The sequence below is a fragment of the Macrobrachium rosenbergii genome, chromosome 46 (genome assembly GCF_040412425.1).
Source record: "Macrobrachium rosenbergii isolate ZJJX-2024 chromosome 46, ASM4041242v1, whole genome shotgun sequence".
In the NCBI taxonomy this organism is placed as follows: Eukaryota; Metazoa; Arthropoda; class Malacostraca; order Decapoda; family Palaemonidae; genus Macrobrachium; species Macrobrachium rosenbergii.
Genome location: NC_089786.1, coordinates 54,313,556 through 54,385,644, shown reverse-complemented (window position 1 = coordinate 54,385,644; position 72,089 = coordinate 54,313,556). Strand labels below are relative to the sequence as shown.

The 72,089-nt window shown below is 36.9% G+C and overlaps 4 protein-coding genes and 1 long non-coding RNA gene across 16 annotated transcripts in view; 2 read left to right on the top strand and 3 right to left on the bottom strand.

Moving 5' to 3' along the window:
* LOC136830368 (gastrula zinc finger protein XlCGF57.1-like) overlaps positions 1–6,888 on the bottom strand; it is a 10,706-nt gene extending 3,818 nt beyond the window's left edge. Inside the window, exons 1-3 of one of the 2 annotated variants that reach the window (XM_067089898.1) lie at positions 6,779–6,888; positions 3,581–3,742; positions 1–235 (exon numbers count right to left, since the gene is read on the bottom strand). The exon at positions 1–235 is cut by the window's left edge and continues 3,818 nt beyond it. The gene's annotated coding sequence lies outside the window, so the exon portion shown is untranslated. Of the gene's footprint in view, positions 236–3,580; positions 3,743–6,733 lie in introns of both variants that reach the window. The other variant, XM_067089896.1, reaches the window with a different exon arrangement.
* Positions 6,889–12,536: 5,648 nt separating this feature from the next.
* LOC136830366 (uncharacterized) lies at positions 12,537–18,646 on the bottom strand. Of its 2 annotated transcripts, XR_010850643.1 has the most exons (3): positions 18,406–18,646; positions 16,690–16,809; positions 12,537–15,451 (listed from the first exon to the last, which is right to left on the bottom strand). It is a non-coding gene; the product is annotated as an uncharacterized lncRNA (long non-coding RNA). The 2 variants fall into 2 exon arrangements; XR_010850642.1 differs by lacking the exon at positions 18,406–18,646 and having other exon boundaries at positions 16,690–18,396.
* Positions 18,647–23,720: 5,074 nt separating this feature from the next.
* On the bottom strand, positions 23,721–34,946 carry CIAPIN1 (cytokine induced apoptosis inhibitor 1). Its single transcript, XM_067089878.1, has 3 exons — positions 34,822–34,946; positions 31,794–31,908; positions 23,721–28,600 (listed from the first exon to the last, which is right to left on the bottom strand). The coding sequence occupies exons 2-3, from the start codon at positions 31,884–31,886 to the stop codon at positions 27,860–27,862; spliced, it is 834 nt and encodes a 277-aa protein (XP_066945979.1). The 5' UTR covers positions 31,887–31,908; positions 34,822–34,946; the 3' UTR covers positions 23,721–27,859.
* A 3,850-nt stretch (positions 34,947–38,796) lies between these two features.
* Positions 38,797–51,971, top strand: LOC136830364 (cytochrome P450 4C1-like). Of its 2 annotated transcripts, XM_067089876.1 has the most exons (12): positions 38,797–38,903; positions 41,245–41,423; positions 41,685–41,766; positions 42,635–42,738; positions 43,248–43,338; positions 44,763–44,948; positions 46,011–46,083; positions 46,828–47,030; positions 47,706–47,887; positions 48,267–48,435; positions 48,764–48,943; positions 49,360–51,971. In XM_067089876.1, exons 2-12 carry the CDS (start codon positions 41,313–41,315, stop codon positions 49,542–49,544), a joined length of 1,566 nt encoding a protein of 521 aa, XP_066945977.1. In that variant the 5' UTR covers positions 38,797–38,903; positions 41,245–41,312; the 3' UTR covers positions 49,545–51,971. The 2 variants fall into 2 exon arrangements, with proteins under 2 accessions (XP_066945977.1, XP_066945976.1); XM_067089875.1 differs by lacking the exon at positions 38,797–38,903 and having other exon boundaries at positions 41,237–41,423.
* A 13,119-nt stretch (positions 51,972–65,090) lies between these two features.
* LOC136830363 (cytochrome P450 4c3-like) overlaps positions 65,091–72,089 on the top strand; it is a 13,943-nt gene continuing 6,944 nt past the window's right edge. Inside the window, exons 1-4 of one of the 9 annotated variants that reach the window (XM_067089869.1) lie at positions 65,091–65,203; positions 66,562–66,735; positions 66,861–66,942; positions 71,276–71,391. In XM_067089869.1, coding sequence (XP_066945970.1) covers positions 66,622–66,735; positions 66,861–66,942; positions 71,276–71,391 — 312 coding nt within the window. In that variant the 5' untranslated portion in view covers positions 65,091–65,203; positions 66,562–66,621. Of the gene's footprint in view, positions 65,204–66,558; positions 66,736–66,860; positions 66,943–67,507; positions 67,612–69,894; positions 70,011–71,275; positions 71,392–72,089 lie in introns of all 9 variants that reach the window. The other 8 variants (XM_067089865.1, XM_067089872.1, XM_067089870.1 and 5 more) reach the window with 8 other exon arrangements.

The following is a 72,089-nucleotide window of genomic DNA, read 5'->3' as shown; positions in this document are numbered from 1 at the left end:
CTTGAAAATAAATCTGTATTCTAGTATAACCTGATTTTGTTGATGCCTTAAGATTACTGTTCCTAACAGATTTCGATTTAGACTTACAAGATCATGAAAAAATAATTCACTGACTTCATCAATTATGCTGGAATGACCGACTCAATATACTTTAGAGCCTCTTGAAGCGAAAACTTCAGAAATCTTAAGCGACTTGATGCCAGTTTCTGATGTCATTTCTTCTGGTAAGGAGCCTCTGAAATTAGAGAATGCAGCCCAGTTAGAGACAGCATAGCGCGACAGAGACGCCTCTATGCATAAACATGATTAAAAATCTCAGACTAATACCAATCTGCAGACACACTTGTTTAATAAGAGGTGTACTTGACCGTTACAACATATTGATAATATCAATTTTTGTAGTGTACACCAAGGCAATTTTATATTAAAATATGTTAAACTGCAAATATTCAATTTCCAATTCACTCTGCCTTGGGAATAACTTACACTTAAGAGGAATTACAATTGTCGTCATCATCAGTGAGATTCGAACTGCTAACTGGTTTAGAAATGACAGTCAGTGACTGAGAGACAGCCAAGAGTCAAAGTCACTGTCTATTGTTGTTCCTAAACAAGGCAGTGGTCCGAATTCCCACTGGTGACAAAGCACTTATCAGTTATAATTCCCCTTGGGTGTAAATTATTCCCAAGATATAGCGCATTGGACATTAAACGATATTTGTGACTTAATATTTGTAAAAACTACTGATGATACATCGTAATTATAACTCATGCCAGTGTTATATACTGTATATTACATGACAAAAGAACACTGAACAAACGGTACAAAACTCTCCACTTTCAAGGTTTACTGAAGGATGAATTGGACAAAGCTTTTGGGAATTTATGCTCCACAAATAAAAACTCCTCACTCTTCTTACGCCCAAACCACCAAGTAAGACACCTAACCAAGAGTCTGTTTATCGTAAAAAAAGAAAGCAAGAGTTATCAACAGGGGATGAGACTAGGGTTCCACACCTAACCTGTTGCATTCATTTACTCACAGCCTCCACTGAATAGCAGAAGTGTATAGTACTGTACAGGCAATCCCCATTTACTTGTGGCACTGGTTAACGGCACTTGGCTAGCGACGCTGTTATGAATGGACGAACAGTAAAAGAAATGAAAGGGCCTACTTTAAGTAAAGCCTGCAGCACACTGTACGAGATGCACTGAGAGCGTTACCCTCCTAAGGGGTGTATTGTAGCATACATTATTGTATTAATATATTGTATAAATTTATTACATACAATAAACAAAGAAAACTATGCCATAAAACAAGGCTTCAGTATATCTCCCCTAGCTAAGGTAGCAAAAACTTTTAACCAAAGCCCCCATTGTCTTGAATGTATCTGGCTTGTAATAACAGTACATCATGCATTTTTCACATTACAGTACCTCAGAACCAATGTACTGTACATACAGTAGTAATGTACAGTACACTACTACACTGTACCCCAGAATAAGTGAACCCTGTACTAACCAACTTAAGATTATTTCCCATATTGTAATTTACAGTGCCGCACAGTGTCATTCTACTGTTTTGCAACTGTCTGGAGCAAAAAATTTAAGAAAAAGTTGAACGTAAATAAAATATGAACCATGCTCTAAACCTTATAGCATTTTTTCACATCTTTCTGACTGTAGCAGAGTACATCCTCCACTAAACATTGTACCTTTCCAGAATGAAGACACTTTACATCTGATAATTTGCCATTTTCAGGTAAGCTGAACTGCAGCAGGTGGAAGTTGCAAAGTGTAGGGACAGGCAACAATCCTAGATTTTCACGGCATTCTGTAATGAATTTTATTCAAGATGTGCTCCACTTTTCGCTGTGCTTCTTACACAGGCGTCTATGTTTGGATTAATAACCTACAAGAAATGTGCATCATATGTCTATGATGAAACCAAAAACCTTATCCTTTGTTTATAGAGTAAAAATGATTGACGTTGCCGAAATATTTGCTAGATTTCCTAGAATTACTTTATTTTTTCTATCATTATTATTATTATTCTGAAGATAAACACTATTCATATCGAAAATGTTCACAGGGGCCACTGACTTGAAATTCAAGCTTCCAAAGAATATGGCATTCAATTGAAAGAAGTTACAAAAAGTTATATGAAATACTTAAAGAAGAGATCAGCTATTATAAAAAAAATGTTACCATATTAATAAATAAACACACAAAAATGTAAGACACACTGTATAATGAAAAATCACCTCATTTTCATTAAAAAATACCAAGTGTTTTAATGAAATTTGCAAACCCAGTCAACCACACAGTACTGAACTCCATTCAGGGAGCATCCCAACAGATGAAGTCACGATTTCCCCTCCAGCAACAAAGCGGAAAGGGAGACAATTCGCCACCTGAAAACCACCTGAAAACACTGACCCCCCTCCTACGGGAGATATTTCTAAAACAATCTCAACCCCAGCAAAGGAAACAAATATCCGAGGAGAATGTTTCTGGGCAGCAAATGTTAAACAAATGCATGCGTTTGAGATTATGATGCCATTCTCCTACACCTAACATATAAAAAAACCATTCATACATTAAAATAAATATCCTCTGAGACTGATAATAAGGAAAAGCTGCTCATTCAGAGCCCTGTTACCAACAGAGCAGCAATGGAGATCTGTTCACTTCATGTCGGCTTAAAAAAGCGAGGGTAAGTAGCCAGGTGAATGAGCAAACATGTAACTCCTTCAATGACGAGCTTCAATGAACGAAGCAGCTCATGATGAAGGATGATCCTACATAAAAGACAAAGGTTATACATTCCCGTAGAAACATAGGATTTTCAACCGGACAGTGAGTTATTTAAAAACACCAATTTCTTTTCCTTTTACCTTAACCAACAATCACGCTATTCAAGCATTGCTGAGTCATAAGAACAAATTACCATATGATATTTTGTCAAATACCACCTATATTTACAAAATTGAAGCCTGTAGTTCTAAAATACTGGCCAGTATAAGAAGTCATTCCAGACCAGAACTCTTGAACATTATCAGATTTCCCCTAGTCATGGTTGCTTGCTGGCCAAGCCAACCAAATGGCCCGTATTACAGCATTTAGGTGAATGTAACGCAAGTAGATGACTCAAAATTTTTATGTTCTTGGTACTTTAAATGATCATGACTCCTCACTGAAAATTTCTGAATAAGTTGAAAAATGTTTTAGACAATTCATAATAGTTTTTATTGCATACTGTAGTGTTCAATGTATTGTTTTATCTACCCATTAATTTATATTTGTATATAAATTTAGGGATTCTATCAATATTCTTTGTTATTAACTTACTTCATTTTGCCAGCCAATAAAGATTGTGTATTCACTTAGCTACGAGAATTGTAATAACTCTTTTAGGCTTGAGAATGTTACAAAGCAACACCAAAATCTATCGCAAATAAACTGATGTCCCTTAACCAATGCTCTTTTTTTCATGCTAAGATTTCGATTTCCAAAACATTTGTATACTTTCAACTCATTCTCTAGGTATAAATCAGTGCATTAATTATAGTATGCTCACCTGACTGGTAAATCGACATTAGTGCTCATGGCACTCGTCCGATAAAATTCCTCAGTGTGTTCACGGGTATCTTTTCATTCTGGATGACATTCTATGCTTCAAACTTCAAACCATTCCTCAAGAAACTCCTGACTTGTAGCTGACGATGACAGCGGATATTATCTGTAAGAAAAAACATACTTATTAATTACTGCATATATAATCATTAACATTTCTAGGTTAAGACACATTTAACTGCAATTGCTGCCAAACAAACTCAGCAGAATAATACTAATTTGTCCATTTATGAAATAGTTCCATCACTTGGCTTTGCCTGCAGCAGACGTTTGCTGGAACATTTCAAACATTTCTGACGTTCGTTACGGTAACAACTCAGTAGTTTAGAGATACCAGAATCCCTTGCATCTGACAATTATGAGGAACCACAGTTGGAAACCAGGGTTTCTGGGTGGGGTAAAATACAAAATGAATGAAATGAGATTTATTTTAGCATTACACGATAGCCTACATTTGCAAGTTCTGATTCTGATTAAGTTTACTGTATGTTTCATAATTTTTCATTAAACTATAATCATGTTCCACACTTGATATATGATTGTTCTCAAGTTTTTGTGCATTCTGAACATGTCTGATGTTCATTACAGCAGGAAATTAGTGAGCTAATATCTCACAAGTATGGGGAATCACAATGGAAAACCAGTGTTTATAGGTGGGGGAACAATATTATTAAAGTAAAAATACACGAATGTAGTTTAATGTCCCAACGATACTTCCGCAAACTTTGATTGTAATTAGGGTAAGGTGTATCTACAGTTTTTCAAGTGACATCAATCACTAGATAGGATGGGACCTGGTGGTCTAGATTATGTTAGTGGGGGGAACTTCGCCCCCCCGGGGCCAGGTTAGGAACCTGCACCCTAGGTTAGGTTAGGTCGCAAACTTAATTTCATTAATCTATGGTAACCTAGGTTAGGTTTGCCCTCAGCCAAGTAAGGCCCCAGAGCCATAGGTTAGGTTAAACCTAACCTTGAATTGTACCTATTTTGTCCAACAGCCAAAATCACTGCTTTCCTACTGAGGTCCTCGATGATGGTAGGGTATGAGGGGGGAGGGTCCAGAATATCTAAAACTAATCATTTGGGTAAATTTATAATTTAAATACTAAACTTCCTCACGGGCACATTTTCAGTACAGTACCAGATGGGTATGACATTGATTATTATTAATATATATTATTATTATTATTCAGAAGACGAACCCTATTCATATGGAACAAGCCTCCCATAGGGGTCAATGACTTGAAATTCCAGAAGCTTCCGCAGAATATTATGGTGTTCATTAGGAAGAAATAAGAGGACGTAAAGTGAAATACAGGAAGAAGAGATCCCACTTATTAATAAAAAAAAACAATAATAAAAAATTGAATACAAGAATAAATGAATTAATAAACTGAAACACGGGACGTAAATTATACTGCGATGGATTTTAGTGTGTTTTTCGGCACTGATCTTGTTACAAAGACTTACGAACAAAGCAAAAACAACACGACACTGAGGACTAGGCCTAGAATCCAAGTAAATTAGCCTAATAGCCCACCTTCATCGACTAAGGAAATAAATGAATATTCAATTAACTGAAAAATAAAGAAAAAAATATTTATGACGCTACAATGTGATTACAGGCAGTTCCCAGTTCCCAGGGGTTCCGTTCCCGATGGTGAGACGATAACCGAAAATTGACGATGACCGGAAATTGACGATACCCGGAAATTGAGGATAACCGGAAATTGACGATACCCGGAAATTGACGATGACCGAAAATTGCCGATAACCAAAAATTGACGATAACCGGAAATTGACGATACCCGGAAATTGAAGATAACCAGAAATTGACGATACCCGGAAATTGAAGATAACCGGAAATTGACGATACCCGGAAATTGACGATGACCGAAAATTGCCGATAACCAAAAATTGACGATAACCGGAAATTGACGATACCCGGAAATTGAAGATAACCGGAAATTGACGATGACCGAAAATTGCCAATATCCAAAAATTGATGATAACCGGAAATTGACGATAACCGGAAATTGAAGATAACCGGAAACTGACGATACCCGGAAATTGAGATGACCGAAAATTGCCGATAACCAAAAATCAGCAATAACAGCGCTTACCGGCCCCAATAACCAGATATCGGCGCCGATATGCGGAGATCGCACGTATCGGCGCCGAAAATCCAGTTATCGTCGTCGCGAGACAAGCGCCGTAAAACCGGATCGCCTCTAACTGGGGACTACCTGTATAGTTTAATGTGGGCTAGGCCAGGGCTATTTTTGCCGTAGCCTAGGCCTACTTTAATCAATAGACTAGCCTGCGTTGTAGCCTAGGCCTATTCTGGTTAATACTTAGGTCTACTTTAGTCAGAATATAGGCCTAATACGTAGCCTAGGCCTAGCTTACACTGAGTCTAGTCATAAAACTAATCCTACTTTATTATTAGACATAAATTCACTTTATTTACAATCTATGGCTACTTTAGACATAATCTGGGGCTACTTTAGACATTACATAGGCCTACTTTAGACATAATATAGGCCCTAATGACGTAGCCTAGGGTAGGCCTATTTTAGTCACGAAACTAAGCCTACTTTATTATTCTAGGTCTACTTTAGACATAATCTGTGGCTACTTTAGACATGAGGCTACATAGGCCTATTAATCGGCCTATTTGTAAAACTAAGCCTATTTTAATTATCACTCTAGGCTTACTTTAGACATAATCTAGGGATAATTTAGACATAATCTATGGCTACTTTAGACATAATCTAACCCTAATTTAGACATTACGTAGGCCTACTTTAGTCCGAATACAGGCCTAACTAAATCCACTTTAATCATTATTATAGGACTACTTTAGACATAAATGTACTTTAGACATAATCTAGGGCTACTTTAGACATAACTTATGGCTACTTTAGACATCAAATAAGCCTCATTTAGACAGAAAATAGACTTAATGTGAAGCCGCCCGAAAGGAAGGCGTCGCCATTAGGGATACGCCGATAAACCTTCCCTATTTTCCGCTTAAATAAACCAAAATAAACCGATTTAAACCAATAAACACATATATAATAAACAAACAACTTACTATTCAGCACTTGTAAGTGATTCCGCACCTGCACTTGGCACTTACATGCACTTAAACGGGGGAAAAGTGAGGCAACTTTCACCGTAATTGACGGCGTTGTTTGGGTCGGCTATTGTTAGTAGTAGTTTCAAGGGGGCGGTTGCCTCTAGGACGGCTCTTCCCTTTTTAGGGTTTATTTGCTTTATTTATGCTTTATTTATGCTTTTTTTTTGGTTTTTATGTGTCGTTTGTAAAGTTAAGTATTGCTTGTAAGTGTCTTCGTCGTTTGGTTTCGGTGATTTGCTTTATTATTCATATTTTTATGAATAATAAGGCAACTTATTACAATCTTTTTCCCTAATTGTGCTTTTACTTTTGACAAGTTGCTTTATTTGCCTTATTATGCTTATTTCCCGGTTTTATATAGTTCATTTATAAAGTTATATATCACTTATAAGTGCCTTTACCCTTTAATTTTGGTAATTTACTTTATTATTCATATTTTTATGAATAATAAAGTATCCTATCAATGTATTTATATACTCTTTTCCCATAATTGTGGTTTGCTTTTGATAAGTTATTTTATTTGCTTTATAATTCGTATTTTTAGTTTTTGATGGGTCTTTTGGAAAGTAATGTGTCACTTACAAGTGTCTTTGTCGTTTGAAGTAAGTTATATAAGTACATTTGTGTCCACTTTACTTTTTATGCTTCGTACAAATTTTATAAAATGTGGTTTTCTTAAGATAAATCTCTTTATTATTCATATTTTAAGGCTTAGAAAGGTCTGTGCAAAGCTATTTTTATAACTTATAAGTGTCTTTGTAGTTTACTTTTGATAAGTTACTTTATTATACGTATTTTCAGTTTTAGATGGGTCTATGGAAAGTTATATAATACGTATAAGTGTATCTATATTCTCGTTACTTTAAATGTTTCGTAATTAAGCAGAAAGTGCAGCTTACTTCAGGTAAATTACTTTATTATTTATATTTTTAGGTTTAGATAGGTCTGTGAAAGTTATATATATATATATATATATATATATATATATATATATATATATATATATATATATATATATATATATATATATATATATAAGTTATAAATAAATCTCTATATCCGAATTACTTTTTATCCTTCGTAAATAAAGTTAAATAAAAATTCTCCAAAAACAGCATTGTCTTCTCGGGGTCATCATATTTTTAACTTTTTGCTTTTCTTATGTATACTGTATTCATAGTTAATGTATATTGAATAGTTCAAAATGATGATGAAAAATTTAAATGAATAAAAAAGAAAGTGATAGATATAGCTAGACAATTTTGGTAAACAGACATATAAGAAACTGGCTTGTCATTGTAAAAAATTACATATATCATCAATAAATTTACTATTTGAAGAAATAATTTACAGAGATTAGTTACTTTGCATTACTGTGCTTTAAATTGCACTAAAAAATAAACTAAAAAAAAATTAAAAATGTTGAAAAAACGTTTTTGAGCAGGAAAACTCGATCCACCCAAGATTTTTGCCAACAGCACGACATAAGTTGGAGGAACCCTCGGAAAAACAGCATTCTTGGCGGGAAAGTGTCTGCACGCTCATTGGCTACTGATGACATCATCAACACAGGCTGTGATTGGCTGTGGCTGATGTTTACGACGATCCAACTAATTGTTGTCAGATGCCACAACCCAAAAAGATTCCGGTAAGGTTTTTAAAAGTAATTTGATCTTATTTTGTTTCATTTTTATTATTCAATTAATTGAATAATCAATATAGACCATAATCATAACCATTCAGAGTTCGATAACTCTTTAATAAAAGTTTAATAGCAGATATATTAATCATAAGAGTTACCAAGTACTGTATTTTTGAAGGATTATGCTGGTATACAGTATAGCCTTATCATTACTATAAGTACCTTAATTTGATTATTTTTCTCTTTTCTACTCAAAATTTTAAAGTAATATTAATTATTGTTATAATTCAAATAATTAATATAAAACAATAATAATTTCTAAAAGAATTTATAATGAAAATTTAGTTCATTAATTGTATAATTTCTTATTAGAATAGCGTAAAAAAATATAGTGGTTGCCATGGAAACGAATATGGCACTCCATTCATAAGTTTCTACCAAACAGACTTTACGTAGTTGCCAGACACATCTTCAAAAACTATCTTATATTTTTGTATTTAATATACTTCAAATTACGTTTTTGTATGATTTAAATAGCTTTTGATTCTTAATTGAATAGATTTATCAAAATATATTCAATTATAATTACTTAAAAGATGACATAAAATAAAAGAGGCTCATGGATAGCTTTCATTTTTGTATGATAATACTGCAAACAGCATCGGCTGCCTGGAAAAACCATAGACAAATCTATGTATTTTAAACATTCAAAACCCCGTTATAAATTCTTACTATAGATTAAAAAAGTTTATATAATAAATTAAATTATTATTATAAAGTTTTACTTATAATACTACTCTAAAAATGCATATAAAAGAAATTATTTGCATGTTCTTATTATTTACTTGTGGCTACACTGAAAAAATTCGTCCTCAGATACCTAGAACTATAGTAAACACAAACTATAGCCAATCAGAGGTGGAGGTGATGACGTACTTGACAGCCAATCAGGGCCGAGATTTTTCCCGCCCAAACTTCCCTCGAGCAGAGGAACCCTCTGGTTTATGAAGCGCTGTTTGGAGAACTTTGCCTCAAAATGCTCATCTGAGCCAATTTTCCGTTTTTTAAAAATCTTTTTAGGGGAGACAAAAGAAGATTTAAGTTGCTTTATTTATGTATATATTTAAAAAGGGAATTAACTTGAACTAAAAGATTATAATAATGATGATTATTATTATTACAGTTGGCGACAGTCAGTATTTAAAGCCATATTAATAAGGAATAATTAATTAATTATAAAGTAAGGGAATTTCAACAATTGCCTTATAACAGTTAAATCAACTGTTAAAAAATCATGATTAGAGTTAATTTAAGGGGAAAAACCTTTCAAATATTATAATAAAACCAGTCTTCACTATTATTAAAGAATAAAAAACTGCTTAACTTTATATTTTTATTTTTTACTTTCGTATTCGCCGAGAATCGAATTTCTGAATGAAAGATTACGTTATTAGCTTCGAAAGATTACGGTAATGGTTTCCATGGAAACAGAGACGTGCTTAAAAATTTCAAAACAAAATCTATTTGTTTTTGCAACAAAACCCAAAGAATAAAAAACAATATTTATATAAAAAAAGTTTATATAATAAATTAAATTTATATGATAACATTTTACCTATAATACTATTTTACAAAAGCATATAAAAGAAATTATTTGCATGTTGTTATTATTTACTTGTGGCCACACTGAAAACATTCGTCTGTAGATACAACTATAGTAAATACAAACTATAGCCAATCAGAAGTGGAGTTGATGACGTAATTGACAGCCAATCAGGGGCGAGAACCTTCCCGCCCAAATTTCCCTCGGGTAGAGGAACCCTCAGGTTTATGAAGCGCTGTTTAGCAAAAGAAGATTTCAGTTGCTTTATTTACGTATATATTTAAAAAGGGAATTAATCTGAAATAAAAGATTATAATAATGATGATTATTATTATTACAGTTAGTTACAGTCAGTATTCAATGCCATATTAATAAAGTAAAGGAGTTTTATTTTAACAGTTGCTTTTTAACAGTTGAATCAACTGTTCAAATATCATGATAAAACTTAATTCAAGGGTAAAAGCCTGTAAAATCTTATAATAAAAGCAGTCTTCACTATTATTAACGAATAAAAAAACTGCTTAACTTTATATTTTTATTTTTTACTTTCGTATTCGCCACGAATCGAATTTATGAATGAAAAATTACGTCACTGGCCTGGAAGACTTTGGTTCATTTCAAAACAAAATCTATTTGTTTTTGCAACAAAACTTAAACAATAAAAATCAATATTTATAGAAATTAACTTTAAATATATTTAAATTTGTTTTTTATTGTTATATTACTCTTTAATTGTCTAATTTATCGATAAAAATAAAAATTTTTGAGGTTGCTACTCACGCTGTATGGCGATACTGCTAATATGTCGTCTGCTTTAGTCCGAAAGGCAGAAACTGGCAACTTTAACTGAAATTTGTCGTTATTTACGTTCGATAAATAAGTGATTCTAACGATTTACATGACAGGATTTTGTAAGAATGCTTTTTAATATACATAATAGTATTTCAACAGAAAGGAACTCAATTTCTATGTAAATTCAGTCTATAAAAAGTATTTTAAAAATAGCAAATGGCAACTCTTGTATTTGCACGACAATCTGCTCGGGTTCCCCCGACTTATGACTTGCTGTTGGATCACAATAGGAGTTTTTCGCACCGTTGTGGGGCATAATCGACCCCCAAATTTTTTGTTTGTTTTTATCATGATTTTTCATGGGGGGGGCCACGTTCTGGATCCGTTAGTGTATAATCATAGGGATTGTAATTACTATAAAATGAAAAATTATGTAAATTGAATGAATGTTTAGAGCGAGCTAGTGAAAATTTACAAATATAAATCATTACACACCAAATACTTAATTTGTAGCAATATATAAGACCCAACTTACTTTGAAATCAACTCTTACAAAATCTTAGTGAGTTACACAGTAACATAATCATTTTAAAATTAAATACATTCCTGAACTATACAACCTTTAAATAATTTTCTTTGAGACCAACATCGAGATAACCCAAGATGTCTTTGGATATTTCCTATCCAAAGTGTTTTATAAAAGATAACGGCTTCCTTTACTCTGTGGGATTGCACACGAACTTACATTACAGCTCTGGAAACGCTTTTTGATTTTGGCCCACTACCTCCGTTGACCTGGCTACTGATGGCATACTTAATTTTCTATTCACCAAAAGGTGAGAGAGCAAAGAAATTGTAAGGAGGTCAAGCCGAACTTTGACCCTGTTTCCTGGCAGTTTTTAAATTGTCACGAGAACACCATAGGTTAATAGTATTACCGCACGTTACCCCTTTGGTGTAGTTTCTTCACTTTCCGTTCCAATACCGTAAAGAATTAGACACTCCAGTACTTAGCGTTTGCTGCTTTATTTATCCTACAAGTTTTATTGATTTGAATGGGTTTATGGAGGTTACTGAACTTGTAAGGTTACACCAAGGTTAGAAGTACAATCATACATCACTTCGTTCAGGGTTTACGGTACACCATAAACCACCTATAAAATTAACCTTTTCATTGCCAAAGGGTGCCATCCCTTACGTACACTGTATTACTCAGAATATACCCAAGACCAATTACTGTGCAGACAACCAACAAAGGTGTACATCCTGATGTGTGTACACATATCAATACCTACTGGTCTGGTCAGCCTGGTAGTCTCAGTACAGAAGCTCCTTACCACAGCCAGGTTGGGACTTAAAATTTTCACATTCATTAATCTGGGAACATGAAATACACCAAATTGTTTGTATTATTTATCTTATTGCTTTAACAATCAGTCTAAGGTTAGGTTTATCCTATCACAACTAAGGGTAGGATACAGTCTTTAGACTCAATTGGTGCTTTGCAAGGTTAGGCTAAGATAGGATGTATCATATCTGTGGCTAAGGCTAGGAGGCTGCCATTTGTTTCACCCTTTGGGGTCTATTAATGATTATAAGAGATTTAATTGTATTAAGACAATTATTCAAAATGTGAATCGCTTGGAACAAGCCTATAAGGCCAATATCTAGCAAAGTACGTAAGTTCATGTAAAAAAACAAGAGGATAATGATAAACGAAGAAAAATAAATCAATGAACAAATTATATGGCATACATCTGGAGGTCATGTCAGAAAAACTGTGGTAATGATGTTTTAATCAGTACTAAAGACAGTGCCCCAAAGAGTACTTTTACACGGGTGTACAGCGTTTTCGTTGGTCATCCTGTTTTCATCACAGCAGAGACAATCAGGAAGAAACAATTTTTAAATTTTTTATTCAACAAAAAGATAAAAAAAGCAGTCAAAGAGAGGCAGCCTATTATATTGCATCCAAGTCTTAATTATTAGTAAAATGTAAACAATATTTATGTCAGCTTAAATTTAATTTGAAAGAACGAGGTTTTATGGATTCTGTTAATTTAAAGAAAAAAAAAAAAAAAAGTAATAATTATTATTCTGATATTTCACACAACATTCCTGAGAGAATGTAGGCCCTAAATAACCATCGGTTCCAATTTGCTATAGAATCTCTGCAGAAGGTACAGCCGCTGGCATTGTTAATAAAATTCTTACATTAACACAAATATTTAGAAGCAAGTCAACAAGTTTGTACTCTTACAAAGTTCAACACATCTAATTGCTTATGGCTGTACGACCAAAGTATTGTAACAGTATTTAGGGAAAATGTTCCCATTCTTTTGAAAATCATCACCAATGAGGCGAGCAGGATATAGTACCAATGAAATTGAAGCTTTCCTCTCCAAGCCTACTTAAAAAAAAACCACAGCATATATGTAATCCTGCTATAACTTTAACCAAATGTAAAACACACTTTTTGCAGTCATCGTTCTGCCTTACTCTTGCGCTTAACTCAGGCACATCTGTGAAAGTTTTACTATATTTTCAGGTTCGACGCAACCATCAGGCTTCATACTACATATATTTCCAACTGTATAGAGGCTTGGCATTAGTGTCACGTGGCTGAAATAAAAAACCAGGCAAAAGATCCCACAAGAAAAGTGGATGAACAATGCGTCATTTTGAAATCTGTGCCAACAAAATGAAGACGCATTCCGTTGAAATGCCTCATTGCAAATGGATTACACAAGTACACCCCCCTTCAAAAATTGATTGATCAACTCGAAAAATACCCCAAGAGCGTTTTTGAAAGTACCAAATAAATGAAAGCCAGGGTTTGAAGGTTCCACAAGATTAGCAAAGTTGCTGTACCACCAAGAATCGCATTTCTTACATACATAACTTCCCTTGTATTTAATTATTCCTCTAGAAAAACTTCAATTACAAATGGCATGTTTCAAGACACTTCTCCTAAAGTATTCATATAGAATAACTTGGCTGCTTTACTGGAATGGAATGGAATATAGAATTTTGACCAAAAGGCCAAGTGTTGGGACCTATGAGGTCATTCAGTGTTGAAACGGAAACTGACAGTAAGAAGGCTTGAAAGGTGTAACGGGGGAAAACCTCAAAGCAGTTGCACTATGAAACAATTGTTAGGAGAGGTTGGAAAGCAAGATGGAAGATAATATGAACGGAGGTACAGTAAAAGGAATGACAGGGGTTGCAGCCAGGGGGCGAAGGTCAGGTTAGGTTAATTACAGGTTATGTACAAAAGAGACAAACTTAATTCATTACTAGTTTAACAGATACCAAAAATGCGGAAGCACAAAAGACTGAAAGAAAATGGACCAACTGATTTGCCTTCAAAAGACTGTTTTACTTCGACCAGTAATCAAGGCTTTACTATTGCAATTCTGTTTAATTAATAGTCTTTTATTCTTCTACATGCTCTTTTAAATGTATCCTTTTAATATACAGCAGTATACATCTAACATATGCCACAATATTTTTACAAGGACCTATCACATAAGTCACTAAGGAAACTTAAAAACTATTAGTGGTGTACAGCTTCCAACCACAATGAGAATGATTTAAATTGAAACATTAAGAACATGGAACGTACAATCAACTAAAACAAAAATGTTACCTCTTTAATGGCAGTATAGAAAAATGTCTGTTGTACAGAACTCTACCCTTGTAGGCTTTTTCAAACACAATTAAAATATTCACATATAACAGAAAACATGAAGCAATTTTATACTTCTGATACTCTAGATTAAATATAACTATCACATCACATTTTTCAAGGCAACTGTCTAATAAAAACACATGCATCGCCGTTTAAAAAGCACCTCTGTGCAACAAATGCAGAACAATTTGTTTCATCTTCCAGATTGGCTCTAAGCCTATGCAAACTGACCTCATGACAAAGTGGCGCTCACATTTGCTGAAACAATGACAAATATATAAGTTAACAAAATATATCTAGTACAAATAAACATGGGGTTAGGTTTAGTAATTTACTCGAATTACTGAGCGCAGTGTGACATGTCTGCACAGTGAAGGTGGCTTGTTGACGATGCTACTTAATGCCTCAGATGCATGACTTTCTTTACTCTATGACCACTTATCTGCCCATCTCCTTATACTTAATTTACCTGTAATTTTGAACTCACATTTACAAAAATGCTTATTGGCCCCTGACCTATGAGTGTCTAAAGGAGAATTGGTATTAACCCGGTATGTATCCACCTATGGTATAAACTCCTTAGGACGCTGTGTTTAGTGCTAGCCACTAGGGTATCAAAGTATTACATTACACCCATTTCTACTATTAATATAATTTGTCGACCACAAAGTATAGAAGTGGGTGTATATAATACTTTGATCCCTAAGGGGCTAGCACTAAACATACCATCCCAAGGAGCTTCCGCAATGGGTGGATACATATCGGGTTAACACCAGGCGCAGTGATGTAAAATATCTTTGAGAAATAGACATAAACTAAGGATGTATCCAGGGTGTATTTTCATGGAAATCATCGAGGAATCCATCACTGAAGTGTACTTGTGTAGCTGGGTGTTCCAGATGGCACTGTTAGTAACATTAGCAGATCACCTGGAGGTGTGTCTATCTGTAAAATATCAAGCTTATCAGTACAGTAGTCATATAATTAAGAAATTCATATCTACAATTGCTATCACTGCATTCACAATAATAGTGAATGTAGTAATAGCACAATAATACTGGTGAAAATTATCAGTACTGAATGCCTCAGCAAAATTATTGTTAAGTTGTAACTAAAAACTATTGAAATAGTGTTTTTGTGTAGCATCTAAAATACATCAATGGCATTTTTAACAGGGAAACTAGAATAAAATTATGTTCACTTAATTTCTGTTGAACATGCACTGGACTGGCCTGCATACAAACTAACGAATGAGATACCCACAGAGATTGGGGGGTTAGGAGTAGGCTAGGGCCTTCACACTGACTTTCGGTTGTAAGGAACCACTGACAGAAGAAGGACACAAAGAGAGGGAGGTTTCCTCGAATATGCAAGGCTACGGTTTGTACATCTGTGAAAAATACAAATTACTTTCCAAATTTAGTATTTGTTCCTATGGGGTCACAAACCTATTGCCTTTCATATCTGGAGACTCACTAATTATGCCAGCCCCTTCGCAGCCGACCCGTAACGCAGTACTGGACTGCCCTGACGTCTGAGTTGAGAGGCATCATAGTCCCCACCCCCCCGCTTTACTGGATACTTAAGGTTCTTTATAGTGTTACTCAGCCCCTTCTGGTCTGGTCCCTGTCATAAACTTTTCAGACCAGCCATAATGGTTGCAAAATGTGGTCAGTAGTCTGGTTAAATCCGGCTAATCACCTATAAAATATAAAATATTTCTCCTTAATAGTAATCTTGCATTTGACAGGCTTCAGGTAACAAACTAACAACTTTCTAACTTGCAATACTCTGTTCAAGACCAGCTTGTCTCATGCACTGGGCCCAGCAAAAGTAACACCTCAACTTAATGAACCTCGACTTAGCTGACTTATGTAATTACCAGTTACCACATTGTAATTATTTTTTTCCTATAGTATCACTTCAGATGTGATACATTTTTAGATGTACCTGTTAAAAACTGAATGTTAAGTGTAAACAGAGAATAGTTTAGGTTAGGAACTATGTGGAACTAACGTTGGCTGTAGGATATCTCGAAAACATTCAAGTGTCTGTGCGTAACATTCCTAGGGTGGGAACTGCTGTCTCAACAATCTCTAATATTACCGTAAATTTTGTGAGTATGGGTATACTCCTGATAAACAATTTTACTGAAATAAACTTTGGAAACTCGTAACACATACCTCAAGGCTTTTTCCAAAGTCCAGCTATAAATGGAATTCACTGCGGCCAATCACGGGATTGATGGTGACCTTGCAAGTTTCATTGGTCTCCTGATTATGAACAGACATAAACAACAAATCCTGAAAGTAGCAATACATTAAGCACTTGAACCTCGGTATTCGATAGAATCTTTAATGTCTTGCACAGTGACTTAAGAGGAAACTTAAACCTCACTAAGAACCCCAACTCAGTAGCCTGGTTAAATTGTTTAATGACACCCAGAGGGTTTAATACTCAAAAAGAAAAATGAAATTAAGTTAGCAGAGTGAGGGAAGTTGGGGATAAAACTGCTATACATAAAACTTATTTTCCCTTCCTAATTCCTTCTAACTCCAATTGTATGACATCCTCTGGGAGACTGTCATCTGCATTACGTCTCTAAGCAGGTCCTCTCCACAATCAATACTTTATCTCTGTGATGTCAATTCCATTGTTTTAAAAAATTACAAGTAAGCTAAGCTCAGGAACCTGTGCTATTAGAATCCTCTAGTAATTGAAGTTTACTTGGAAATAAATGACCCTAGACCAGATTTTACGTTTACGGAATAAGACTCCAATCATGCTTAGTAAACCCCATCCAGTACCAACAAAACTGACTTAGATTAGTCCAATGTGCTCCAGTGTACCATTTAAAGCCACAGAATCAACATATGTAGGTCACAGGATCAACCTTTGTAGGTCAAAGGATCAACTCAAGAAATGAAGCCCACATACAATGGCATACCTGAAATATTAAATATGATTATGCTTAGCCAATACTGATCACAAAACTGAAAACACGTATTCAACTCCCTTGCCACAAATACTATGCAAACAATTTCATTTATACAGGTAAGGAAGGGGAGACGAACTATTACCCCACGAAGGAATATTCCTCAGTGCCAGCTAGAGACGGTTACTGAAACTTCGTTCAAAGAGGGTTAATTAGAAGTAGCCTTCACAGGTAAGGTGGAGGAGGGGGGGATTCCCCCCGCCAACTCACCTACAAAAATGAGCTAGGCTATTTGGGATGGTTGGAGTGGGATTACAATAATAGAATCTAGTTTATATACTTAAGAAAGATACAAATTACTTTAAAAATCTGTTATTTATTCCTACAGGAATGAAAAATAGATTTGCCACTGTACCACAACAATAAGTTAGGCCTCGGATAATGTTAAAAATAAAAAGGTATGCCGGTTAGGCTAGGTTAGCTCAGATGGGCTTTCTTTATCTAAATATTAAGCCAAAAACCCTTACGGACAGAAGGGAGACCAACCTGTGGAGGGATACAAGTTACAGGAAAAGGTGATAAATGAATATATACGAAAGAACAGGAAATAAAACGGCACAAATGAAATTCAGGAGACGTCAGCATTAGGGTGCGGGAATGAATTTGATCCTCGCTTAGATATTAGGAAATCAGAAGATCCCACAACTGATTTTGGAAAACTATTCCATATTTTAGTCATAGCCAAAATAAAACTCGTAGCAAAAAGATTAATATTAAACTTGATGCTTGAAAATGACAGCTGTTAATAACAGGAACCTGTCTAATGTTAGTGGCTAAAAAAAGATAGCCTTAATCATGCAATCCCAAAAATAAGTTTTGCTTATATTGATTTTTCTATTTGGGGGAAAAATTGCCTCATACGATTACTAAAACTATAAAAAAAAAAAGAGACATTTGACACTACATTTGGGTATAACTGGGTCAGGCCACGTGATGAGGGTTACAGTACGCCACCCTACTCCTCAGGATTTCACTCATTTAAACTTAAATAACACCTAATTAAAGATAATTATTAGCTAAATTTGCAACGTCTTGAAATACTCTATACAATTCGGCGTTCCAGCCTTCATTGACGTGCGTAGATTTCCCATTTTTAATTATTAATATATACAACATTGTTCAGTCAACACACTTTGTAAACAAGACTCCCGCTAAGTTCGAGTGTTCGAACTACTTGGCTTAAGATTATCTAAGTCAATTCTGATGGATGTGATAATAAACAAAATAAGTTAAAGAAATATTAATAAAGTAACTTAATTTAACGTAAAATATTAATTAACCCTTCTGTTATATAGGGTTGCGTGACGAAATATGCAATCAAAGACAACCTATTGACACCAATCGAACACAATAAACATCGCTCTGGGATTTTGGAATTCAGAATTTGAATTAATTTACCGATTTACGAAATTGAAGTATAATTATTCGCTAATTTGCTAATTAGTTGGATAATTTAGGTGAAATATTCTATCAGTTAATGCCTAAATGGGGACAATACAACTATAAGTTAATTACAACAAATCACAAATAAAAAAAAAGACCTAGCTCGCTCTCATATTGAGCCATGACCTATCATAGTTGTACGTTGCATTCCCCATGTTTATTTAGTGTTTTAGGTTCACTAAGTTATTGAATAAGACAAGGCTTTTTTTTTTTATAAAGAAATGAAGATGAATTTGGCAGCTATTGTTTGATAACCACAGCATTCGAGAACAATTTAATAATTAGTTGATTTATAAAAGGATAATTTACTTCTCAATCTTGAATCAGTAATTAGGCATTGAAATTATACAAAATAATGACTTTTAAATGTAGCAGATGTATTAATATAAGGTGGTTTCAAAATAAATGGCAATTGTTTGAGGAATATAGAAATTTATGAATGAATGCAGTGTGTAATTTGCAAATTAAAACCTATACAATTAAGCAGGTAAAACTTCAATATAGATTTATTTAAGTCTTTTAATAGTTTTATATTAATAATTAAAAGCATAAAAAGTTAAGTATTCCTGTTAGGTATGACTAATACATAAGAAAAAATGAATCTGGTTAGACCCTGTACAATAAAGATGTGGCTATACATGTAACCTATCGTCTGCATAAATTAACATAGAAAATAAACTACTTGGTAGCTGTTATAAATAAAAAATCTATTATCATGCTCTTAACAAAGAGTCACGGAGTTCCGGGTGATTCTTCTACACTCAATTTTGGGTCATTCAATCATTTAATCCACGAAAATAAAACAAAATGGATAAAAATATTTTCCAAAACCTCACTGAAATCTATTTGAATTGAAGTATCTAAGATCTACGGGTTATAGTATCGTAGGCATCAACTATAACCAATCACAGCCTTAGTTAATGATGTCATTAATAACCAATGGGAATGAGGAAAATTTCCCGCCACGGATTCCAGTTGCCTTTTTCGCGGGGTTTTCATGTTATATTCGGCTGTTTGAAGGAGCATAAAGACTTAACGGTGTTTTAACGGTATTTTTAACCATCTTAGAAGACAAAGGCTTCATTTAATAGAGTTTATAGAAGGTTTTACGAACTTATTTCACTTTATTTCAGGGCCGTCTATCGTTTGAAATGTCACTTGAATTACCCTTTAAATATGATACTTTCTTTTAAGTGTGAAAATATCTTTATTAGAAAACGGGAAAATTGTCTTTCTTGAGGCATAACTGTAAAAAATTATATTCTTCGATACGTATGTGAATAATTTGTATACGTCAATTTCTCTAGGTTTTTTTTTGTAAATCTATAAGAATGGTAGAACTAAGTTATGGGTACACGACGGGTATTTAGCGAGAAATGGCAGTTTCTAATAGTATTTTGGATGCTTATTAACAATCTAACGTTAATTTTTGGCGATCGGCTGTAATTAACTTACAATTTACCTTTGAACTCTCCCCTACGGTAAGGGGGACCTCGATGGGAATCCGGTATGTCTGTTTCGAACGGTTCATATCCCGTCTGGCAAGTGCAATAACTTGTTAACGTATGGGTAACTCCCCCCCCCCCACCCCGCCTGGCCAGTACTAAACACGGCGAAGGGACATTCCATTTGGCCGACAACAAACAAATGCACCGCCAGTGTCAGAAGCCCTAAAAGTGTTGAAAAAACCAGTTTCCAAGGTACTGCACTTGCCGGACGGGATATGAACCGTTCGAAACAGACGTAGCCGTCCTCTGTCTTGTGAAGATCGCGTTAGGAAACCCCTTGTTGGATGGACTTCAGGGGACAATTACAGGTTAATTACAGCCGACCGCCAAAAAATAACGTTGAATTGTAAATAAGCAACCAAAATACTATAAGAAACTGCCATTTCTCGCTAAATACCCGCGGTGTCTCTATTACTTAGAAATACCGAATATATATACATATAACAGCAAAACATATGAAAAATTGTTATTTTTAATGCCTTTTCAGGACTTCTCAATTGTTTATCGATTTTCAAAATATGTATACATATTTTCTCCTTGATTACTATAAAATCATCAGAATAATTTAATATGATTAGTGATATATAATTGCAAACATATGGAGAAATTGTCACATTTAAAGCATCTTTCAGGCTTCATAACTTTTTTTATTTCAAAATATGTAACCTACATGCATACGTATGATTGCTACAAAATTTCCAGAGTAATTTCATAAGATGGAGAAGTATATTCACACAAAAAATCAACTTAGTATCAACCATTGTACTAGATTAAGAAAAATGCAACAATTTTCGTTATCTTGTTGGTTTCTCAACAAATCTTGATCACAGTATGTTCCTCAAAAGAAAGTGATTGAAGTTCAATGAAACTTTCCCATTACTTAATATAACTAATCTGGTTAGAAATTGGCAAATATTTTTCTCCTTTATAAACTCAACAATAAATTCAATCTTATAATTCTAAACCTATGTAAATTACATGAACTTTGAGGTGGAAATTTTGGGTTGCCTTACCAATGCAAATTAAGCAGTGATGGAATATTATAAGTAAAATTCCAAAGTAAAATTCTTTCAGCCACAAACCTGGAATTTAAACTCTATCAATAACGGGACTTAATGCCATCATTGAAACTGGATTGTAAAGTTTAGGCCAAAGGCCAAAGTGCTGGGACCTATGAGGTCATTCAGCACTGAAAATAATGTTGAAACAGTTGTTAGGAGAGGGTGGAATGTAAGGTGGAAGACAGAGAATATGAATGGAGGTACAGTAAAGAGAATGAAAGGGGTTGCAGTTAGGGGTTGAAGGGACTCTGCAAAGATCCTTCAGTAATACCTAAAGTGCAACACGAGGTACACTGATGGACCCAACTCCCTCAGGGGGGTATCGTTAGATCCCTTAAGCCCTAGGGCGATGGAGTAGCCATCCCCAGTGGATTGGCTGCAATTCCCTTTTCAAACACCAAAGGGACTTTAAGGAAACTGTGTGGTAGATAACGGAGAAGTTCTGAGCAAATGTTCTCTGTTTTCCCAACGATGCCTTGATCTTCCTCTTTAGGAAGAGCGAGTACCTGGTCAAGACCGATCCGTTCAGAAGTGTGACATCGCTTTCGGGCAAACTGCTTCAAAAGGAGACTGATCGCTGTCACGTCTCTTCAAGATGAGGTTTGCCCACCGGTATACAAGGAAAGTCAACAGCCATCTTCCCAAAACCAACAACCTCTGGAACTGTGCTTCGTCCTCCTCAGAGGACACGCAGGACATGGTGAAGTCTGCTATTTCGCTGAGGCAAAGGCCCAACCATGATGACACTTAGAATGAAAATATGGTGGTCAACTCCCAGACTTCTGGTTAGGCAGCTTGTACGGGGGTCTTAGTGTCCTGTGGAGAGTAACAGTTCCGCTGTCACGTGATAGGCACAGGAAGTAGCCTGGCCGAGTAACTGGAAGAGAGGGAGTTCTCCCATCTGGAGATTAAAGTCCTCTTCCTCCAGTACATCACGAGCAAGCAGACATTGAAGCAACTGAAACGACATCAGCACACCTGGTACAAAACCCAATGGGTAGGGGGAGCAACCCCGGTCACTGCCCACGACCACTGCTCATAAATGAACCCCACGACCTTGTGAAAGTGTCTCCAAAAAGGCTCCTCAACTCTAACAGGGCTAAAAGTAGGCTGAGAAGGCCCCCCAACTGACGCAGAGGGACATGATATGACTCAGTCGTCTCTGCCTTCAAGCCTCAAGCCAGAAGCTGAATCAGCCACGCTCACTCTGCTAGCTGATCACAGCTTGAAGGAAGGTGAAGTGCTGTGCCACAGCAGTGGGAACAGCAGAGGTGGCAGCACGTGAAGCCTGAAGTGAACCAACTGGAGCAAAGACGATTACAGGAACTGCTATTACATCAACTGAGGTTCCAGCTGGCGAAGGGCCTTGTCAATCTCCATCTGGTCCGCATGTACCCTTCCAAAACTGAGATAGGTGGTGAATGGGTGGGCATCATCCCAACAACAGGAGCAGGGGTCGAGCCGATGAAGGTTGGGGGAGAGCATTGTATCGTGTTACCCTCAGAGGACACTGAAAGAATCTTTCTCGACTTCTTTCATTTCAACGCATACTTCCTCTATTGAGCATGTGACTACAAAAGACACTTACAGCAGTTCAGAGACAGGATACACATCTAGCTTCTGCTGAAAGAAAAGTAAGAATGAGGGTCTGCATCAAGAGACAACACAAACCTAGCACAACCTAGCACACAGCTGTTCAAGCCCTCTACATCTATCTACACAGATCACTCTTAAATAAGGTCAACAAACTAGAAAAAGTCAGCAACCATTCAAACCAGAAAATACTCATACAATTGTCAACAATAGTCTTGTTCAGAACGAACGGAAAGGAATATAAAACTTAGGCCAGAGGCCAAGTGCTGAGACCTATGTGGTTATTCAACACTGAGAGGGAAACTGTGAGTCAAAAGGTTTGAAAGGTGTAAAAAGAAAAAAATCAGTTGTACTGGGCTGAAAAATAGCTTGAGAAAAATGGCACTGATAGCCAAGATAGTGGATGAGGTGGGCTTTCTCTCTGCCCCCTCATTCACCTCCTACAAGTTAACTACCCTACTGACAAGCTTTCGATACCTGGAGAAGGTTTTGACAAAGATAATCCACTGAAAAAACACAAAGTATTGTATTCTTGTAGGAAAAAACTTATCTTTTAGCTTATTGCTATGAGTCAAAAGGCTAAATAACAGCGGAGGTGACACAACACAATCAAGGCAATGTTTTCCTTTATTTCCTTATGCCAGGAATGACGAAATTCAGGTATACCTGTCAATACAATGTACAGTATTAAAACTAAACTCCGTACGTTTCTCGATAACCACACCCAACAGACATTGAAGAATACAAAAATATTATCATCGGCTGATTGTTACGTTCTCGACCTTAAACTAAACTTCAGTAAAATACCACACGTCTGAAGATTGTAAGTCATTACATACCAGCGCATGAAAACAAAAATAAATATATCTCTATATACTGTTCAGTATGGTACCACAGTGAACGATCCTTTTTAATGAGTTACAGAAAGTCACAATTCACTGGAGATGTTATGAGCACTGAAATTCAATAAGGGATCTTGGAAAGATTGACTAAGCATGACATTCAGCAGATTAAAAAAAACTTGAACGACATTGGAGATATTGCATGACAATACAGCACTACTCAAATTCAAACCTCACAGGATAAGCCATCAGTTAGAAGTAGAATTAGCAATCAGTATACACAAAGATGGTATTTCAAAATAAACTACAACAGAAAGGAAAATAACTCTCAATTGAGGGGGAAAAATGATATCTTACTAAAACAACCATAGTGAAAAACAACACTGAATTAAGATTAGAAAAATTGTCCAACTCAATTAATTAAGATACTACATTCATCCACATGGCCTCTTCAGTATGTATTCATAGATACTTTTAAACCTCAACTATGAACTCAATCAAGTAAATGTGTTCCTTAACCTTTAAACTTTGCAGCATGAAAAATGGGAAAGATTTTGGTGATATTTGCTATTAAAATTACAGTATTTACAAGGCATAACACTTGTGATATCCGATATATGACTGATTATGAATTAAAAATCATCTGTTTCATGAATAATATAGCATCTTGGTAAGCAAGTTATCTAAGCATGAAACGTCTAATACCTAACATCTTAAAAACGATTTTAAAATGATGCAAGTGACAAAAGTACGTTTCCTAAGCGGTAAAAATTCCAAAAGGTAAGATAGGTTGCACACTTGAACATGAAACTCCTGGGGACCTTGTGCACAGATTTCTAACAATTGAATTCTGAAGCAACGAGTGACTGGTAAGATCAGTCAAGAAATTGTGTTTTACAAGATTCAAGCTAACTTTTATATGTTTTGATTAATATTGTCCAGCACAAATATAAGCTGTGAAACATAACAGGCATTTAAAATAAGCTTTCCACTTCATGATTAAAACACTCATAAACAAATAATCTGCCCACAGTGTGGTTTCTCTTCTTCCCTACCTGTCCAAACTTCTTTAGCTCACCTTGCTACTATTTTCATCTCTATCTCAACGACAAGTCCTTCGGATGGACCCTAATTTGTAATAATAATAATAATAATAATAATCATAATTATAATAAATGTTCATCTCCCAGCCCTGAAGAACAAATTCATGAAGGGCCACAGAACTCCAGCCTGTTTGTCCCAAATGTTTTCCTTTATAATACGTAAATGACCTTTCGTGGATATGAAAAGAAAAGATTGGACATCAACTTCACAATCATGATTCCCATTTCTTTGGTGTATTATTCATTCCATTTGTTGTCCCTTCAACTGCCATCTAAAACAAACTACTATTCATCCAGTTCAAAGCAGCTCCTCCTTATACCCTTGGGTTCGCAACAGGCTAACTCAAATCACAACTCGCTGAGCACTTAAGCAATAATACGCACAGTTAAATCATAGCCTAAGGCACTCACGTCGATAGTTAAGATATAATGTCATGATATACTGTATTTTGCCCTTGTGAATCATAAAAATGCTATACAAATCAGGATTAACGTTTGTGGGCACATTGAAAAACTGCAAAGCGCAAAAAATAGAAGTACATTTGACATTTGGATGGATCGATTTAGCTTTAATGTAGTGCCTCTCCTAGCTGTCGGTCAGTTATCATAAACTAAAGCACTCTTGTGATAAACAAGCAGATAACGTCCTTTGAACACAACTTGAACCGTAATCCTGCTCTGACGTAAAACATCGCAATCAGGCCTTTCGCTGTTAAGATTGGAAAGGCTACCTAAAAGATATGAAGGTAGCCTACCATAGCGTCAACATTAGCACTCATTAGATTAGGTATGACCAAATCTGGATGAGAAAAATGTACATCGTACTGCTTTATAAAGCAGGGTCCCCTCGAAGACATCTTTATTACCAGAAGTCCACCTATAGATGTAAAAAGCTATTGTGATGTGGTCCTTTTCAAATTCAGACATCCCGTCTCTTAGCGCTAGAAAATGACGCTGTTAGTTATATGGTTTGATATACTCAGGCAACCCACTCTCATCTACACATCATTCTACAGTTATTCTCAGGTGTAAGTGTCCCTGGATTTTGTCGATGTTTAAGCTGACAAACATTACGGTTGTAGTCTCCAGCCAACATATATCCTACCACCACAAGTGACTGGCATCAACCTCATATGTCACCCACTGTTTAAAACAAATACCATACCATTATTCTGCTGTCTTTCAACGAAGACACCTAACACATTCCCTTCCTCATGTAATGAAATGAATTCATCAACAGCAGACTTGAAGAAGTTGAACAAGCTCCTTCGAATATCACTCAGACCAGAGTTGAGGTTGTCCTACAGGTAGTATCTCATGGTCGTACATACAACAGGCATGTGAAAAATAAAACTTACTGACCTCAACAAACAACTAGTACTGAAGCCTCCACTTGAGTCAAACATTTCGTGATTACATGTCTTAGTCTGATGATGAATTATTACTTGAATATCTCTGTAACATATCTCTAACGTAACAGAACAAGTCAAAAGGCTGATGACTTGATGAGTCTTGGGACACAATTCTGAGGCACCAGAAAGCAAGGAAACTAAAGATGTTCGTTAAAAAGAAAGCGTAGTCAATCTTAACATGAAGATGGAAGAAAAACTAAAGATATCAAAAACAAAATGAAATGAAGAATAACCAGTCACTGGAGTTTACACCCACCATGCACAGCCCAAGTGGAAATCATATCTCTAACCTAACTGCTGGGAGTAATAAGCTAGCTGGTATGTAATACATTAGAAAACCGTCAATTCTTGAGCAGTCTTATCGAATCATGAGCCCGAAGGGAGATAAATTACATGAAAATCAATAATTAGCCTTAAAGTACCCATCAATAAATGATTTCTATTTCAGTCTAGTAAACAAAACCTTTTTAATGACAGAGGCACATATGACAAGCCACTAAAGGACATTGACAGACAAAAGACACGTGCCTGTCATTAGTGTTAAGAAAAATGAATTACTTTACCGCCTTTCTAACTTTTCTAGCAAGATACATGTTACGTCTCTCTCGATGAACAATTTTGCAAAAATAGAAGATAGTCTGTTGACCGGTATATATTCACAAACACTGGACCATCACCCTGCTATATTATTCATGTCAGTAAATTACGTTTTGCTTTAAACGTCATACAAAACCCTCCATCCTTGCGGTGTAATGCGATACAAAACTTCGATAAAATTACAACCTAGATTTCTTCACCCGAAACGAGAACCTCTGTTAACATCTAATATATAAAAAACTCACTTCTAACTGTGATAATGTCAAAAAGGATCATTATTATACAGATCGTTGCTATGCTACAATATTGTATTAACAGCTGACAAAAGTAAAGACAAGTGATTTATTTGTGAAGTTCGACTTGGTCTGCTTTCCTCTCCCATATTCTACAACCCCGACAAACTTCAGTGACCACCCACTACAAACTTCACACAGAAAGCATTTTACTGATATGGTCTGAGTTATTCATATGCTTTTGGGATAATATATTAATTCTACTGTGATATTTGGTATAACGGATTTGTTTTGCTTGGAACACTGAAGGCTATGTGAGGAAAAATATTACCTAACTACGGTACGTGCACGTAAATCTGTGCTGCGTACGCTGTACTACATATACACAAGTTTAGTACCTGTTTGGCTTATTCCTTCAGTGTTATGATAAAAGAGTAATGTCAGATATATATATATATGTATATATATATTTGGTTTCCATAACAGACAGCACTACGTGTGTAAATATCGACAGGGCTAACTTTACAACTGTCGTCGTTTTCATCGCAAAAGCGTACTGGTCTTCCTTAAGATGTGTCTTGTAGAGTACTTTCAGCTAACTTAACTTTCTCACCAGGTTTAAAGGCCGGCATGCCCAGGTACGGGCAGGAGGCACACCTAAACGCATCACCGAGGTAACAATTGCCGCAGGACGACTTGAAGTTCTTTTTGTTTTCCTCCACCCTTTTCTCGTCCTCGGCGTCCAGCTCCTCCTTCAGGCCGCACGAGCAATTTTTGCACGCTTTTCGCTTTCCGGTCGTTCCGCACACCTTCAGAGACGTTGGGTCGGGTCGAATCAGGTCCTCTTCGGTGAGGAGGTCGTCGGGGTCCTCGAGGTCGACGTCGTCGTCTGCCAGGTTGATGTTCCAGGTGTTTGCCGACGGTTTCGCAGGAGCCTTTGCGAAGGACAGCTTCATCGACGACCCGACTTCGAAGTTTGGCTTGAGGCACGTGATTTCCGACACGGGCGACACCACGTCCCTCTTTTGTTCGTCCGTGAGGCTCGCGTCTTCCGGCTGGGACACGGACGTAAATCCTGCCAGTTTTAGGCTGGACTGCGTGGTCGCACCATCAGTGGTGCGTACAATCAGGCTCCCTCCGGGCTTCAGAATTCGTAAAGCCTCCCCCAAGACGTTTAAGGAATTCTCAAACTGGAAAGGGGGTAGGACACCGGCCAAAATCAGATCGAAATGACTCGCAGCGTGGCTGGAGTCAGCGAGCATTTCTACGTTCTCGACGGCGACTTTCCCTTCCGCTCCTACGGCTGACTGTAAACAATTAAGCAAATATGAGTTTTTATAATCTAAGATAAATGCACTGACAGGAATACTGAACAGATAAAACACTGGAATACAAATAAACAAATGAACGATAGCGTTGCACTTCTTACAAGGAAATGATTACCTGATAAATTTATCATCAAAACTCCAAGAGTACAAGAGTTATTCCCTTCATATTCTCCATTTCTAACAGTATTTGATTTTAAAAAGTAAAAATTACAACGGAAATAAAAAAATTACAGGCTTGCATTCATCCTACACAAAATCTCAGGTCTTTTACACGAATACACCTTTGATGACAGCTGGTTCAGTCACTGAAGCTTGGTAACTGCATGGTTAACAATCAGTGAGTGAGTGAGTGAGTGAGTGAGGAACTAGACTAGTGGACCATTAATCAAATAGCTGTGTGACCAACCAGAAGAAGAGATAAAATTACTTCATTATGAATGCCTCAATCCAGTGATGCATTTGGCTTGTTGTAATCTGTTATCTGATTTGTTATTCCATCAAACATGTTATTTACTGAAGCTGATAAGTTATAGAAATGTTTACCACTCACAGAGGTGGGTACAGGCTGCCACATAACACATGCTATGTGTCAGCCGTCACACCTATCATGTGAGTGCTGGCTACCTTTCAACCATTTCGGGGAGTACCACTAACAGTGTACCTTGCTCATCACATTGCAGATGATGCTAAATTATTATTACTTTTATTATTATTCAGTAGATGAAACCTATTCATATGGAACAAACCCAGCCAAAGGGGCCACTGACTTGAAATTCAGGCTTCCAATATCGTCTTCATTAGGAAGAAGTAAGAGGAAGTAAAGGGAAATACAGAAAGAAGAGATCCACTTATTAAATAAGAAAAAAAATTAATAAATAAAGATAATAATTGATATTTTGCTAGAGGAATAATATTTGGGTAGTAACGCATTGCATTTTCGCTCGAACTTCCGAAGTTCCAACTGCACAAAATCCTCATTAGGGAGGCTGTTTCACAGTCCAACGGTGTGAGGAATAAGGGACCTCTGGACTGCTGTTCAGTGAATCTGGTGAACGTGAGAGATCTCTGCTGAAGTACAACTTATGAAAAAGTGACAAACGAGAGACCATCCGTCGATGGTCCAGTCATGACTGGTACTATTTGGAAACAGAAACCTACCACCATTGACGCCTCTATCTAAAAGAGATAAATCTCCGGCAGAAGCAGGCATCCACATCGGAGAACAGTATTCTAGTAAAGGGAGTACAAATGAACTAAAACAGGTTGCACTGATTTTATCACTGTTATAAATATATGCGGCCTTACAAACAGTATCTAAGTTTTGTGCGGCATTCTCTGAAACTTTCATTAGATGTTTCTCAACAGTTTCACCTAGAATAGTTAAAGCTTCAGGCTCATTCAGCAAAGTTCCATCCATTTGAAGGGGAGGATGGGGTGGGAAATCTGTGCAAGATCTGCTAATCAATAATGTTTTCATTTTACTGGAGTTCAGCCTCATATCCCACCGACTACACCATTCCCTGATCTGGTCCATGTCCTGATTGAGGCTGGGGGCAGCTTCATTTCTCATAAGAGGAGACTTTACTACACCCACAAGTGTTGAATTCTTGGCATACTGAACAATCTTGCTTTCCAGGCTACCAACCAAATCACTTGTGTACACTAAAAATAACAGTGAACCAAGAACACTGCCCTGTGGGACTCCAGACAGAGTAGGTCTTAACTCACTGCTGCCTACCTGTGAGGAACTCTTGAAGTAATCCTAAAACACCCACTCCAAGATTCTAAATAAGTGCTTTGTGATTTACTAAATCGAAAGCATCACGAAAATCTATTTGAATTACTCTGCACTCAAAACCTTTATGAAGGTTCCCTTGCAAGTGGCATGTCAAGTCTAAAAGAGCATCGCAGGTACCTAACTGCTTCCCGTATGATATTGACTATCAGCTTATAATCCTTTAGATTCTACATACTTATGTAGTGGCTTAAAAATAAGTTTTTCAGCAGCTTTGGAGAGTACAGGGAGAATAGAGATTGGCCTGTAGTTACGGTAGTCTGCAGATATGCCACTCTTTGGAACAGGCACGGTATTAAGCTTGCGCTCATCCACAAAGATACTACGTCTACATAAAATTCTATAAAATCTAGTAACCTTGGGAGACAACACACTAGAAACTTTTTTAAAAATCTAAGGATCTTCTACACCCCAGCTATCGAGATTATCCAGAATTTTCTTCACATCCGTGGAGCGAATTGCAAATTTTGTAAGAATAGGTTCAGGATGACAATTATCATATAGAGGGACATCCTCAGATTTTCTGCAATGTCTTTCCAGTACCAGTTACTCTGCTTTCTGCCTTCACCTTTCCACTCAACTGTTCAACTTCTCTAGCCTTACTCTGTCCCAATTTTCCAGTTGTTTCATTCGTAAACAAGTCAGGGCGAACCCTCTGAAAGTCTTGAAATGCCTAATTCTTTCTTTTAACCCTCTGAAAGTCTTGAAATGCCCAAATCTTTCTTTTATTGGTTTCTCAGTAAGTCTCAAGTCTTGGTGATAGGTCATATCATTCCTCCTCTATGGAATCAATCCTTTCTTGAAGCAGCTAAACCTTCTTTCAATGAGTTTAGAGACTGTTCCCAACTGTGCTCGTAACACACGTGAATCGAAGACCTCAAAAGATCAGATTTAAAAAGAGGCTTCAAAACTCAATGTAGAATAGAATATAGGGTTTAGGTGTAAGGTCAAGCGCTGGGACCTATGAGTTCATTCAGCGCTGAATGGAAAACTGACAGCAAGGAGGTTTGAAAGGTGTAACAGGAGGAAAACCTCGCAGTTGCATGAGGAAACAATTTTTAGAATGGGTGGAAAGTCTGATGTAAGAAAGAGAATATGAATGGAGGTACAGTAAAAGGAGTGAGAGACGTTGCAGCTGGGGGCCGAAGGGATTCTGCGAAGACCCTCAAGTAAAGCCTACAGTGCACCCCTAAGGGGAAGCTCAACGTACGCTCAAATCTTAATCCTCATATACAATTGCTTCGTGAACACAATCTGATTAATGTTCCCTCAACAAAGAGACAGTATTAAATGCTGGCATTAAATGACTGATATTAATAACTAAGATTAAGATTAGGTCTCTGTAAACTACTACAAAGCAGTCACTATCACTATTACCTTGAGTTCCCCAACCATGGCCTGCAACTCTTCTGCATCGACCGGAGTACTCCACAGCAACAGGACTTTCTGCGAGGGCCTTATTCCAAACATGGTGATGTTCTTAATGGTGTACCTGTTGAAAATAGATGAAAAATGAATAATAATAATAATGATTATTATATCAGTATTGATTAGTCTTGCAGGCTCAGACGAATGTTGAATAAGATCAACAATTCTTGGTTAAAATAAGTGTCTCAGTTTTACATGTCCTATTTTTAGTTGGTTTCAATGGCAGCAGTTATTGTGTGCATCAGAGAGAGAGAGAGAGAGAGAGAGAGAGAGAGAGAGAGAGAGAGAGAGAGAGAGAGAGAGAGTATTAACATGCTATAAACTCAAATGGAACGCCAATGTATATCACTTTTAGGCAAGCATCTCAGCGTAAAAATGGAATTTTTCAAAAATAAATTGCATTTTTTTCCGTGATATATAAATCTGGAGTCTTGTTCAAGTTTAGTAACATGGAAAGAGTTATCTGAATCAAGCCTATAGCGAAAAACCTTGATCAACGAAGGTTGGAATGGAATGGAATACAAAATCAGCGCTGAAAGGGGAAATTGAAAATAAAAAGGTTTGAAAGGTTTAACCGGACGAAAACCTCAAAGCAGTTGCACTTTGAGAAAACTGTTCGGAGAGGGTGGAAAGGTGGATGGAAGAAAGAATTTGGATGGAGGTACAGTAAAAGGAATGAAAGGGGTTGCAGCCAGGGGCCGAAAGGATGCGGCAAAAAGACCTTAAGTGATGCCCAGTTGACTTTTCGCCAAGGAAACTAACTGTAAAAGGTTGGGAACAAGATGTCTATGTCTTCTAGTGCAATTTTACCTAGCACTGCCCTCATCTGTCGATTGGGCAGGAACCTAGGGAGATCCCTGAGGGTAGGATACCAATGGGGGTGTTTTTGTGTGTGTGTGTGTGTGTATGAATTCAAACATATTACGTACAGTTATTATTACTATATTATTATTATTATTAATCCCAAAAGCTGCGTACTGAAAGAAAATAAAAGGAACCCATATATTCTTCTGCCATCTCTTTAAGAAAATGAAATGGAAAATGACGCTTCCAATAAACAAGGAATTAACATCAATATTCAAAATGGCTAAACAGATCTGGCTGTCCTGATTTTTCTATCCGGCCACCTCCTGACAATCTCAAGCGTCTGTTAGACCCCAGCCGCCTACCCTAACGCTCGTAACTTCCTCGGCAAGCTGTAGGAGACTGTCTGGGAGGAATGTGTCGAGAAGATTCGGTAATATCAAAAGGAGTCATCCCCCTGAGGACATCAGCCATTATCTTATGGCCTCCCTCTGCCATAGCCTAACCTCTCCACTGCGGAGACCAGCGAGCTAGCTCCCCGTAAGGTCTAGCCCTGAGGAACAACAAAAGTACCCTAAAACGATTCGTCTTTAGTTTAATAAATTTTTAATTCCATACGGTAAATTTCTTCCAAATGAACACCATATTCTTTGGAAGATCAAGAATCGAATCAATACCGCGAATATCCAAATTTCCCGTGAATAATGTGTAGATGCGTTCTACGGAGAAATCCGCGGATAAGAAGCCGCAAATCCGGAACTGCGAATAGGCTGGGGTCCACCGTATCCTGCCTAACCTAGCCTCGTGCGACACGTCCCAGCCGACTGGGGGCTTTTCCATCCCCAGACCATCTTTAAGTTTGACCAGTATTGAGGTAATTGTACTTACAGGGGTGCATCCTAACCTAACCTAACCTACCGTAGGTAAATCATCACATTTCACGACTATAAACATATAAATGGAAAAAAAAAAAAATGTTAAAAGTATAAAATAGGATTTTACTAAGGTTTCCATTACAAATGTTTCCCGGGATTTTGCATAGGGTACCACCACCTAGCCTAGCCTGCGGGTGGTCTGTCAGTCTGTCGCTGACGGCATCTATCGGCTTCTGCGAGGACCCTAGACCAGATTACCTCATAGACTTTCAAGACCACAAAATACGGCAACAGGATAAAAAGATTTAAGATTCTCCGACAATTTCGTACAAAATCTAAAACGAAATTACGTCGAAAAGTAGGCCTAGGCTAGGCTATAACCAGCCTAGGCTAGCCTGACAGTAAGTCTGACCAAAATGAAGCCGAACAATCTAAGGTTACTTCTGCGAAACGTCTTTATTTGATCGATCGTACAAAATCGTAGCCTAACTGAGGTCGGCCGCTCACGGGGGGTGTAAGGGGGGGGGGTAGGCTAGGCTAGGTCACAAACTAGGCCTACCTATACGACTGTAAATTGACGTCAGGTCATTTATTAATACATTTATAATATATATTGAGCCAATTTGATTAAGATACAATTATATGAAACATTAAAATAAGCAACGGTGTATAGGTCATCGAATAGGCCTAGCCTACAGTAGGCCTATACTTGTAGGCCTAGACTGCAGACTGTAAATTGACTTCAGGTCATAAATTAATGTAATTAAAATATATATAAAGATAATTTGATTAGGCTAAAGGTAATTTATAAATTAAAATAAGCTAACGGCAAGTTATAGGCCACGAAATAGGCCTAGCATAAGGTAGGCCTATCTATAATTATAGTAATGGATCCTATAGCCTGTAAATTGGCTACAGGTAATCTATAATTACATTTACAGGATATATTATGTAAATTTAATTAAAATACAGTTAAATTACAGACTAAAATAAAGTACATAAAGCAAGCCACGAAATAGGCCTAGGATGACGTAAGCCTATAGGCCTACACCTCCAGTCCTGTAGATCCTACAGCCTGTAAATTGACTGTAAGTAGTAAATAATTAAATTTACAAGGCATTTTACGTAAATTTAAATAAAATAAACTCAAACTACAAACTCAAATAAGCTCCCGGTGCGTGAGCCACGGAATAGGCCTACGATGACGTAAGCAATAGGCCTACACTCTACAGGCAGGGTTTTAGCCCACCCCAAAAATCACAGTTAATAAATAACCTCGTAAATTAAAGTAATCTGACCTCCTTAGTAATTACGGCGTCCCAAAAGCCACTAGGAACCGGGAAATGCGGAAATATTCGGGACGAAAACTACGATGGCGAAGTTCGTCGTTGCGTCAAAGGGGAGGTTTGGGGGAGGTCGGGGCTTTGCAACGGCTCATCCTCCTCCTTCCCGAAAAGTTTTGGGTTTTTTGGTTTTTTTTGGGTTTTTTGGGTTTTTTCTTCGGTTTAAGTGTGGGTTTGTTTGCGGGGAAACGCTTGGGTTTTGGTTGTGATTGGTTTTGGTACGGTTTTTTCGTGGTTAATGTTTATAATAGAGGGAAAAATCGTATTTTCCTGGTATGCAAGCGTGTTGAAGTTTTGGGTTTGTTGTTGTTTTTTGGGTTTTTTGGGTTTATTTCTTCGGTTTAAGTGTGGGTTTGTTTGCGGGGAAACGCTTGGGTTTGGTTTTGATTGGTTTTGGTACGGTTATTTCGGGGTTAACGTTTATGATTGAGAGAAGAACCGTATTTTCTGGTGTGCAACCGTGTTGAAATTTTGTTTTGTTTTTGTTTTTTGGGTTTTTTGGGTTTATTTCTTCGGTTTAAGTGTAGGTTTATTGTGGTAAAAAGCATGAATTTAATTCCAATTGGTTTTAGTACGGTTATTTTCGTGGTTACCGTTTAGAATAGAGGGAAGAACCGTATTTTCCTGGTATGTGACCATGTTGAATTTTTGTTTTGTTGTTATTTTTTGGGTTTTTTGGGTTTATTTCTTCGGTTTAAGTGTAAGTTTATTGCGGGAAAAAGCATGAGTTTGATTATATAGGTCTTGGTACGGTTATTTTTATCGTTAATATCATTAACAGACAGAAAAACCGTTGTTTTTCTGATATGCAACCATGTTGAAATCTGATTTTAATTCTCTTTTCTGATTTTTGGTTTATTTAATCGGTTTAAATGTAAGTTTATTATGAAAAAAAAACGTATATTTGATTTTGATAAGTCTCAGTACGGTTATTTACGGTTATTTTTTATCGTTAATATCATTAACAAAGAAACAAAACATTATTTTTCTGATTGCAACACAATTCCGTTGGAATCTAAGATTCTTCTTGAAGATTTTTTTTTTATATTTCTTCGTTTTAAATGTAAGTTTATTGTTGTAAAAAAGCATAAGTTTGATTATAATTGGTTATAGTACGGTTATTTACATAATTAATATCATTAACAGTAAGAAAAACCATTTTTTTATAGGCAAACATGTTGAAATCTTGTTTTAATTTTTTTTTTGTTTATTTCTTCGTTTTAAATATAAATTTATTGTGGGAAAACATAAATCTAATTATAATTGGTCTTTGTACGAGTTTCTTCGGCGCAATCGAGTTTTCTGTACAGCGTATAATCAAGACCACCGAAACTAGAACTATCTTTCGTTGGCCTGTGAAACTTTAACCACTGCTCGGTGGTGGCTTATCCTACAGCGTTGCCAGACGCACGATTATGGCTAACTTTAACCTGAAATAAAATTAAAACTACTGAGGCTAGAGGGCTGCAATTTGGTATGATGGATGATTGGAGGGTGGATGATCAATATACCAATTTGCAGCCCTCTAGCCTTGGTAGCTTTTAAGATCTGAGGGCGGACAGAAAAAGTGCGGACGGACAGCAAAGCCGTCACAATAGTTTTCTTTTACAGAAAACTTAAATTTACGCAATATTTAATTAGTAAAAAATATGTATACTTTTATAAACAGCTTTTGAAAAGAACAGTTTAATTGAAAAATTAAGTTTATGTAAAAAACATAATACTATAAAAACTGCTCAAGTTCATAGGAAAGAGATTGATATAATAACTAAGATATAGGCCTAAGCTCACAGGAAGAAATGTACATTTATTTTCCATCTTTCCATAGGAATGAATGAATATGCATAGTACTAATAACAACAACACATAATCTATTCTATTAGCATTAATTCATGAGGTTTATCGATAGAAATAATCTATTATAACGTTCAAAGTCGAAATTGGAGCCAAAAAAGAGGCCATGGCTCGGTCCAGAATCTAGATGACTCATTTATCACGGCCATAGATAACTTACACAACTGTTTCTTTGAAGAATATCTTATCAGCGTCACGATTATCGGAAATGGCACGAAGTATGGGTAATAAGAGAGCTCTAAAAACACACATACACACACATACACACACACAAACACATACACAAACACTTTCATGTACATATGAACCAGTCGATTTGAGACAAGAAAATTCTGCGCCGTAGAAGCGATTCAGCGACTAATTATTCATTGTCTGACAAGTATATCTAATCAATTGATTGATTGAGTGTCATAAACTTGCGTCCCAGCAACCAAGGAAATATCTCTGAGGTATTAAAAGGGTTTCAGTTCAGTACAAGATACGCCGCAGCGTGCTTAGGCCTATAGAGATAAAATCATCACGGGGCCCTTGAGTGATAACTGTGGAATCAAGAAGAAGAAGAAAATGGGTCAAGAGTTTGGGAGAATGTTTACAAATGGATATAAAACTTTTCTTTTTGGCAAGGCAGAGTCATGTGGTCCAGATAAGGCCTGTTTAGGTTTTGTTTTATTAAATTTTATTACTTATGAAAACCATTGCTAAGTTTTTTTGGCCTATTAACACTGAGAAACATTACAAACTTTAGTAAATTTGTATCATTTTAATGGATCTATGTTCATTATGGGTGACAGAAAACTTGCTCTTATCACACACCTCAAAGTTCTTTAACCTTTCAACGTCTGAAACTTTGCGAAGTACTCAGAAACCAACAGAGATAAACCAAAAATTATCATAAATACACATCAAATTATCGCTAGCAGTGACGTCACGGCACTCCACATCCCCATAGCTGAATCTCGAGGGTATCTATTCTTAATCTATGGTTCTTCAAGACCGCCCATGTTGATGAGATTACATTATAATCGATATTTCCCGGTGAACTGATTATGAGGGGTTAAAGGACCATTTTTTCTTACGTAAACTGACAAAAGTTCATTTCTGTTTCCCTGGATTAAAGACCAATGTGTGAATAACTTTCGGTCTGGATACTAAGACTGTGAAAAGGTCTCACTAGACTTAGCAAGCCTTGCAGAAAGGTTCTCAAACCAGTAAGACCATGAACAACATCTAATTCATTTGTTGATTGGACGCTAAGACTACAGACAGGTTTTCTGTGACCTCAGTAGTAAGACTATGGCAAAAAGTTTCTCAAGCCAATAAAACTATAAACAACATCTAGTCTTTTGTTGATGGGAATGGGAATCTTAGGTCTACAGACAGTCTTGCCAGAATGACGCTAGACACATGAGTCTTCTGTGAAAGACCGTCTTTCTTTCTGAATAAGGAGACTTAAGGCTCATACGCTGGCTCCAGATATCAGTGGCTAGCGACAGGAAAGACCCTGTACTGAGATTAAAAGCCTAAAAGTAAAATAATCTTGGTAATAAGGCTTTATAGAGAGAAATATAGAGTCTTTCTAGATTGGGAAGAACTCTACAGGCGTGATTTGTACTTGAATTTAACAAATATGGCTCCTTAAGTCAACCCCAGACTAAAAAATTACTGGGAAAAATAACTAAATAATCATTGAACATGTCCAATTTGTTTTTCTATACGGCGAAGAACAGACAAGATTTATAGAGGAATTTTTGATGGCGTGAACAAGTATAGGCCTAGGCTTTAAAACCGTCTCAGATTAGAGAATACTTGGAAAAATAATAAGGCAAAATTTAAACATGTTTAATTTACTTATCTGTAGAACTTAGACATCAAAACGACTCAGAACAGACAAGATTTAGAGGAATATTGGATGGCGTGAACAAGTATAGACCTAACAAGCCTTCTTCTTCTCCCCCACCAAGTGAACGTGACAAGATAAGGATGACCAAGGTCAAGGAGAGAGAGAGAGAGAGAGAGAGAGAGAGAGAGAGAGAGGGTCGACGACTGTGCTCTTGGATCGTTACGTGTCAGTCGTTCCCTCAGTCTGATTCGGCGCCGAGCGTCAGAAGTCGTCCAAGAGTCGTCTGGGAGCGGGACGAGTTGACTTCTTCTTCACGCTAAAGTCTGTGGGGGGAAAATAGAAGGTAAATTGATGGGAACTTTCGACTGGGGGGATAGAAAGCTGTGGGTGCATTGATGGAGAGAGGACTTGAATTGATGGGAAATGAAAGTGGATCAATGAAAGTTTAGTGTGAATTGATGAAAATGATCAGCTTTCGTCAGTCTAAAAAGGCTATTAGTCTATTGAAGTGTGATTTTAAATAGTCTTTTTACAATTACAGTCGACTTGTAAAATTCAAACGTCTATTATTATTATTATTATTATTATTATTATTATTATTATTATTATTATTATTATTAAATAGCCTAGAACCAGTGGCACGCCAGAGAGAGAGAGAGAGAGAGAGAGAGAGAGAGAGAGAGAGAGAGAGAGAGAGAGAGAGAGAGAGAGTAAATGAAATTCGATTCTATTTCTGGCTAAGGTGCATTGTTTGTAATTTGATTTAACTAGAAAAAAAAACATTTCAAATAACAATTAGGGAAAATTGTTTTTACTTTGTTTAATAATTGTCTAAAATAACTTTTTAAATATAAAAATATAAAAAAATATATTATATTTAGTGTATTTATACGAGGGAAAATCAATCTTGGTAAGAGCTCATTGCCCAGACATACTAGACCGAAGATTAAAGAAGAAGAAGAAGCGATTAGAAATGTGAACAAAAGGAAATAACACAAGAATGACGTAACAAGAACGATTGGATATAACAATTGTTTGTGTATAATAACTAACAAATTAACTATGATGTTGATAAATTGATAAATAACAAAACGATAGTTAGACGCAAGTGTTGCCATCAGACGAGGATTAATAATATATTATATATAATAATAATAAAATGTACCCAAGACGCCTTTGGTACGTTTTTTTGTTTGTTTACAATTATGTCAAACTAAACAAACAAATCAGCGTTGCAGTGGGCAGGGTACTCTCTCTCTCTCTCTCTCTCTCTCTCTCTCTCTCTCTCTCTCTCTCTCTCTTTACTTCACCATATAGTTGTGGATATGTGTATGAATGATCTACTATACAGAATGAAGAGAGAGAGAGAGAGAGAGAGAGAGAGAGAGAGAGAGAGAGAGAGAGAGAGAGAGTCTCCGGTTGTCATGTAGTTGTGGATAAACGTATAAATGATCTACTACAGAGAGAGAGAGAGAGAGAGAGAGAGAGAGAGAGAGAGAGAGAGCCAATAAGCTTCTCCACTCATATGACATCACATTAGACCTATACACTCTCACTATTTCCTCAAACACAGAGGAAGGAAATGCGTTCCCTCTCTCTCTCTCTCTCCCCCCCCGTCTCTCTCTCTCTCTCTCTCTCTCTCTCTCTCTCTCTCTCTCTCTCTCTCTCTCTCTCTCTCTCAGCAACAACAAAAGGGCACTGAGGTCTCAGCGAGGTCATCCTTCACTTTTGGGGTACAAGTTCCACCTCCCACGGGGCCAGATTGGGTTGCATTCGTCCCCTGGGTATTTCCTTTGCGTCATAGGTACGCCTGGGTTCGAAATGACGCGACGACGCGAAATATTCCGCTAGAACTATGTGGCGTCTTTTGTTTAGGGTACTCTGCGTCTTAAGCTATTCCTTTGATTGGCGCAAATCTTATATAAAATAGGTTTAGGTCTAACATTTTTTTTTTTTATTAATTCTACCTGTTTCGTCCTTCCAATCAAAGATGGCGTCTTGTGTATTGAAGGCTCTTAAACTTCAGACAAATAAGCATAGATTTTAATCAGATTTAATTGTTTGTTTGTTCATTGATCAACAGAAACAAACAATAAATTAGGGCCATATTTGTTATCTATTCTTTGGAGAGACAATCTGCTGTTTTTGGGGTCAGAACCCCCCCCTTTTTTCAGGAACTAAGGGGTCCATAATTTTTGTGTCAGGTAGCTAGGCTGATTACTGCTGAAGATACTGAGAGTGCATGCAAGCACAAGTTGCTGGGACTGGTGAAAGACTTTGAGAAAGAATGTCAGATAGATTAAATAAGTACCAGTGGCTGGTGTACTCTCTTGTTTTCTGAAGCCAGCCTCGATCTAGAAAGGACTGACGGTGCTACCTACTCCGAGGTGCTAGTACTAAACATGGCGGAAGCTCCTTGGGATGGCGCGTTTAGTACTAGCCCCTTGGGGATCAAAGTATTGTATACACCTATTTCTATACTGTTTGATCGATAAATTATATTAATAAATGATCTCTTCGTGCAGCCGTTTACTTTACATTTACCATACGGTGTTTAGTACTAGTAGCACCTTGGAGATAATGGGCCAAAGTAGCACCGAACTGACTTATTACAAGAAAATTATATGATTTTTATGCATTTATTATAAGAATAATCTTCTTATTAACTACATTTTAGCTTCCAGGTAACACCAAGAAGCACAACCTTGAGAATCTAAACCCCATAGGCCTACATTCCTCTTCCTCGCAAATCATGAACTGGACTCTGGAACAGACTAGGCCTACGACAGACGCCTTGATCTACTTCTTCTTCACTCTCCTGCTGGGACTTCTGTCCCACTGGTTCATTAAAAGACAGAAGAGGGTAATGGCCTTTATTTCTGTCTAAAAGATAGGCCTAGAGAGAAGAGGGTTTTTGATGGAAGATTGAAAAGCCTGTTTATGAGAGTGAATATTTAGTTTGTTTCTGTAACTATATGTATACTACTTGATCTCAGCCTGTTTATGCGTGTGAATATTTACTACTGGATCTCAGGAAAGGTTTATGAATGAATTGAATATATAAAATATATATAAAATATGCAAAATGAGTAAAACAACTCTTCTATGTACTTCCTAATCACAGATATGGGCTATCAACAAGCTACCGGGCCCCCGGGGTTTGCCGATAATAGGGAACGCTCTTGAGATGGCTCTAGAATCTAAAGGTAATGTTTCTTCTTTTTCTGGCTGTTTACTTATCTCTCTTTCCCTTTCTCTCTCTCTCTCTCTCTCTCTCTCTCTCTCTCTCTCTCTCTCACACACACACACACACACATACACACATGATGATAGGGAATGCTCTTGAGATGGCTCTAGAATCTAGAGGTAATGTTTCTTCTTTGTCTGGCTGTAAACTTACCCTCTCTGTCTCTCTCTCCCTCTCTCTCTCTCTCTCTCTCTCTCTGTTTGTCTCTTTTCACTACATCTCTGGTGACAAATTTGAAGACATGAGTCCAAATCTCCTCCAGATCTCTGGGGCACGGGGTGGCTAAGCCTACCTTCCCAATCAGTAATGGCACCAAATCGCTCACAATCAATCAACCAGTCGCCCCACCCCCGGTCAGTCATGAGCCAAAAAAAATCTCAGTCTATCAGTCAGTTATGACAACAGATTATCCGTTATCAGTCGCTGTCAACCAGTTACAAGCTGTGCACTTCTTGACTACTAGAGTGAAAATAAAGTTTTTCTCTTTTTCTTGGATGGTGTCATGCCTCATTGTGAACTGGTGGTACCCACCCCCAATCCCAGAGGTGTGTTGTGAGTGTCAGTAACAATATTTTACAATTTTTAAAATTTTTTTTACAATTTCTTACAAGGTAGGGACGTTATGTAGCCTTAGACCTATGCTTGAATCTATGCTCTGAGCCATAGTAAACATACTCAGTTGTAAAACAGTCTTTTTAAGTGTCAGAATCAATATTCTTATATATTTTACAATGTTTTACAATTTTAACTTGTTTCTGGTATACCTGAATCTAGCTCTAAGCCATAGTGAATGTATACATCGATAAAATAACCTTCTCCTTCTTCAGAACTCTTCGAGAAGTTGAACAGCTTCGGAGACTACGGAGACATATCAAAGATATGGCTTGGGAATCAACCGGTCGTTTTCATTAGCGGAGCTCAAGCCACTGAGGTAGGGTTTCCTACAGAGCCTTCTTCAGGTGCTCTTCAGGTTTCTTCTTTCTGCTGTGGATCTGAAACTATCTAATCATTACCATTTCTCTACAAAATGACTGTAAAGCAAATTCATTTCATCTTCTCTTACATTTAGGTCACTCATCACAACCAACCTTTTGCTTTTAGTCTAGGCAACGGTGTTTAAAAGCTTCCAGACTACTTTCTTTTTCATTTTTATTATTTATAAATCATATTCACAGAAAACCACAACTTTTCTGTACTGGACTCAGTTTTAACAGCAGAACCCTGATATATAATTGTTAATTGTGTGTGTTTAAAGAGAATTTTTAATAGAATCAGCTGTTTAAGGATGATTTTAGGTTGAATTCTGTCCTATACATCTTTATTTATAGCATCTGATATCAGAAAAGTCAGAAAAGTGTAAAGTCTAAGTAACTCTGTACGAGAAGCATCACTCTCCAAGAGAGTATTCCTTCTCTGTGTCAAACCATTTCCATTTTCCAGGCCGTCCTCAGCAGTTCCAGGCTCCTGGAAAAGAATTTTGCGTACTACTTCCTCCACCCGTGGCTGGGAGCCGGATTGCTCACGTCGTCCGGTGAGTTCTTGGATTTAATATCTGGCGTTGGAGGGTACTTACAGAAATGACCCCGGTGGGATTTATTGATTTTCAGAATACAATACCTTTTGGAATATATATATATATATATATATATATATATATATATATATATATATATATATATATATATATATATATATATATATATATATATATATATATTTCAGAAGGTATTTTAGTCTGATGGAATAAAATAATCATGATTAAATTTGAAATTTTCATGTAAAAAATAATTTTTTATTAAAATAAATTTTTTTTTCAGTTTTCATAATGTAGGTGATTAAAAATAATTCAATTTTGCTTTTTATATTTTTCCATTTGCCTATTTATGTTTATCAAAACATTATTTTTGGTTTTCTGTACAAGAAAACTATTGTGGCGGCTTTGTCTGTCCGTCCGCACTTTTTCTGTCCGCACGTTTTCCTGTCCGCACTTTTTTCTGTCCGTACTTTTTTCTGTCCGCACTTTTTTCTGTCCACACTTTTTTCTGTCCACACTTTTTCTGATCTCACTTTTTTCTGTCCACACTTTTTCTGATCTCACTTTTTTCTGTCCACACTTTTTCTGATCTCACTTTTTTCTGTCCACACTTTTTCTGATCTCACTTTTTTCTGTCCACACTTTTTCTGATCTCACTTTTTTCTGTCCACACTTTTTCTGATCTCACTTTTTTCTGTCCACACTTTTTCTGATCTCACTTTTTTCTGTCCACACTTTTTCTGATCTCACTTTTTTCTGTCCACACTTTTTCTGATCTCACTTTTTTCTGTCCACACTTTTTCTGATCTCACTTTTTTCTGTCCACACTTTTTGTTGCACTATTTCCCTTCCACACTTTTTCTGTCCACACTGTTTTCTGTCGGCCCTCAGATCTTGAAAACTACTGAGGCAAGAGGGCTGCAAATTGGTATGTTGATCATCCACCCTCCAATTCTCAAACATATCAAATTGCAGCCCTCTAGCCTCCTCAGTAGTTTTTATTTTTTTTAAGGTTAAATTTTGCTGTAATCGTGCGTCTGGTAACCAAGTAAATGGCCCCTTCTTTTGCTCTGTATAGAGCATATAATGTACATAGATAGCACTTTGACTTTCTCCGGCAGAAAGAGCATCTAATAATAATAATAATAATAATAATAATAATAATAATAATAATAATAATAGCCAGCCAGATTTTGTACAGATTTTAACCAACTAAATGGCCCCTTATCTTGCTCTATAAGAGCTTATACTGTAGTTTAGATAGCACTTTGGTTTGCTCTGGGAGAGCAATAATAATAATAATAATAATAATAATAATAATAATAATAATAATAATAATAATAATAATAATAATAATAATAATAATAATAATGGCGACACATAAAGAAGCGACCACAATAAGGAACCTCTTCCTTCTTCAGGGCAGAAGTGGCACTCCAGAAGGAAGCTCCTGACTCCAGCTTTCCACTTCAAGATTCTGGAGGACTTCGTCGAGGTCTTCAACGCAGAGAGCCTGAAGATGGTCGCTAAACTGCGCGCGAGAGCGGACGGGGAGCCCTTCAACGCTTTCCCTTACGTGACGAGATGCACGCTCGATATCATCTGCGGTGAGTTGGAGTCAGAAAAGAAAGTTCTTGTGGACACCGTCAGCATAGGTCTATCCCTTACTCTGTGGGCATTGCTGAAGGGATTTTGCGGCGTCCCTAAGGCCTCTAGCTGCACCCTCTGCTATTTTAAGCCTTTTAATCTAACTAATATTCCTTTTCCTATCATCAGTCTTGCTGTCCAGCCTCTCAAACGTCAGTGTGGGCCTACCTCACATATGGTGCACTTTAGGCATTGCTAAAGGGTTTCTGCGGAGTCCCTAAGGCCTCTAGCTGCAACCCCTACTGTTTTTAGCCTTTTAATCTACCTCCATTCCCTTTTTCTTTCTTCAGTCTTGCTGTCCAGCCTCTCAAACTTCAGTGTAGGCCTACATCATATGGTATTCTGTGGGCATTGCTAAAGGGTTTCTGCGGCGTTCCTAAGGCCTCTAGCTGCAAACCCTACTATTTCTAATCTTTTAATCTACCCGATATTCCTTTTCCTATCTACAGTCTTGCTGTCCACCCTCTCAAACGCCAATGTAGGCCTACCTAAGGCTCCTAGCTACAACCCCTGCTATTTCTAACCTTTTAATCTACCTGATATTCCTTTTCCTATCTTCAGTCTCGCTGTCCATCTTCTCAAACGTCAGCGTAGGCCTACCTAAGGGCTCTAGCTGCAACCCATACTATTTCTAACCTTTTAATCTACCTGATATTCCCTTTCCTCTCTCCAATCTCGCTGTCCAGCCTCTCAAACTGTCACTTATTAGCGCGACTGTGGAGGTTTCTTCCATAGTACTTCATCTCCTTTATAATCCGGATCTTTCTCTCGCTATCCAACCACACTCGTAGGCCTACAGGCCTATTGCATGAAGCATTTTGCATTTTATTGTTACAAGCATATAAAAAATATATAAACTTATGTCATATGTGACAAAAGGTTCCAAATTGTGTCTGATTCTGGGTTGCTACGATATCATATTGAAAAACTGTAGGCCTATAGGCCTACGTTTGTTCCTTGCTATTTCTGAGGCATTAATAGACTGCATAACCATCGCGTGTTTTCATTTTCTCCTTGGACAGAAACAGCGATGGGGACTTCAATCAACGCCCAAGACGACGAAGGTGATAACACTTACGTCAACGCCATTTATAAGTAAGATCTCACTCGCTACTTTTCTCACTTGCATTTAAATTAGAGGAAAAACCTTCTATAAGCAAGCTGGGATATTATTCGCGTTCCTGAAATGACAGATTCTTTGTTCATTTCTCAACAAACGAAGCGAACGATTTGCTGTTTGCTGGCTAATAATTCGCTTTTGTTTATGCTTCATCATATTCTTCTTCCTCGTCCTCTGAAAGTTACAGAATGGTATTTTGAACTACAAATAAATCAAGAGATTTTAAACGTTCATATAATGGAAGATTCTTTGTTCATTTCTTAACAAATAAGGCATAATATTTTCTGTTTGCTGGCTAAAAGTCCGCTGTGGTCAATCACCTTTTGTTTACTTTCCTCCATCTTCTTCTTAAAGTTACAGAAAATTAGTCTAAGCTATAAATAAGCTAAGATATTCTAAACGTTCATATAATGAAGGATTCTTTGTTTATTTCTCTGCAAGCGAAAATAATTATTTGCTGTTTGCTGGCTAAAAGTCCGCTGTGTTCAATCACCTTTTGTTTACTTTCCTTCATATTCTTCTTCTTCTTCTTAAAGTTACAGCAAATTAATCTAAGCTATAGATAAGCTAAGATATTCTAAACGTTCATGAAATGATAAATTCTTTGTTCATTTCTCAGCAAACAAGGCATAAGATTTGATGTTTGCTGGCTAAAAATCCGCTGTGTTCAACACCTAATGTTTACTTTTCATCATCATCTTCTTCTTCTTCCTCTTCAGGATAGGATACATGACCCAGCAACGCGTCGCCAACGCCTGGCAACACTCGGACCTTCTCTACTGGTTATCAGGCTACGCCAAGGAGCGCGATTCTGTCATTAAAATCACCCACGACTTTTCTCTGAAGACTATAAGGGAAAGAAGGAAGCTTTTCCAAGAAAGGACCGAAAAATCAGGACAAGAGAAAGAAGAAGAATCTAACGGTATTCAAGTTGATGTTTATGTAATGTTTACGGTTGGGGAAGCTTAGGCGCTTTTGTTGTTCGTATTTGGGTGGGTCAAAGTACAGTGTATAGACCTACAAATCTTATTTGAGCGTGTAGGCCTACGGCCTATGATCCTTGCTCGGTTAGGATGAGAAGTTCGTACTGAAATCAGTAAAAAAAAAAAAAATTCTAGAAATGCAGATTTGGGTAAGGCATTCTCACAGCTATGGCCAGATTTAGAACATACTGAACTCAAAGCTAGTGGGAGATCTAATATTCCTAGTATAAGATCTAAAAAAACCCCCCCTTTTATATTATCAAAACAAACTCAACAGGAGGCTTTACTGTAATTTTGTAGGAAAGTATAGATTTTAAACCATGACCCTACAAAGAGACTGAAGAAGTACAGCAGGGCAAGTTAGACCTATTGGTAGCCACTGGGATTACTCTTACGGTGTTTTGAGGAGAGCAAAAGAGAGGTGTAAGGCTTGCAGCTTCATTATTAACATAAATGTAACGAAATATCTTCTGGGGCCATCTCCCCCCAGTGGGGAACCAGAATAACTATAAATATGATAGATACAAACAAATGGTTTACTCCAAGAAGACACTACATTATCAAAAGTATTAGACCTATACTAAACCACCTTGACTTTGTCTCTCCCTCCCCAGGACCCAAGAAGCGTTTAGCATTCCTTGACCTCCTGCTGGAGTACTCCAAAAAGGGCGAGGCTAATCTGTCTGACGAGGACATCAGGGAGGAAGTGGACACCTTCATGTTTGAAGGGCATGACACTACGACGGCAGCCATCAACTGGTCCCTGTTCCTCTTAGGTTTGCATCCGGAGGTCCAGGTAAGTGAGTGAGCGAAGCTTCAGATCCACAAATTGAGGAATCTGAGACACCTTTAGTACTATAAATGTTCGTGACTGGGGGAAAAGAACTTCTGTAAGACTTATAAGAAATAGGTTGACTTATACCAAGAAGAAGACAGAGAAACGCACCAGACCTTAAACCAAGATAAACAGCTGTAAAGAAAACGGGAATTTACTGTAGGCTAGAGCTGCCATCAACAAGATAATCTGTCAGAATATGCTACTTTAGAGTCACTGTTTTGAGATCACAGCTTCCTATAACCTAAATCATCTATTTCTGAGGTATTTTACAGGCAAAAACTCTAAGAAAATATTGTCCTTCGCTTGTTTATTAACATAATACCTCTTCATCCCACAGAGCAAAGTTCACGAGGAACTAGACAGCGTTTTCGGTGACTCTGACAGGCCAGTGACTACAGAGGACCTGCGGAATTTGAAATATCTCGAAAATTGCATAAAAGAGGCTCTGAGGATATTTCCATCTGTGCCTTTCTTCGGCAGAGAAGTCAGGGAAGACATAGTTATAGGTAACAGCCTCATTTATTGATTGCTGTTTGAGTTTCAGATGTAAACATCAGCTGCATTCTAGGCCTACCTAGCGGTTACTCAGAGGACAGTAGGCTGATAAGACACAACAGCTGTTTTGAAAAACATATCTTTCCAGATCAAATTTAAAACTGGACTGGAATTATCAAGACTCCTTCTTCTTCTTGACTCATATTCTAGGCCTACCTCAGAGAAAGTACTTTGATAAGACACAATGGCTTTTTTCAAAGACAATTCTTTCCAGATCAGATTTAAAACTGGACTGGAATCACCATGCGAAGCCTTTCTTATTCTTCTTCGTCTTTTCAGGCGATTTCCATATTCCAGCAGACACTTCAGTGACGATCCTGACGTACCGTCTGCACCGCGACCCAAAGTACTTCCAGAATCCAGAGGTTTTTGATCCAGACCGATTCCTGCCTGAGAATAGCAGGGACAGGCATCCGTTTGCATATGTGCCCTTCAGTGCTGGGCCTAGGAATTGCATAGGTAAGCTTCAAAGTATGTTTTCCTCAGAACTGGACAAAGGAACTGAATAGGTAAACTTCATAGTATGTGGTCTATAGTTCCATTCAGAGCTGGACAAAGGAACTGCATAGGTAAATTTCATAGTATGTGGTCTATAGTTCCATTCAGAGCTGGACAAAGGAACTGCATAGGCAAACTTCATAGTATGTGATCTATAGTTCCATTCAGAGCTGGACAAAGGAACTGCATAGGTAGGCTTCATAATATGTGGTCTTTAATTTGTTCCATTCAGAGTTGGACAAAGGAACTGCATAGGTGAACTTCATAGTATGTGATCTATAGTTCCATCCAGAGCTGGACAAAGGAACTGCATAGCTAATCTTCATAGTACAATTAAGGAAAATACTTAACAGCTAATTCTCTCGTTCTCCCCAAAGGCCAAAAGTTCGCCATGATGGAAGAGAAGGTTATCCTCAGTCACGTCCTGAGGAATTTCCGCGTCGAGAGCCAGGAAACCAGAGGTCAGGTCGAGGTCCTTGGGGAACTGATCCTGCGCCCCGCGAAGGGGAACCACCTGAAACTTTATCCTAGAAGTAAAAGACCCTCTGAAACTTTGTCCTAGGAATGAATGACTCTCTCACTTAAGCTTTATCTTAAGAACAAAAGACTCTGAAACTTTATGCTAAGAAAAAAATATTCTGAAATTTTATCCTAGGAACAAAAGACTCTGAAACTTTATCTTAAGAACAAAAGACTCTCTGAAACTTTATCCTAGGAACAAAAGACTCTCTGAAACTTTATCTTAAGAACAAAAGACTCTCTGAAACTTTATCCTAGGAACAAAAGACCCTGAAACTTTATTCTAGGACTAAAATATTCTGAAACTTTATCCTAGGAACAAAAGACTCTCTGAAAGTTTATCTTAAGAACAAAAGACGCTGAAACTTTATGTTAAGAATAAAATACTCTAAAACTTTATCCTAGGAACGAAAGACTCTCTGAAACTTTATCCTAGGAAAAAAAGACTCTGAAACTTTATCCTAGGAACAAAAGACTCTCTGAAACTTTATCCTAGGAAAAAAAGACTCTGAAACTTTATCCTAGGAACAAAAGACTCTCTGAAACTTTATTCTAGGACTAAAATATTCTGAAACTTTATTCTAGGAACAAAAGACTCTCTGAAACTTTATCCTAGGAACAAAAGACTCTCTGAAACTTCATCCTAGGAACAATAGACTCTCTGAAACTTTATCTGAGGAACAAAAGACTTTCTGAAACTTTATCCTAGGAACAATAGACTCTGAAACTTTATCCAAGGAACAATAGACTCTCTGAAACTTTATCTGAGGACCAAAAGACTCTCTGAAACTTTATCCTAGGAACAAAAGACTCTCTGAAACTTTATCCTAGGAATAAAAGACTCTCTGAAACTTTATCCTAGGAACAAAAGACTCTCTGAAACTTTATCCTAGGAATAAAAGGCTTTAAAACTTTATCATAGAAACAAAAGGCCCTCTAAAAAACTTTATCCTAGGAACAAAAGACTTTCTGAAACTTTATCCTAGGAACAAAAGACTCTCTGAAACTTTATCCTAGGAACAATAGACTCTCTGAAACTTTATCTGAGGAACAAAAGACTCTCTGAACCTTTATCTGAGGAACAAAAGACTCTCTGAAACTTTATCCTAGGAACAAAAGACTCTCAGAAACTTTATTTTAGGAACAAAAGACTCTCAGAAACTTTATTTTAGGACTAAAATATTCTGAAACTTTATCCTAGGAACAAAAGACTCTCTGCAACTTTATCCTAGGAACAAAAGACTCTCTGAAACTTTATCCTAGGACTAAAATATTCTGAAACTTCATCCTAAGAACAAAAGACTCTCTGAAACTTCATCCTAGGTACAAAAACCCAATTGAAACAGGATTAAAAACAAATGAACAAAACACGAATAAACATTAGCCAGCCATGTTGACCAACCCAAAATATGCTTATTAACATTCAGTAGCAGTTTCATGGTAGTACCCGGAATAATTATTACCACCTGATAATTTCTCGTGTCCTGATTACTAATGGTAATTGGATGTCAGTCACCGGATTCGTTGTGCTGTGTCATTGCTCTGAATAATAATTACATGATTACGTCATTGCTTTCCTATTTTTGTGTGTGATTGTATATGTCTGGGAATTCCTCTTCATGCTAATTTGGTAATAATGATTTATTGGAATATAGCGTTTCGTGCCAAAGGCTAAGTGCTTGTACCTGTGAGGTCATTCAGCGATGAAACGGAAATTGACAGTAAAAGGTTTGAAAGGTGTAACAGGAGGAAAACCTCAAAGCAGTTTGCACTACGGAATAATTGTCAGGAGAGGTGGATAGCAACGTGGAAGAAAGAGAATATGAATGGAGGTACAGTAAAAGGGGTTGCAGTACACCTTGTGAGGTGCATAACGATTTATTTATTTGTCTTAAATACGTTTACCCCGGCTGCGTTGCTTACTGTCATTTGTTTATCTATAAACTTCGTATGTGCAACCACAATTATCTATGAACACCTATACTTCTGTGGCTTTTATAGGCCTATTTATGCTTTTTATTTCCATGTCGCCTTGTGTCTGTCAAGAGGGACATTTGCAAACGTGTAAGCCTAAATAATTATGCATATAGGAGCATTTGTAAACGTATAGGCTTAAAAATGATGCATATAAAAACATTTGTAAATGTATAGGCCTAAAAATGATGCAAATAGAAACATTTGTAAATGTATAGGCCAAAAAATGATGCATATAGGGAAATTTGTAAACGTATAGGCCTAAAAAATGGTGGTCTAAGTTACATGACACCTTTCAGAAAGGTAATTCACTAATGACTATATATATATGTATATAATCCATAATAAAAGGCTATATATTACCTTTCGTAATAAACAAAATACGTTAACATCAAGCCAGGTTTATAAACTTCCTGATTGAAGGTCAAATTTAATTTGACCTCATTTCACTAACAAAATAGGTCACAAAACACAATAAAACAAAGATGAATTTAGATTTTATGTTATATTATTATCATCAACAATAATATTATTGTCACAAAAGCAAAATGGAAGCAAGTTCTTCGAAGCACACAGCTGTGTCACCCTTTTGTTTATTTATGCCGTAATAAAACGAAGGGTGATCTAAGGTCTCGCCTTAAGAACGCCTGCGCAGACGGACACATTTCCCGACCCTCACCGCGCAGGGCAAAGCCCTCGGTCGTAGGTGCAGTAAGGGCCGGAATAACACGGCAGGCAAGGGCTTCCCGCTGCTGTAGGGGCAGGAAGCGGCGGGGCCTCCGTCGTCGGAGCCTTTGGATCCCAGGGAGGGATTCGGATCGGGTTCGGTGCCCCTGAGGCGACGAGGGCGAGTATCAGGAGGAGGCGAAACATCGCGTTAAAAGGTCGTCTCGTAAGGAGTGCAAGCTGCTCACTGAGCTGGCGTCCCGGAGGTGGGAGATTATATATAGGCGGCCCTCTGCCCCCGCCCCCAACACCTCCTGTACGTTGACCTTGGGGGGACAAACGAACTAACGTAGGAATTCTTCTTATGATATAGTTTATAATGGCTGTTACGTAGTGCAAAGGTTTGGGCGGTAGTGGGATCTCTCTCTCTCTCTCTCATTGTCTATTCTCTCTCTCTCTCTCTCTGTGATGTGACATTCTCTCGGTGAGACGTAATCATTCATGGTCTGGATAATCTACCCGATAATACGCGTCTTACATACAATTAGCGAATGAAATATAGCTAAAAGTGTTCGTGAACTATCGGTGATTAGCTTAATATCAGATTAGAGTGATAAACCGTCTAATAAGTTGTTTACTGAGTGAATTAATAAATTCTGAAAATCATGGAGGAGTCAACCAATAGTGGCAAAAGGTGGAGAAATCTTGCATGCATAGGAGATATTCAATATGATGAATTGGCAGGAAGGGAACTTGGTTTGCTGATCGTGGAGATAAATTGCAACATCGACCAAAAGATGTGAAATCATTCACAGACATATTGAAAGGATACGATCCTTCAAACTGGAGCAAATCTGTAGAAAATATAATGAAAATAATAGAAGGGATACCAATGAAAGTTCAAGTTATCAAAAGACTTATAAAGAAAATCTACAAAAATCAACACATTCCATCAAAGAAAATAAATGCAGTGGAATTAGTGAATATATTGATTGATGCAATAGGCAAACGGATGCCTAAAGCATGTAAACTATGTAGAGTGTGGTATAGAATTGTAAATCCACAAAACCTGATTAGGAAATGCTATGCTTGCCACGTACCGACACACCCTTCATGTGCTGAAGTTGAGCAAAATAGAAATAAGGACACAAAAATATTTTGCTCAACATGTCTAGTATGGATAGACAAGGTCATTAAATCAAGACTTAATGTACAGATTGTGGAGGATGAAGAAGATGAAGAGGATGAAGAAGAGGAGGAAGAGGAAAATAGAAAAGAAGAAAATAAGACTGAAGAGAGGGAAAAGATTAATGAAAACAAAGAACAGGATAATAGTATGGATGCAGAGAAACTCATAGATTCTACATATGAGGCAATACAGCAACATACTTATGAAGAAATAAATTATGACATGATAAATCAAAATAAAATCCCAAAGAGGTTGTACCGGATCTCCATACTGATGGGAAAGAACAAGAAAAAAAAAAAAGAAAAGAAAGACACAGTATGCAACCTTTTGAAAAGAGGGAATTGCAGGTTTGGTGAAAGATGTTATTACAAACATCCCAAGATATGTCACAATTATGAGATATATGGCAAATGTGCATATCTAGATGGCTATGAAGAGGAATGCAGCGATCTACATCCAAAAATATGTAGAAAATGGAAAGAAGGAAATGGATGTAGGTTTAATAAGAAATGTAGGTACATGCATCCTGTAGCCATGAGAAACCAAAATCAAAATCAAATACATATAAAAATCAAGGTAAAAATGAAACAAATAAAGAAAAGAACAAAGATCAAGTGATGAAGGCAAAAAACAAGCCAACAACACATTATGAAATGTCAGCACCACGATATGAGCCATCAGCACCTAGATATAGCACAAGGAACAAGCAATGTATCTATGATGCTAAGGGATGGTGCAGATATGGAGATAAGTGCAGGTTTATGCACAAAGTGAATAAATATGAAGCTGGAAGAACAAGTATAATGGAAAAGTTGGATTTTTAATGTACGAATTTCTGGAAATGAAAAAAGATCAACATATCAGAACAGGAAAGAGACATGGGAAAATCCTTATTATTACCCATATTAGATAATGGAGATAATCGCAAACCATCATAGTGATGAACGCGCATGAGGGTTTAGTTTTGAGTAACTCAAAAGAAAGATAGAGTTCTTAGAAGAACTAACCCAAAATGAAAAAATAGAAATATTGAATATAAGTGAAACCTGGTATTCCCAAGAGACTGGTAATGATGACCAGATAAAGGGTTTCCAAACTTATAGATCAGATAGAAAAATAGAAATCAAGGGGAACCATAATATATGGGAGAGATGCCAATCAAAGGAAAAATCTGTGAGAAATATAGTAACACAGAATGTGAATTAATAGCGGTAGAATTTGAATCTGAAAAATTAGTGAACATTGTAATATATAGACCCCTAATACTAAAGAGTTTGACATAATAATTGAAAAATTGGATGAAATATGTAGAAATCACAAGGACTGGACTATACTCTAACCGGAGACTTTAACTTTCCTTTTGTAGAATGGAAAGAACGAATAGAGACTGTGGTTGTATTTATGCATATAAAAAGAGAGCAATAGTAGTGCAGAAGATAAGAGGCAATTTGAAAAGCTATTAGATATGCTACTAGAACATAACATTCAGCAAATAAATCACCTACCAACAAGAAAGGATAATATTTTAGATCTAGTATTTGTGAATGAGGTGAACTATGTTAAAGAAATAATAGTATATAACACGAGTATTTCGGACCATAATGTCATAGAACTAACAGTCCGTTCCAGAACATATGAAAACAGAGAAAAGCAAGAAACGAAAAATGGGAAGGATATGGAAAATACAATTTCTATAGTAAGAATATAAATTGGTCAAAAATAAATGAAGAATTAAACAAAGAATGGGAAAATATATTGTAAGTGATGATATACAGGTAAATACCGATATATTATATAAAATATTAGAGGAAATAGTGGAAAAATATATACCGAAGAAAAAAGTAATCATCAGTCACGAATTCCAAGAGACAGAAGGATCTTGTTCCAGAAAATTAGAAAGTGGAAAAAGCTCTTGCAAAAGAAAAGAATGCATGGAAAGTGATGGAACTAAAAAGTAAGATAGAAAATGCAGAACAAAAGATTATACAATCAAAGAAAATGAAAAAGGGAACCTAGAAGAAATGACACTACAAAATATCAAGCAAAACCCTAAATTTTTTTATTCATATGCAAAAAAGATGAATAAAATAAGAGTAGAAATAGGCCCTCTAAGAATTGAAGGGCGATTAACGAATGAAAAAAGGAAATATGTAACATATTAGCAGAAAGATATAAGAATGAATTTACACCTAGAATTGAAAATGAAGATAATGATACAGAAATAAGAGATGAAAATACTGAATACTTATCAGATATAGATATTACAGAAGCCGATATTGTGCAGGCTATTAATGAAATTAAAAATGGATCAGCAGCAGGACCAGATGGAGTACCTGTCATATTGTTAAAGAAAGTGGTTCATTCAATCATAAAGCCGCTAGCAATATTATTAAGACAAAGTATAGATGCAGGCAAGATTTATGATGAGCATAAATTAGCATATATTACTCCTACTTTCAAAAGTGGTTCAAGACTAGAGGCAAGTAATTATAGGCCTGTAAGTCTGACATCTCATATTATGAAAGTATATGAAAGGGTAATAAAAAAAATATAATGAAACATTTAATGAAAAATAGATTGTTCAATATAGGACAACGTGGTTTTGTACCGGAAAAAGTACACAAACCCAACTGTTAGTCCACCATGAAAACATATATAAAAATATGATAAATGAAAAAGATACAGATGTGGTTTACCTAGACTTTGCAAAAGCTTTTGACAAGGTAGATCATAATATATTAGCGAAAAAAATTAGAAAACATAACATTGTTGACAAAGTAGGAAGATGGATAAAAGAATTTTTGCAAAACAGAAAACAGATAGTGATTGCAAACGATGAGAAATCGGATGAAGCTACGGTAATATCCGGTGTACCACAGGGTACAGTGTTAGCTGCATTGCTGTTTGTGATTATGATTGCAGACATAGACAGTAATGTTAAGGACTCTGTAGTAAGAAGTTTCGCAGATGACACAAGAATAAGTAGAGAAATTGCTTGTGATGAAGATAGGAACTCGCTACAAAGAGACCTAAATAAAATATATAAATGGGCAGAGATAAATAGGATGGTATTTAACTCTGATAAATTTGAATCAATGAACTATGGTGATAAAGTAGGAATGCTATATGCATATAAAGGACCTAATAATGAGACAATCACAAACAAGGAAGCAGTTAAAGACCTTGGTGTGATGTTGAATAGGAATATGTTATGCAATGATCAAATAGCAATTCTATTGGCAAAATGCAAAGCAAAAATGGGAATGTTGTTCGGCACTTCAAAACAAGAAAAGCTGAACACATGATTATGCTTTATAAAACGTACGTACGTAGTCCACTTGAATATTGCAATATAATATGGTACCCACACTACCAAAGGATATTGCACAAATAGAAGAAGTGTACAAAGGTCATTTACAGCTAGAATAGAAGAAGTTAAGGACCTTGACTACTGGGAAAGACTACAATTCTTAAATTTATATAGTCTTGAAAGGAGAAGAGAAACGCTACATGGTAATTCAAGCATGGAAACAGATAGAAGGAATTACCGAAAATATCATGGAACTAAAATTATCAAAAAGAGCAAGCAGAGGTAGATTATTAGTGCCAAAAACTATACCAGGAAAATTAAGGAAAGCACACAGGACATTAATCCACCACGCACCAGCATCGATAATGCAGCGTCTATTCAATGCGCTACCAGCTCATCTGAGGAACATAACAGGAGTGAGCGTAGATGTGTTTAAGAATAAGCTCGACAAATATCTAAGATGCATCCCAGACCATCCAAGACTGGAAGATGCAAAATATACCGGAAGATGCGTCAGCAACTCTCTGGTAGACATCAAAGGCGCCTCACACTGAGGGACCTGGGGCAACCCGAACGAATTGTAAGGTCTGTAAGGTAAGGTCTCTCTCTCTCTCTCACTCTCTCTAAGTAGTAAAGGTATCTCGTTAAAAGAAAACAGGATTATTAACAGTTATAATGCTCTCTCTCTCTCTCTCTCTCTCTCTCTCTCTCTCTCTCTCTCTCTCTCTCTCTCTCTCTCTCTCTCTCTCTCTCTCTCAACGTAAACAAACTTTGGGACGATTTGTTAGGCCTATGCTGCTTCTTCTATAGGAGTTCAAGAGGATTTGGGGACTGCGTATGGTATAGGCCTATGTTCCCAATGTCACCTGGCTTTCCTAGGTGGTCACCTAGACAGTTACTGACGAAAGTAGGAGTCTTTTAACCTTTACTGACCTAAAACTAACATTATAATTCCCATTTTAACATTCGTCACTGTATAAAGAAAACGCACTCTGTACTGTATCTTGGATAATGAGGAAACAGGATAATTATCATGAATGAATATGATGAGTATGGGTAGATTGCACATTGTGAATATTGATGAGTAGGAGGGAAGATGATTATGTGATTATTTGGTATGGATAAAAAGACGGTACGTAGTGTCCTTAACGTCCCTACAAGGGTTAGTTTCTTATTATATTTACTATCAATTATATAACTGTGAGTTTTAACACCTAGGCCTACCCTTGCACCATAATATTTAGAGTCTATATTTGGACAATAAAAATGTATTTATAATCAAATATGCAAATGCAGAGGCCATTTGTTTTAGGACACGATGTTATCTGAAATCAGATTGTATATATTTTTTGCAATAAACAATAAGATAGGTAAGATAATTATCTTAATATTTACCTAAAAAGACAAAAATTAAATAAATAGACATTTAAAATAATATTGGAATTAGGCTTAAAATATCTTTCTCATTTTCTTTAATTGAGATTTTAAAGAAAACGAAGTAAGGGAAGTATATGACTTAACGTAAACCTATTTATTTAATTCCTTGCTTGAAATGAGAACTTAAAAAAGTGATTAACTATTAATAAAAAAATAAAGTAATAAGTAAATATGCTATCGTAATTATATTAATGAATAACAGATGATTAGGAGGTCAATTATATTATATATATATAATTATGAAAAGTAAGTAATTTTCATTAATTATTTATTGGTTTTTAGTCAAATGAAAACGTTCGAGTGACTAGAATTTATATTCAGTGAAGGCTTGAGTGTGGAATTTGCTAATTCTGAGCATTTTTAAAATGAAATTCTTAGTATTTTTCAGGTAAGAATTAAAGTACAATCAGAATGCTTATGCGTAGAGAAGCATTACCAAAAAATTATGGTTCCTAAACAGACTAAGCATTAGAAAATTCTCGAGTGATTAGCATTTATATTCACTGAAAGCTAGAGCATGGATTATGTCAATTCTGAGCATTTTTAAATGAAATTCTAAGCATCTGTTAGACAAGAACCAATGTATAGTATAAATGCCAATGCGTTTAGAGAATTATTACCGGAAGTTTTTGGTTCCTAAACAGACTAAAGTCTTGAAAATGCTCGAGTGATTAGCATTTATATTCACTGAAGGCCTGAGTGTGGAATTTGCTAATTCTGAGCATTTTTAAATGAAATTCTGAGTATTTTTCAGGAAAGAATTAAAGTACTGTGAAAATGCTTGTGTGTTTAGAGATGTATTGACCTAAATTTGTGGTTCCTAAACAGACTAAACACTGGAAAATGCTCTTGAGATTAGCATTTATGTTAATTGAAAGCTAGAGTGCGGAATCTGCTAATTCTGAGCATTTTTAATGAAATTCTGAGTATTTGTCTAACTTGTTACAAGGAATCCTGATTGTTTAGAGAAATATTACCTGAAATTTGTGGTTCCTGAACAGACTAAACGCTGGAAAATACTCGCCAGGTTAGTATTTATGTGTATTGAAAGATAAAATATGGACTTTACTAATTCTGAGCATTTTTCTTATGCAAAGCTGAGTATTTTTCAGGAAAGAATTAAAGTACAGTACGAATGGTGATATTTTAGAGAAGTATTACCCCGAAAGTTGTGGTTCCTAAACAGACTAAGCATTGGTAAATACTCAAAACTTAGGGGACTTTAAGCAAGGATGCTGTTTCAGACAAGAAGAAGAAGAAGAAGAAGAAGAAGAAGAAGAAGAGATCAGTGTAGTCATAATGATAGAGCTTTCTCAGTTATCAGATCAAAATGAGACAACAGAAATGGCTTCGTCATTGAGTACGTGCGTTTTCAACATTCCAATTTATTGATGAAAATTGGGTCATGTAGCCCACCACTTAGGTCACTTCCAGCCATTCAGGGGTGCAGACAGCGAAAAGAGGGAGTTGGAGAGGTTGGACAGGAAGATTTAAGAAGGGGGATAGGGAAAGGAGTCAGTTAAAAGACTAAAAACAGTAGGGGTGCAGCTATGGGCCTCAGGAACACCGCAAGCGCCCTTTAGTAATGACTACAGGTATTTGTCACTTAAGTTGTCTAGTTCACTGGTGATCAGGGCTGTACAGAGAGAGAGAGAGAGAGAGAGAGAGAGAGAGAGAGAGAGAGAGAGAGAGAGAGAGAGAGAGAGAGCTTGTATCTGTTCAGAATTACGCAGTTAAGTGAAAGGTCAAGGCCTACACCATTGCTTGCTCTCATAGCTAAACAAATTCAAGTTGCTTGGAAGTGTTTATCACAGGGAAATCAAGCCAGATTTATAAACTTCCTGATTGAAGGTCAGATATAAATTTTGACCTCATTTCAATAACAAAATAGGTCACAGAACACAATAAAACAAAGATGAATTTAGATTTTATGTTATATTATTATCATTAACAATAATATTATTGTCACTAAAGCAAAATGGAAGCAAGTTCTTCGAAGCACACAGCTGTGTCACCCATTTGTTTATTTATGCCGTAATAAAACGAAGGGTGATCTAAGGTCTCGCCTTAGGAACGCCTGCGCAGACGGACACATTTCCCGACTCTCACCGCGCAGGGCAAAGCCTTTGGTCGTAGGTGCAGTGAGGCCCGGAATGACACGGCAGGCAAGGGCTTCCCGGTATTGTAGTGGTCGAAAACGGCGTGGCCTCCGTCGCCGGTGCCTTTGGATCCCAGGGAAGGATTCGGATCGGGTTCGGTGCCGCTGAGGCGACGAGGGCGAGTATTAGGAGGAGGCGAAGCATCGCGTTTAACGGTCCTCTCGAAGGGAGTGCAAGTTGCTCACTGAGCTGGCTTCCCGGAGGTGGGAGATTATATGCAGGCGCCCCTCTGCCCCCCCTCCCCCGCCCCAACACCTCCTGTTCGGGGGGACAAACGAACTAACGTAGGAATTCTTCCTTTGATACATGTTTATAATGGCTGTTACGTAGTGCAAAGGTTTGGGCGGTAGTGGGATCTCTCTCTCTCTCTCTCTCATTGTCTATCTCTCTCTCTCTCTCTCTCTCTCTCTCTCTCTCTCTCTCTCTCTCTCTCTCTCACTCTCTCTAAGTAGTAAAGGTATCTCGCTTAAAGAAAACAGGATTATTAACCGTTATAATGCTCTCTCTCTCTCTCTCTCTCTCTCTCTCTCTCTCTCCAAAAGTGGTGAAAGTAGCCTATCTCTGTTAAAGAAAACCGTTAACCGTTACCATGCTCCCTCTCCCTCTCTCTCTCTCTCTCTCTCTCTCTCTCTCTCTCTCTCTCTCTCTCTCAACGTAAACAAACTTTGGGACGATTTGTTAGGCCTATGCTGCTTCTTCTATAAGAGTTCAAGAGCATTTTCTAATGCTCAGTCTGTTTATGAACCACAAATTTTTGGTGATACTTCTCTAAACACCTCAACCAGTCAGTTTTTTCATTTGACTAAAAACCAATAAATAATTAATGAAAAATTACTTATTTTTCATATATATATATATACATACATATATATATATATATATATATATATATATATATATATATATATATATATATATATATATATATATATATATATATATATATATATATATATTTGACTTCCTACAGCTTTAAATAATCGTATAGTTAATCATCTATTATTCATTAATATAATTACGATAGCATATTTACTTATTATTTTATCTTTTTATGAATATTTAATCACTCTTTTAAGTTCTCATTTTAAGCAAGGAATTAAATAAATAGGTTTACGTTAAGTCATATATTTGTCTTACTTCGTTTTCTTTAACATCTCAGTTAAAGAAAATGAGAAAGATATTTTAAGCATAATTCCAATATTATTTTAAATATCTATTTATTTAATTTTTGTCTTTTTAGGTAAATATTAAGATAATTATCTTACCTTTCTTATTGTTTATTGCAAAAAATATATACAATTTGATTTCAGATAACATCGTGTCCTTTAAACAAATGGCCTCTGCATTTGCACATTTGATTATAAATACATTTTTATTGTCCAAATATACACTCTAAATATTATGATGTAAGGGTAGGCCTAAGTGTTAAAACTCACAGTTATATAATTGATAATATAAATATAATAAGAAACTAACCCTTGTAGGGACGTTAAGGACACTACGTACCGTCTTTTTATCCATACTAAATAATCACATAATCATCTTCCCTTCTACTCATTAATATTCTCAATGTGTAATTTACCCATACTCATCATATTCATTCATCATAATTATCCTGTTTCCTCATTATCCAAGATACAGTACAGAGTGCGTTTTCTTTATACTGTGACGAATGTTAAAATGGGAATTATAATGTTAGTTTTAGGTCAGTAAAGGTTAAAAGACTCCTACTTTCGTCAGTAACTGTCTAGGTGACCACCTAGGAAAGCCAGGTGACATTGGGAACATAGGCCTATACCATACGCAGTCCCCAAATCCTCTTGAACTCTTATAGAAGAAGCAGCATAGGCCTAACAAATCGTCCCAAAGTTTGTTTACGTTGAGAGAGAGAGAGAGAGAGAGAGAGAGAGAGAGAGAGCATAGTAACGGTTAACGGTTTTCTTTAACAGAGATAGGCTACTTTCACCACTTTTGGAGAGAGAGAGAGAGAGAGAGAGAGCATTATAACGGTTAATAAACATGTTTTCTTTAACCGAGATACCTTTACTACTTAGAGAGAGAGAGAGAGAGAGAGAGAGAGAGAGAGAGAGAGAGATAGATCCCACTACCGCCCAAACTTTGCACTACGTAACAGCCATTATAAACATATACCAAAGGAAAAATTCCTACGTTAGTTCGTTTGTCCCCCCAAGGTCAACGTACAGGAGTTGTGGGCGGGGGGGAGGGCAGAGGGCTGCCTATATATAATCTCCCACCTCCGGGACGCCACCTGAGTGACCAGCTTGCACTCCTTACGAGACGACCTTTTAACGCGATGTTTCGCCTCCTCCTGATACTCGCCCTCGTCGCCTCAGGGGCACCGAACCCGATCCGAATCCCTCCCTGGGATCCAAAGGCTCTGACGACGGAGGCCCCGCCGCTTCCTGCCCCTACAGCAGCGGGAAGCCCTTGCCTGCCGTGTTATTCCGGGCCTCGCTGCACCTACAACCAAAGGCTTTGCCCTGCGCGGTGAGGGTCGGGAAATGTGTCCGTCTGCGCAGGCGTTCCTAAGGCGAGACCTTGGATCACCCTTCGTTTTATTACGGCATAAATAAACAAAAGGGTGACACAGCTGTGTGCTTCGAAGAACTTGCTTCCATTTTGCTTTTGTGACAATAATATTATTGTTGATGATAATAATATAACATAAAATCTAAATTCATCTTTGTTTTATTGTGTTTTGTGACCTATTTTGGTGGTGAAATGAGGTCAAAATTTATATCTGACCTTCAATCAGGAAGTTTATAAATCTGGCTTGATTTCCCTGTGATAAACACTTCCAAGCAACTTGAATTTGTTTAGCTATGAGAGCAAGCAATGGTGTAGGCCTTGACCTTTCACTTAACTGCGTAATTCTGAACAGATACAAGCTCTCTCTCTCTCTCTCTCTCTCTCTCTCTCTCTCTCTCTCTCTCTGTACAGCCCTGATCACCAGTGAACTAGACAGCTTAAGTGACAAATATCTGTAGTCATTACTAAAGGGCGCTTGCGGTGTTCCCTAGGCCCATAGCTGTACCTCTACTGTTTTTAGTCTTTTAACTGACTCCTTTCCCTATCCCCCTTCTTAAATCTTTCTGTCCAACCTCTCCAACTCCCTCTTTTCACTGTCTGCACCCCTGAATGGCTGGAAGTGACCTAAGTGGTGGGCTATATGACCCAATTTTCATCAATAAATTGGAATGTTGAAAACGCACGTACTCAATGACGAAGCCATTTTGGTTGTCTCATTTTGATCTGATAACTGAGAAAGCTCTATCACTATGACTACACTGATCTCTTCTTCTTCTCCTTCTTCTTCTTCTTCTTCTTCTTCTTCTTCTTCTTCTTCTTCTTCTTCTTCTTCTGGTCTGAAACAGCATCCTTGCTTAAAGTCCCCTAAGTTTTGAGTATTTACCAATGCTTAGTCTGTATAGGAACCACAACTTTCGGGGTAATACTTCTCTAAAATATCAGCATTCGTACTGTACTTTAATTCTTTCCTGAAAAATACTCAGCTTTGCATAAGAAAAATGCTCAGAATTAGTAAATTCCATATTTTATCTTTCAATACACATAAATACTAACCTGGCGAGTATTTTCCAGCGTTTAGTCTGTTTAGGAACCACAAATTTAGGTCAATACATCTCTAAACACACAAGCATTCTCACAATACTTTAATTCTTTCCTGAAAAATACTCAGAATTTCATTTAAAAATGCTCAGAATTAGCAAATTCCACACTCAGGCCTTCAGTGAATATAAATGCTAATCACTCGAGCATTTTCAAGAGTTTAGTCTGTTTAGGAACCAAAAACTTCCGGTAATAATTCTCTAAACGCATTGGCATTTGTACTATACATTGGTTCTTGTCTAACCGATGCTTAGAATTTCATTTAAAAAATGCTCAGAATTGACATAATCCATGCTCCACTGTTTCAGACAAGAAGAAGAAGAAGAAGAAGAAGAAGAAGAAAAAGAAGAAGAAGAAGAAGAGATCAGTGTAGTCATAATGATAGAGCTTTCTCAGTTATCAGATCAAAATGAGATAACCAAATTGGCTTCGTCATTGAGTACGTGCGTTTTCAACATTCCCATTTATTGATGAAAATTGGGCCATATAGCCCACCACTTAGGTCACTTCCAGCCATTCAAGGGTACAGACAGTGAAAAGAGGGAGTTGGAGTGGCTGGACAGCAAGATTTAAGAAGGGGGATAGGGAAAGAAGGACAATTAAAAGGTTGAAAACAGCTATGGGCCTAGGAACACCGCAAGCGCCCTTTAGTAATGACTATTGGTACTTGTCACTTAAGCTGTCTATGTTCACTGGTGATCAGGGCTGTACAGAGAGAGAGAGAGAGAGAGAGAGAGAGAGAGAGAGAGAGAGAGAGAGCTTGTATCTGTTCAGAATTACGCAGTTAAGTGAAAGGTCAAGGCCTACACCATTGCTTGCTCTCATAACTAAACAAATTCAAGTTGCTTGGAAGTGTTTATCACAGGGGAACATCCCTTTGTTTCTTAGACAAAGAACGCATCAAAAAAAGAGTTTTTCGCTTCATTCTGCAGCCTAAAGAACGCATTCTCTCAGACACTGGTTTCTCAGACCAGCATCACAGAAAAGAAAACAGTTTTCCGCTTCACTCTGTAGCCTAAAGAACGCATTCTCTCAAACACTGGTTCCTCAGACCAACATCACAGAAAGAAAACTGTTTTCCGGTGTCTGTGACAGCCTAAAGAACGTTTTCTCTCAGCCCTAATGACTCACTAAGACTAGGGAGGCTACGTTCATGAGATAGACCCTTCACAAGGGCTTGATTGGAGTACTACCAACTGAACGCACCCTCTGTTATCTCACATTAAAATAGGCATTAGGCTCATGTGAACCCTTAGTGGTGTGGCACCTCTCAGCTCCGGTGGACCTATCTCTCTCTCTCTCTCTCTCCCTATTGGCAAGTGAGTTAATAATGATATATAAACGTATATTTATTTATGATAAAGAATATTAATGGATATTGCATAATTAATAAGTCTAACAGTATTGAAATAACATTCAGTTTAATTCTATTTTTTGGTAGCCTTTCTTGAAAAACATAATAGACTTGTATTTATGAACGTATAAATATTAATTAATGAATGCTTTAATGCACGTTTTTGCATAATAATAATAATAATAATAATATTAATAATAATTGGCACAGAATCCCTCATTAATTGAATTCAATCTGGGGTTGAAAGCTCTCTCTCTCTCTCTCTCTCTCTCTCTCTCTCTCTCTCTCTCTCTCTCTCTCTCTCTCTCCCCCCAAGTACACCAACGAACAAGGTCATATCACTTAATCCTAACTTTTCGCCAAATCGCGTTTGCTTGTTGAATGGATACGTGACTTTTCCTTTGCACTTGTAAGTATCTCACAAACATACATTCTTAAGTGCACTTTTCAACGTGCAAGTTTACACTTTAATGGTACGGGAATGCAAAGGGCATCCCCATTTGCTGCTTGTTTGTACAACTCGTTTAGGTTTGGTTTCATGCGTTAAGGGAGGACGCATACGCCGTTTGTACTGAGTGTGGGCGAACCTTGTAGAGTACCTACGCATTTTGACGTATGTTGGGTGATTGTTGATGGTATTCTGTACTCCAGAGACGTATATTTTGTGATTATTAATTTTATTTGGGACTTCAAGACGTATATTTTATGATTGTTAGTTATATTTTATACTTCAAAAACGTATATTTTATAGATCATTAATTATACTTTATACTCCAAAGACGTATATTTTAGAATTATTAATTAGATTTTTTATTCCAAAAACGTATATTTTACTGACAATTAATTATTTTTATACTCCAAAGAAGTATATTTTATAATTATTAATTATATTCTATACTCCAAAGATGTATATTTTATGATTATCTGCAATATTTTATGCTCCAAAAACGTATATTTTATGATTAATAATTATATTTTAAATATTCCAGAGACGCACATTTTATGATTATTAATTCCATTTTCTACTTAACAGACGTTTATTCTATTGTTAACCATATTTTATACTACAAATATGTATATTTTGTAATCACTAATTATATTTTATACTCCAAAGACTCATATTTTAGAAATTTAATTATATTTCATAATAAATTTTGCAATTACTAATTGTATTTTGGACTCCAAAAGCGTATATTTTTATTATTATTAATTATATTTTCAATATCCATTCAACAACCGAACACCAGACCCAACCCTACTCCTGTTAAATACTAAAGCACTATAGAAAATCTAATATTCTGACGAGTATATTGAATCTAGCAGGCTATTCCCGCAGCCTCACCCCCAAAAACCAAACGGCCCTTCAGCCCCGCACGAAACAAGATGGCGTGGCTGAGGGAAGAAGTCCTGGGCCTCGTGCCCCACGCCGTACCATACGTGTTCCTGACGGCGCTTCTAGGCCTAGTGGTCACGTGGTACATCAGGAGAATGCAGAAAGTGAGTTTAGGGTCGGAATTCTCGTGGTTCTTTGATGGTGAAATGGTCCTTATTGTTTGATATTGGTAACTTGTCGTTGATTTATTGTTATTGATTGTTAATTGTTCGGTTTTTTTGTCTGCCAGGTGGCGTTGATTGAGAAGTTACCAGGCCCGCCAGGTATTCCTATATTGGGGAATGCTCTGGAAGTCAATGTTGAACCCAGAGGTAAGGTTTGATAATGTGATTAAGTTTGTTTATATGTAGATGTATATGTATATGTATATGTATATGTATGTATATATATATATATATATATATATATATATATATATATATATATATATGTATATACATACATACATATATATATATATATATATATATATATATATATATATATATATATATATATATATATATATATATATATATATATATATATATATATGTGTGTGTGTGTGTGTGTGTGTGTATGTGAACTTTACAATGAAAAGTATTCTTGTATAACTGAACAGAATGAAGGAACATGAAAATATAAAAAATAAAAATAATTCTTAAAAAAAGACGTTTTGACAAAAAAGTTTTATACAGATTAAGAAACCTTTTGATGTAAAAAAAAAACTATATAGGCCTAAAATACTGAATATTAACTGTCAAACGTGACCTGACTGAATTCATGACTTATTTGTGAAAATGAATAATCTACATAATTCTGGAGCCTGAACATTTTGAAGAGAAGAAAAGTCCAGGAAAGAGAAAAATAATTCCTTGAATTCTCCACCAATTTCAGAATTCTTTCGAAAAATTGTAGAATTTTGCGATTTTGGAGACGTGATGAGAATCTGGTTGGGTAATGTGCCTTACTGTCTCATATCTAAGGCCAAACCAGCTGAGGTAACTGCCAATAGATGGCTTCTGTGTTCCCATTTTCCTCCTGTGGCTGTGAATTTCCGCCGATGCCTGGCTTCTGCTATCAATGGATGGCGTTTGTGATCCCATTTCCCTTCTGTGGCTGTGAATTTCCCCTGATGCCTGGCTTCTATAGCTTAGTTTATATGTATTCTTTTATTTGTTTGTCTTTGTTTTTGTTATTTACTTGTTTGAGCATGGATGGCACCTGGAATGAGGCTTTGGCCTGTGTGCCTGTGTATGTTAGTGTGTATGTGGGGGGTATGTAGGTTGTGTATGTTAGATTAATGATTTTAATTTAGTTTTCCTTCTTCCAGCCACATTTTGTACACTTATAATCCCTCAAAAAAATCTTATATTTGAAAAATAAAGCACTCAGTCTCACTGTGACCAATGATTATTTATTTCTGATCAGCATTTGGTGCAAAAAACATTGATCATTTAATGTATTTTAATCAGCTGAGCATTTTGGTCTAAAATGCGGCTCCTCCTTTGGATAAGATGAAACAGCTGTTCTTAGTCTGGCTTAAGTGGTAAAGGATATAATATTGCATCTGAATGAGTAAAGGAGTTGTTCTCTTTATGTCTGAGTTGGTAAAGATGCTTTGTTCCTTGACGGAATTAAGTGCTCACCTCCTTGCCTAAGTTGGTAAAAGTGTTTAGTTCCTTCTGGATGAACTGGTAAAAGTGCTTTGTTCCTTGGCTGAATTGGTAAAAATGCCCTGTTCCTTGTGGCTGAATTGGTAAAAGTGCTTTGTTCCTTGGCTGAACTGGTAAAAATGCCTGTTCCTTGTGGCTGAATTGGGAAAAAGACTGTGTTCCTTTGGTGAATTGGTGAAAATGCCCTGTTCCTTGTGGCTGAATTGGTAAAAGTGCTTTGTTCCTTGGCTGAATTGGTAAAAATGCCATGTTTTCTTGTGGCTGAATTGGTAAAAGTGTTTTGTACCTTGGCTGAGTTGATGAAAGTTTCCTGTTCCTTGTGGCTGAATTGGGAAAAGTACTATGTTCCTTGGGTGAATTGGTAAAAATGCCTTGTTCCTTGTGGCTGAATTGGTAAAAATGCCCTGTTTTCTTGTGGCTGAATTGGTATAAGTGCTTTGTACCTTGGCTGAGTTGATGAAAGTTTCCTGTTCCTTGTGGCTGAATTGGGAAAAGCGCCCTGTTCTTAGACTGAATGGGTAAAAGTGCTTGTCCCTTGTCTGGGTTGGTAAAAGTGCTCTGTTCTTTGACTGAATTGGTAAAAGTGCTGTTCTCCTTGTGGCTGTAACTGAACTGCAACAAGAACTGTTTCTGTTGTTGTGGCTGGAGTGAGAACTGTCTTGCTCTTCTCACAGCCAGATCCATACAAAACTTTGTTCTTCCTGTGGCTAGTGATATAAGTACGGGTCATCCCAAGGATCGACTGTGAAAAGTGTTCCTTGTTCTGTGATGGGGTCAAGAATGTACTGTTCTTTCTGTGGCTGGGAGGGTCGAACAGATGTTGTTGTGGGGAGAATGTTACAAGTGAGATGTTTTGTGCAGTTCTCCCAGTTGCCTGTGTGCTAATAACTGTTGTTCATTTGAATGGACTGGTGAAGGAGGGTCTGTTTATCTTGGAGTGTAAATAAACCTGTTGTTCTTGTGACCAGAGCAGAGAAAGGACAGTGCTTCTTGTGGGGTTAATGGCCTTCAACCTCAGTCTCTCATGTAGAAAATAGAATCAAAGTACATTAAAGCAGAAGATATAAACAAAATGCAAAGATGACGGGTGAGCGTTATGGTACGATAGATCAGATGGGGTATAATCCTACCTTGCCCTGCCTCCTAACAATGAGGCTTAAAAACTGAATTGAGCTGCAGTAATGGGCATAGGGTTCTTGCTTAGCTAGAAAAGTGATTAATTTAGCTTTGTGGAAACTGATTGTGGCTAAAATCGAAGCATCTACAATGAAAGGGGCTAGTTTCTACAGAAAATGATTAAAGTTAGCCTGCTGGATGTTAATCTAATTACTGATTACTGGTGGAGCACTTGAGGAATGTGATTCAATAGTTTCATGTTTCAGAACATGACATAAGAATCAAAACATTTGACAGAGAAGACCATTAACTGCATGTCTGAGATAGTAACTAAAATGCATGGAATATTTCCTATTGACCAGTTGCATCATGGCTGAAAACAGTAATGTAGGTGAGTATGCAGAACGGCCGAGGAGTTTCAGTGACAAATGTGAAGAAAAAATCTTAGCAACATAGTTCCTGTTTCTAAATGCATGAATATCCTTCTTCCAGAATTTTTTCAACTAGTCAAAGGGTTGTCGTACATGTGGGGGCTGATTACACCAATGTGGAGGGTATGGGTGGGGCCTGTCCCTGCTGTCCAGATACAGAGAGCAAGGGAAGCAGAGGTATATTGCCCAAATTGTTTCCATTCGCTTGGAGGGAAGATTACGTAGAGCTCAATATGGGTTTGTGAAGTACTGTAGATATCTTTTGTATAGTCTGCTGTGCCTGTAAAATATATCAAGAAAGAATATGTAGAGCTCAATATGGGTTTTTGAAATGCTGTAGACAACTTCTGTATAGTTTGTTGTGCCTTTAGAATATATGCTTGTCTTCAAGCGCAGTGGCCAGCACAGGAGACCGTGCTTTTTGGATGACGTGTGGTCTGAACAGAAGAAAATTTTGGCCTTCTAGATCAGTGGCTAGAATCATTCCTGTAGGAAAGTAGTAACAAATGCTTTCTACTGCTTCTTTGAGCTAAAAAAAATATAATCGCCAATCTACGAAATCCTCAGAAATATTTTTCATCACCTCTAATCATTCTTATACCTATAGCATTGTGACATGTTTACAATGAACCTGTGTGCATAGGATGCATCCACACTACAGTAAAACATGTTATAAACACATGGTGGCAACTTATCTCCTGCATATCCCAAACAAGTTGAAGATAAGTCATTGACTGTTAGTGGAGAACGAACTCTTGGCCAATGCTTGATAATCATATGAAGCACTGGTTAGAACTGCCACAAGTCATTAACTTCTATTAGACCTGTTTGTATGATGTCTTTCCTAAGTTGCCAATGTGTCTTTATGACATGTCGGTAACTTGTTGTCCACACATTACCAACATGTTAAGTAAAAGTCTGTGACTTACTGGTGGTCTTAGTGGATCATACTGTACATTTATCCAGCATTTGCCAAAGATTTGTCCTCCACCTGTTGTTGATGTTTTCAACCTGTTTGTGACATGTATGTGATAAGTTACCAGGGAGTGTTTATGACATGTCGGTGTCATGTTACCCACACATCACAAACATGCTCGATAAAAGTGAACGACTTGTTGGTAATATTAGCCAGTGCTACATATGGTCAACCAACATTTGCCAAAGATGCGTTCTCAACCTGTCATTGATATGTTTTCAACCTGTTGTTGGTATGTTTTCAACATGTTTGTGACAAGTTGAGAACATGTCAGCAACATGTTGAGAACATGTTGCACACATGTTTGTGACATGTATAGAACATGTCAGCAACAGGCAGAGAACATGTTGCATACATGTTTGTGACATGTATGCAACAAGTTACCAACAAGCGTTTCTGGCATGTATTACTGCAGCGTGGCGGCACCCTCGGTGAACACTGATCGAAATTATCATCATCCTTTCAGACTTATTTCAAACGGTCATTGGATACGGATACATATGGAGTTTGCGTGGGCCATTTCTGCGCGTCTGGGCCGGGACAACCCCACTTGTTCAAATACTGAAGGGACCTCAGACAGAGGTACTTTGTGCAACACAGTGTATTGTTTTTGTGATTTTTTTCTTTGAAGGGGGAGATTGTTAAACGTTGCCTTCTCTCTCTCTCTCTCTTTCTCTGTCTCTCTCTGTCTCTCTGTCTCTCTCTCTTTCTGTCATTGAACTTGGCGCCTTTTCTTCTTTCTCTCTGTCACTGTCACTCTCGCTCACTCAGTCTTTCTCTCTCTCTCTCTCTTTCTATGTCTGTCAGTCTTTCTCTCTCTTTCTCTCTCTGCCTCTGTCTATGTCAATCGTTCTCTCTCTCTCTCTCTCTCTCTCTCTCTCTCTCTCTCTCTCTCTCTCTCTCTCTTTCTATGTCTGTTAGTCTTTCTCTCTCTCTCTCTTTCTATGTCTGTCAATCGTTCTCTTTCTCTCTCTCTCTCTCTCTCTCTTTCTATGTCTGTTAGTCTTTCTCTCTCTCTCTCTCTCTCTTTCTCTCTCTGTCTCTGTCTATGTCTGTCAATCGTACTCTCTCTCTCTCTCTCTCTCTCTCTCTCTCTCTCTCTGTTTATCGTTGCCTTTGTCTCTCTCTCTCTGTTTCTTCCTGTGTCTGTCTTTGTCTAGGACCCTCTCTCTCTCTCTCTCTCTCTCTCTCTCTCTCTCTCTCTCTCTCTCTCTCTCTGCGTGCTCGTCCAAGCGTCACATCGCATCAAATAACCGCTTCAAGAGGTCTGATAAGAACCT

What these genes read in the sequence shown, in the direction of transcription:
- CIAPIN1 (XM_067089878.1), bottom strand. Translation starts at nt 31,886, where the DNA reads ATGTTTGGAATAAGGCCCTCGCAGAAAGTCCTGTTGCTGTGGAGTACT. An exon ending in CCATGGTTGGGGAACTCAAG is followed by an intron (nt 28,601 to 31,793) that starts GTAATAGTGATA and finishes AATTGTTTACAG; the next exon opens with TCAGCCGTAGGAGCGGAAGG.
- LOC136830364 (XM_067089876.1), top strand. Translation starts at nt 41,313, where the DNA reads ATGAACTGGACTCTGGAACAGACTAGGCCTACGACAGACGCCTTGATC. An exon ending in GCGGAGCTCAAGCCACTGAG is followed by an intron (nt 42,739 to 43,247) that starts GTAGGGTTTCCT and finishes TCCATTTTCCAG; the next exon opens with GCCGTCCTCAGCAGTTCCAG. An exon ending in GAAAGAAGAAGAATCTAACG is followed by an intron (nt 47,031 to 47,705) that starts GTATTCAAGTTG and finishes CTCCCTCCCCAG; the next exon opens with GACCCAAGAAGCGTTTAGCA.